Below are 69,709 nucleotides of genomic sequence, written 5' to 3'. Positions count from 1 at the left end.
ATTCCGTCTTTCCCTTCTCTGTAACTCTGCCCTTCAAACAATAATTTAATCTTTTTAAAGGATAGTAGTGATGCATTCACTTTGGCTACCACCACTCCTTCCTGAACTATGCTGCTTTTATTTTTTTAAAGATTCATTTATTTATTTGAAAGTCAGAGTTACACAGAGGAGAGACACAGAGATCGATCCTCCCATTTGCTGCTTCACTCCCCAGATGGCCACAACAGCCAGCATCGGGCAAGGCTGAAGCCAGGATCCAGTAGCTTCAGCCAGGTCTCCCACATGGGTTGCAGATCCCAAACACCTGGGCCACCTTCCACTGCTTTTCCCAGGCCATTAGCAGGGAGCTGGATCAGAAGTGCAGCAGCCGAGCATGGACTGGCACCTACGTGGGATGCTGAGTGGCAGGCGGTTCCTCTACCCACTATTCCATATTGCTGGCCCCCTGAACTATGCCTTCTGCAACCCTTATGACCGACTTGCTGCTTTAGAGCAGCTAGAACGGAGACACACATTCAACTCCAGATGGGCTGGCGTCGGGGTGACCTGTGAATTACCCAACACTGAATTCATACAAAGAAGACTGCAGAACATTCAGGATGGGCCGGCGTTGTGGCATAGCTGGCAAAGCCACCACCTGTGACATCGGTATCCCAAATGGGCACCGAGACCTGGCTGTTCCACTTCCAGCCCAGCTCCCTGCCAAGGTGCCTGGGAAAGCAGCAGAAGATGGCCCGGGTGCTTGGGCCCCTTCACCCACATGGGAGACCTGGAAGAAGCTCCTGGCTCCTGGCTTCAACCTGGCCCAGCTCTGGCTGTTGAAGCCATTTGGGGAGTGATCAAGTGGATGAAGAAATCTCTCTCTCCTTCTCCCTCTCTGTAACTCTGCCTTTCAAATAAATAAAATAAACTTTAAAAAAATTCACAAAACATTAAATCAAAATGTAATTTTTAGATCAAAAAAAAATCTTTGAAAGCCATGCATAGTTTTTTCACAGTACCCAATTCTCACAAACATTTGTTTTTGCTTATTTTTTTAAAGATTTATTTATTTACTTGAAAGTCAGAGTTACATAGAGAGAAGGAGAGGCAGAGAGAGAGAGAGAGAGAGGTCTTCCATCTGCTGGTTCACTCCCCAATTGGCCGCAACGGGAGGAACTGCGCCAATCCAAAGCCAGGAGCTTCTTTCGGGTCTCCCACGTAGGTGCAGGGGCCCAAGGAATTGGGCCATCCTCCACTGCTCTCCCAGGCCACAGCAGGGAGCTGGATCAGAAGAGGAGCAACTGGGATTTGAACTGGCACTCATATGGGATGCTGGCACTGCAGGCGGCGGCTTTACCCGCTATGCCACAGTGCAGACCCCTTTGTTTCTTTTTAAGATTCATTTATTTATTTGAAAGGTGGAGAGACAGAGATGTTCTATCCACTGGCTCACTCCCCAAATGGCCTGGCCCACCTGAGCCTGGGCCAGGGTAAAGCCAGGAGCCAGGAATTCCATCCGGGTCTCCCACATGGGTGCAGGGGCCCAAGCACTTGAGCCGTCTGCTGCCTCCCCAAGTGCATTAGCAGGAAGCTGGGTCCAAAGTGGAGGAGCTGGGACTCGAACCGGTGCCCCAGTGTGGGATGCCACTCTTAGCCTGCTGTACCACAACACCAGCCCCTCAGGAACTTTCTGAAGGCCCTTATATGCAGCGATTTTGGATATATTTTTGGCACCAAAATAAACATTCTTTAATTCCATTTCCCATGAACTTTTTGAGGTGCCCTCAATTTCAATAAATTATTCTTTCCCTCTTCTCATCTCAAGATGCTTGAATGCTATATTTTACTCTCATGAAAAAGCAGTACGTACGCCACTGGAATGATAACAAGGACTTCACGGTCACTTATTCTACCGCTCACGAACATCCATGAGGAAAGAGTACTACCGTTACAACCTGCTTCAGAGTTGGTAATTTTCTATTACTTGTGTGGTTGACTGTGACAAATTCTCCACTCACAACAGCTGTTGAAAGCGATTATTGAGAAGCCAATGATCTAGTAAGGAGATGACAATTAGCATCGGGCATCTGTGGGAGACAGTGGCGCTCTGTGTGCCTGGAGGAGCGGCAACACTGTCCTGCTTGTCGCTCTGCAGTCAGTGAGCTCATCAGCTCAACGGGATGGAGCGACAGAGAACCCAAACACGAGGAAGGCAGGAAGGCGCGGGAGGCCCCCACAGCACGCTGCTCTGCCCGGCAGTGGGAGGAGGGAGGAGGGAGGAGGGCCCGGCCTGGAGCCAGGCCCAGAGCCTCAGGCCAGACTCCCAGTGAGCTCAGCCTAACAAGGAGACAACAGCTCTTGTCTCCAGTCTGCTGTAAGTGATAGGAACAAGAGGATGTGACCATTGTGGTGTGTTTCCCAAGGACCACTCATTTAGTAGGGCCTTGAAGCTGCATAATTGCACAGGCAGACAAAGGAGGGAGGTCCCCAAGCCCATCCCACAGTCAGGATTGAGGCGGGGCCACCAAGAATCCAAGAGACCTTCTAGCTTTAGCCTGCAGGTCTAGAAGAGGAGAAGCTGTCTCCCGTCAGAAAGGACACTGGGATTTGGACTCACCCTGGATCTGACTGGGGCAAGCCTTCTGAACTCTCCATACCTAACGGCGATGACTGTAGAAATGACATTTTTTAAAAAGCCCTATCTAGCTCACATGACTGTACAGATCCAACGACATAACTCACTTAGGAGTCTCCGCAAACTCCAAGTGCTATACCGAAGTAAGACAGAACTGTGGTTAAGAACCATCTAGAGGGGCCGGCGCCGTGGCACAGTAGGTTAATCCTCAGCCTGCGGTGCTGGCATCCCATGTGGGCGCCGGTTCAAGGCCTGGCTGCCCCTCCTCCAGTCCAGCTCTCTGTTGTGGCCTGGAAGAGCAGTAGAAGATGGCCCAAATCCTTGGGCCCTGCACTCACATGGGAGACCAGGAAGAAGCACCTGGCTCCTGGTTTTGGATCAGCACAGCTCCGGCCGTTGCAGCCATTTGGGGAGTGAACCAACGGAAGGAAGACCTTTCTCTCTGTCTCTCCCTCTCACTGTCTGTGACTACTTCTCAAATAAATAAATAAATAAAATCTTAAAAAAAAAAAAAAAAAAAAAAGAACCATCTAGAGGGCCCGGTGCCGTGGCTCACTTGGTTAATCCTCCACCTGCGGCGCCGGCATCCCATAGGGGCACCGGGTTCTAGTCCCGGTTGCTCCTCTTCCAGTCCAGCTCTCTGCTGTGGCCCGGGAAGGCAGTGGAGGATGGCCCAGGTGCTTGGGCCCTGCACCCCATGGGAGACCAGGAGGAAGCACCTGGCTCCTGGCTTCAGACTGGTGCAGCTCCAGCCATAGCAGCCATGTGGGGAGTGAACCAACGGAAGGAAGACCTTTCTGTCTCTCCCTGTCTATAACTCTACCTGTCAAAAAAAAAAAAAAAAAAAAAAAGACCTAGAACCCTGGCATTCCTTCACCCCCTCTGCTGCTATTTGGTGCCCACTCTGCCAAGCACTGGTCTCAGCGACTCCAAGGACACAAATATCCTCTAGGAGCTTTCCTCGTAGCAGGGGGTGCCAGACAATGAACACACAAAGCCAGGGCGCGAGACAGCACTGGAAACCAGAAGCAGGGCAAACAGAGCACCATGGGAGGGTGGAGGTGCAGGGGCCAGGAGTGGGCTGGGCTGCTGCCGCTGTGTCAAGTGAGATGGAGCCGGCTCTGTGGAATAGCGGGTAAAGCCACCACCTGCGGTGCCAGTATCCCAAATGGGCGCTGATTCAATCCAGCTCTCTGCTGTGGCCTGGGAAAGCAGTAGAAGATGGCCCGAGTCCTTGGGCCCCTGCACCTGTGACCGAGACCCAGAGGAAGCTCCTGGCTCCTGGCTTTGGATCAGCACAGCTCCGGCCGCTGTGGCCATTTGGAAAGTGAACCAGCAGATGGAAGACCTCTCTCTCTCTCTCTCCCCCCCTCTGCTTCTCTATAACTTTGCCTTTCAAATAAAGAAATCTTGAAAAATAAATAAAAAGTGAGAAAGCGACCTTGGCGGGAAGACCTGAGCGAGGCGGTGAGGAGTGTGGGTCTCGGGTCACCAGACAGCAGAGCAGCCAGGCCGGCAGGGGTCCAGCAGGGGTTACGGTCAGGGAACTCTCCTAGCAGATGGGGGACTTCCGGCCATCCCATTGTAAGGTCCTGGGTTCTCACTCTGACCTGATTCACCCTCCCGCGTGGCAGGGTGAGGAGGCAGCCCACTCAGGAGGCTATGGGCTGGTGATGGCTTGCACCAGCAACACAGCGGTGGGAGCGTTGACAAAGGGTTAGCCTGTGGATATGCTTGAAGAGAAAGGGGGGGGGGGGGCATAGGAAGACTCAAAGCGTGTGCGCCTGGGCCACGGAAGATGGAGTTACCAGCAACGGAGGCGAGCTCACAGCAGGCCGCGGCCGCCCCTCTCCCAGGCACACTGCTGCGTGCATTAGGCTGGGCAGAGGCACCAGACACGGCGCTGCCTGTGACCGCAGAAGGGTCGGCCACTCAGACTGCTGCTCTCTCCAAACCTCAGCACTGAGACAGGGAGCTGGACAAGGGCAACGTTCCTGTCCACTTGGTAAACCCCAGACCAAGACACGGCGCCCAGTTCCCACGCACTGCAGGCTTGTGATGTGTGTCGTCTTGGAAAAACATCTCAGTGAGGAAATCCAATCTTTAATGGCTTCTCCTTGGTTCTCCTGCAGTTGCTTATCCAGTCCTTGCTTCACGGAGGCACGGGATGACCAGGAAACACTTCCTGGGCCTTATTTTATCACAGTTTTGGTCACAGGATTACATTATAACACATTTCTTTTCGTCACTGTGAAACTACTCAGTAGGGCCTGTGCCTGGCACGGCGGGTTAACCACCACCTGCAGTGCTGGCATCCCATATGGGCACTGGTTCGAGTCCCAGCTGCTCCACTTCTGAACCAGCTCCCTGCAAACGTGCCTGGGAAAGGAGGGGACGATGGCCCAAGTGAATAGGCCCCTGGACTCGTGTGGGAGACCCAGATGGAGCTCCCTGCGCCTGGCGTTGGTCTGGCCCAGCCCTGGCCTTTGCAGCCATTTGGGGAGTGACCCAGCTGATGCCAGATCTGTGTGTGTGCACGTGCACGCGTGTGCGTGTCTTTCCCTTTCTCTAACTCTGCCTTTCAAATCAATAAACCTTTGAAAACGAAGAGAAGATTTTCACCCTAATGGGGCGGGGGCAGGGGTGGTGGTAAGAAGTACCTCTCAGGATGCCTGAGAGCTCACTCAGCTCCAGCGGCTTCTTGCTGCCTCCCCCAGCGCGTCCTAGCCCCCTCGGGAAGGGAAGAGGTCCCCAGAGCAGGAGGAAGGCGGAGCAGCGGATGCCTGCAGGCTGCAGCCAGAGGAAAGCCCCGCCACTCTCTCACCGATCACCTGAAGTCCACGGACGGCCTCTCGGTGCCCACGACGCCGCGCTGGGCCCTGGGCGCACCGCCAGCACCGCGGGCCGCATCTCACTCAGTGCACGCCCGGGACCACCTCATTACTGCCACCATCACCCCGAGGCCCCCTAACCCCACGCCAGGCTCGGGGTGCAGCGCGAGCCTTGGGCGGGGATGCATTCACCGCAGCGAACTCTCCGACGACCACCACCGCCGTCTAAGCGCCCCCGTGCCCCTGCCCCGCCGGCGGAGGCCCCAGCCCGTGCCTGCATCAGCTTCCAGGGGATGACCCACACCGCGGCTACCCTGTGCACGCGCCTCCCAGATCCACGGCACGCGTGAGCGAAACCGGCCGCAGGGGAAAGGGGAGCCGAGGGCGTCGGCCCAGAGCCCCTCCGCCCAGCGTCCCAGCTTCCAGCTGAGACAGACAGGGTCCGTCCCCAGCTTCCAGCCCTAGGAGCCACACCGCACTTCCGGGCCCGCACTTCCGGGCCCGCACTTCCGGGTCACACCTCCAGGCGGCTCCACATGGCGGTCCGTGCGCAAAGGCAACGGCCAGGGAGGGCACATGCGCAGTGGCGAGGCGCGGCCGGCGGGCGCATGCGCTGCACGCACGCATGCGCTCATTCACGTAGTCCCAACCGCGACACCCAATGTGCCCTAAGATACCTGTCATTCCTTTCCACTCGCAAGTGCTCGCCTCGAAACAGCCGTTCCCTGGTCTCATCCCCTTTACAGCTCCCTGTGCAGGCACCCCTGGTCTCACGTCCACACGCCCCGCGCACTCACCCTCACACTCCTCACGTCATGGGCGTGCGAGACAACGTCTTCCCGCTTCACACGCGTACATGCGCAGGAGCGCCCGCGACGCTCGCGCATGCGCACCCAGCGCCCAGCAAGTGAGCAGGCTTGGGCGTCTGCGCATGTGCGCGGCTGCGCGTTCAGGCGGTGGCATCCATCCGGCGACTTGGCTTTGCTGGGTTTTCCCGTGGCAAGTGCGTTAGGAAGTGGGGGAGGCAGCCGGTGGCTGTGGTCGATGCACCGATGAGCAAATCACGCAGGGTCCCACGTCACGGGGGCGTTGTGAGAAATGAATGATAAAGGCCCATACTGGGAGACTCCTGGGGCCCCCCCTAAGTTCAGGGTGCAGGCCCAAGTAGGGGCGACCAGGACACCAGGGCCTTCGACCGACCGGCGTGGGCAGCGGGAGGGAGGTGGTGAGGTTCCCGGACAGGCCCAGGATCCTCGTACAGAGATGCGCCCACAAAGTGAGGGCTGGAAAAATGCCACTCGGGGTGCCCGCAGGTGTGGGCGCCACGCTTCCCGGGAGCCTCGGAGGGTGCAGCTCGACCGGGAACCGGCACGTGGGGACCCCGAGAAGACGGGTCTCTCGCTGCAAAGGCCTGGGCTCTTGGATCTCAAGGGACCCGTGGAACTGCAGGTCCCAGATAGTAAGAATTAATAAGAGATTGCAGAAGCTCTTACTAGGCACCAAACCCCACGCCAGGCACTTGTCACAAGACGGGCCCAGCGTTGTGTAGCAGGTAAAGCCACCGCCTGCGGCGTCCCATGTGGGCTCAGTTCGTGTCCCCACTGCTCCACTTCCAATCTAGCTGCCTGCTAATGGCCTGGGGAAAGCAGAGGGCAATGGCCAAAGTGCTTGGGCCCCTGCCCGGCTGTGGAAGACCTGGATGAAGCTCGAGGCTGCTGGCTTTGGCGGGGCCCAGCCCTGGCTGTTGCAGCCATTTGGAGAGTGAACCAGCAGATGGAAGATCTCTCTCTCTCTCTCTCTCTCTCTCTCTCTCTCTCACTTGCAAATTAAAAAAAAAAAAAAGGCTCAAAGACAACATCTTCCAGTTTCTCTCCCCCTCCGTCTCTTAAGCCTCCTACAGGACAACTCCTGGGGCTCCTGCGTGGGCTCCACCCTCTTTGCTCCAGGCTGGTACCTGCCCCATCCAGCAGGTCTCCATTTAAATGTCTCCTCCTTGAAGACCTGCGGGCTCTTCTCTCACCTCCCCAGCCCCCTTGTATCACCTCCCCACCGCCTTTTATCACTGAGCAGTTCCGTGTTGGTCTGCGGGCTCCTCTAGGGCACAGCCTGGTGCCTCGCCCGGCTCCTAGGACTTACAGGCTCCTGACCCAGTGAGTCTCGAACACCCGTTAAATCCACCTCCATCTCCCTCCTCCCCTGCCCCAGAACCTGTTCTGGTCTCACACCAGGAGATACAGTGGGGCATCGGCATTTGTATACAGCTCTCCAGGTGATGGGGGGTGGGCATAACCAAGACCAGAAAGGCTGAATGGCTAAGGCTTACAGAGGCTCAGCCCCATGCGGGTAGCGCGAAAGAAAACTGCCTGGGTCCTCCTGATGCAGCAGCTACTTTGACACAGTGCCTGCAGCCCGTTTAGGCCAAGGCCGGGGGAAGTGGGGACTTGGCTGTGTGCGAGGAATTCAGCCCGCCCCCTGCACCCCCTGCCTCTTCATCCGAAACCCAGTGCGTCTGAAAGGCCGGTAAGAAATGGTGAGTGCCAGGGGGGTTGGGGCGGGCGGGAGGGAGGTGGGGCATTTGCTTCAATTATCCGGATAATTGTTCCGCACCTCGGGCCATTGTCCCCGAAATGAAACAATATTCTATTGGAGACGGCCTTCTCCTTTTGAGACCGGCTCCCCGCGGCGCCCAGCACACGCTGCGCGCAGAGCAGGAGCGCGATCAATTTTATTCGGATGACAGAGGAGGGCTTTGGGGGTGGGAGCGGACGCTTTGTTAAGCCTGGGGAACTGGGGGTGGGGGAATATTAATGAGGGTGAAGCGGGGAGCAGAGGGGCCGGTGTGGTCGGCGCCCGGTGCCTCCGCGCAGAGACCGGACCCGGCCGCTCCCGCGACGCAGAGCCCGAGCCCCCTTCCCCGCCGAGAGCCGAGCGGAGCGCCAAGGCCGTCGGCGCGGAGCGCGCAGGGGCCCGCAGCCGACCCTCTCCACGCACCCGCCCGGCCTGCGTGCACACTGCAAACGGCCAGCCTGGGAATGCGGGGCACGGCTCTCCAGCTCGCGTGCGGCTTTCACGGCCCCGAGCAGGCGGGCAGGCCGCAGCCTCACCGGGCGACCCTCCGTTTCCAGGCTGGCCACACGTCCTGCGGGGCAGCGCCTCTCCTGCACCTGCGCGGAGAGCGGGCGCCCGGCGTCCGCCCCAGGCACGCACGTCTGGCCCCAAGGCCAGCGCCCCCTAAGAGCGGCGCTCTGGCCAAGTCCACGGCGCTTGGCTCCAGCCTGCAAGTTAAACGGGCGGAAACCCAGAAACCCAGCCGAAACTCCCACGCCAGACGCCGGGGACCTGTCCCCCGCCCCGCTCCCGGCCCACTGAGCGGAGGGCCCGGGCCGGGTGGGGGCGGGTCGGGAGGGTCCCGCTTCTCAGCGGCGGCCTGGAAGAAAAGGCGGAGGGAGGACCGTGCACCCTGGCCATCCTTTTATTTATTTTTTTTTCATGTTGCTTTGTTGGCAGCTTTACCCAAACAAAAAAATATATATATAAATAAATAAATAAAATAAGATAAAATGAGAGAGTTTTCTCCTTGTCTGCACCTAGGTAGCTGTCTCCCTGTAGCTCCCTGAAATGTGACTCCTTCATAAAATCAAAATTTATGATTATTCAAATGTTGGGGACTGTGAAAAGAGGGGAAGAAAGAGAGAAAATTAATATTGCAGCTGTTCTTCTGATTAATGAGACATAATTGCTCATGAAAAGTCACCCCTGTGGCATTTCGTTGCCTCCTGGATCTTTGTTCTTTTCCACTATTATTGAGGACTTTCTTGAAGACTAAGCGGTTCTTTTCAATTTTTGGGTATTCAGAAAGGGTTGCCTGGTTACAGAGAATGGGGAAATCTCGGGCTATATCGGGTAAGATGTGCCACAGACAGCAATATCACAATGCCACTCCGGAGAAAAGGATGGATACAAGTTAACGATGCACTTTCAATAAAACATTCATAGACTTGTTCACGCTTTGATAATGACCTCATTAAAGGGAGCTGGGGGCAAGTAAGTCCTGTCTCCTGTTTGTGTTCGGCTAACAAAACCCAGCTTTGAGATCATTCATCGCTTTGGAGACTAATATGAAATCAATGTAAGAGGAGCAAATAAATCCGAGGCGGCCCCACCAACTCCCGCCTGTCCCGCCCGGCTCGCGGCCTCCGTGTGCACAGAACCTTGTGGGCCAGCTCGGAAACCAAGAGGGGAAAAAAGGGGGGGTCTGGGCTTGGGGAGGGGGGAGCACTTAAGGCCGAGTGGGAGTTGTAGCCTGAGAAAGGGCTGTGCACACCTCGGGTCAGAACCCTGACTCGCTGAAGGAGCCAGACGTGGTCCCCGCGCGGCTCTCTGACAGAAACCGAGCTGGAAGGAAGTAGAGGGAGAGTGGAGCGTGGGGCTCAGGTCGGGTGCCGTCCCCCAGAGGAGTGGAAGACTGGGCACAGCCAGAACCAAGGGTGCAAATCTTTAGGCTGAGCTGCAAGGAAACCACTCACCGGCTCAGGTCTGAGCCTCCGGGAGCGAGGAGGCGGGGCTGGTCTTGGCTGCACTGCTCCCCGGGGGCTTTTTTCCAAGTGGGGTGCTCTGGCCGGGAGGAGGTGCAGAGAACAAGGTTGTCACCTGTGCATTTGTGACGCTGTCTTACATTCAGGGAGGACAAAGCCATCCTCTGTCATCCTGAAGATTGCCCCCTCTCCTTAAAAGAACCGATTTTCTCCTTGAATTATGAAAGTAAAGGCTTAGGTAACAGCCTGTACTCTGTACCCGACTGCTTAATACCGAATAAATCCTTCCACGTGGCTCCCCGAGTCGTGGCAATTAGAGCTCATTATAGGCTCATAAGAGCTCTCATTTTGGGGATTACTTAATGGACGATGAAATTTTATCGGACAGAATCACTGAGAAATAAAATTGTGCGGTGGTGCGGGCACTGTGGGCGCACGCCAGCGGTCGGTCTCTCCCTCAAGGAAGAAACTGGGGGTGGGGGGAGCTTTCCGATCTGAGCAGGTTGGAGTCGATGCTGCCCTGGGTCCCAGCAGGCAGGCTTAGGGGCAGGGGGGCTCATGAAAACAGAACTGGATTCAAGGAGGAGGAAGGAGAGGAGCTGGGAGACACTGAGCGATAGAGAGAGCTAGAGGCGAGCAAGGGAGAAGGCGCCACGCTGGAGGGGACCCCAAGTGCTGCCCTTGGAGCTTCCAGCCAGGCACCGCGTACCCGTACCCGAACGGGCACGTTTCTCCTGCCTTTGTCCTCAGCGTGGCCCCCAGCCGCTGCTCCCCATGCAGCCACACCGGCCCCTTCCCGTCCTCAAAGTTTCTTGGCGCCAGAAACCAAGTGTTTCTGGAGTCCAGCAGAAATCGCTGTTTCTCACCTCATTGAGATTTTCTGAAACAAACTGGGCTGCAGCACTAGTGTGGTCTCTAGCACATCAGGAAGGCACACCCTGAACTGCCGGCAACATTGTAACTGAGACCACGGGCCCAAAGCAGACCCTGGGCTACCAGCTAATACTTACCCCCGGGGAAGGACAGCTGCCAGTCTCCACGATTATATACACACTATACACATATGCACAAACATACATGTAGGCATAAAGTGCACAGAAGATGCATTTTTGTGCAAAAAGCTTTGGAATCCATGCTAATTTCATACTACGCATGTGTGATTAGTAATACCTTTTGAATAATATGCATCTTGGAAGAGCCCTCTTGCATGTAAATTTACAGAATGAATTCGAGAAACTGAGTCATCTATTTGAGCCACTTAGATCTGTTAAACACACACACACACACACAGTAGCCAGCCTTTCAGCCTCTCTCAGCCACTGGGCTCTGTCTTGCTGGAGCTGGAATGATCTGGGGCACTGTCTGGTCGTGAGCGAGGACCGTCCAAGCCAGGCGGGGCGGGCTGGGTGAGGCTGGCTGCCTGCAAAGGCCGCCTAGGCAAGCCTTGTGGTGCAAAAGTAGTTACAGCTGAACTGCCCCAAGTTCAGCCCCAAGACTCCCTAATTGTTGTCACAAGATGTTGGATTAGCACATTTCTGGAATAGCTGTCTGTTTACACTCCAGAGACCCACCGTCCACTAACCGCTTTCTAATTGAATTCTAATCACATTCAAATAGCTCAATAACCAGCCTCAGCTGCAATTCATAAAACTTTAATTGCCATCCATAAATCCTGGGCTCCCCAGAGCGGGGCATCCCTGCAACCCAATTACGCGTCTCCAGCAGCCAAGAGACCATCTCAGACACACGTGGCCAGGGGACAGCGGTGAGAGAGGAGAGCCGAAGCCAGCCTCCCCGGGTGCCCTTGGGCCACTTTGTCCTCTCAGGTGTGGGGAGTTCTGTCTCCGAGTTCCTTGGCACCGTCCTGGACTCGGGGCTGAAGTTACTGTTTCCGGAAAAGAGCTGCACTTGCAGCCGCTGCTCAGTCTCCCAGCTCCTGCCGTTTTCAGCAGGGAAAAGCTGTCACCTCCAACGCCTGGCCGCCCCCCAAAGATCAGCCATTCCAGGCCCCACTGCCCACTCAGAGAGCTGGGGAGTCTTCCCCCAGTGGCCAGCAGCACCAGAGACGTCCTTAACTGAGCCACTTCTCCCCGGGGTGGGGGTGGGGGAAGGGTTCCTTGGGCTGCTCAACTCCTGCATCCCTGTTAGGTTCCGGGGATGCCGAGGGGAGAGTGTTCCCCCGGGAGCCCGGCCAAGAAGGGCAGAAATAAGAGGAGCAGGAAGTCGCCAGAGCGCAGTCCTCCCTCCTCTGCCCCCGACCCCAGCGCCGTCCCGACTCCAGGAGGGCTGGCGTGCGAGGTCCTTTCTCAAAAATCTTCGGGATGGAGGTTGTATGGCTGGCCTGGACTTGGAGCGGGGCGGCGCGGGGCTGGGGGAGCTACTTGGAGAAAGAACGTCTCTCTGTGCGCAGGGGGAGATGCCCGTCGGAAGGGGGCACGGGGAGAGGGTCGTTGGTCAGAGTGGCCCCAGGAGGACCCCGAGCTCTGACTCGCCGGATCTGTCGGGAACCGAACACCTGACCGACTTCCACCAAGTCCCAAAGCGGGAGACGGGGGGCGATGCGACGGCGAACCAGGCCGCGCTCGGGGCCTGCACGCCCGCACCCCGCCCTGCCCCAGAACGCTGGCCTGGCCCAACGACGCCGAGCACGCTGGGCATCGCGCTCCAAAGGCCCCCGAGTGCCCACCTGGCGGCCGGGCGGCGGGCCGCGGGGAGGGGCCGGGCTGGGGCGGGAGGGGGGACGCCCCGCGCTGCGATTCCTCCGGGGAGCGTGGAGAAAGAGGGGGAGGAGGCCGGCCTCCCCGGGAAATTAACAAAACCTACACTTGGCAAAGTGGCCCTCCCCTCCCCCGCGGCCTCCCCGCCGCGCGCCCGCCCCTCCTCGCCACTGCCGCTGCGACTCGGGCAGCCTATCCCGAGGGTGGGGAGCCGCGGGGCCGCCGGAGCCGAGCCGCGCGCCGCGGCGTCACGTGCCGGGTGGGGGCTATAAAACCCCGGAGCCGGGGCGCCGCGCGGGGGACGCGAGGACCAGCCCTCTCCGGGGACCCCTTTGTTCGCCGCCCAGACGCCGCCACCCCCGCGTCCCCGCCGGGCCCCTCGGCCCCCCGCCCCGCGCGCCATGTCGCGCTCCTTCTATGTGGACTCGCTCATCATCAAGGACTCCGCGCGGCCCGCGCCCTCGCTGCCGGAGCCGCACCCCGGGCCGGATTTCTTCCTCCCGCTGGGCATGCAGTCCCCGCTGGTGATGTCGGTGCCCGGGCCCGGCTGTCCGTCCCGCAAGAGCGGCGCTTTCTGTGTGTGCCCGCTCTGCGTCACCTCGCACCTGCACTCGTCGCGCGGGCCCGCGGGCGCCGGAGGCGGCGGGGGCCCGGGGGCCGGGGGCGGCGGGGCGGCGGGGGCCGCGGCGGCCCTACCCCTGCTCAAGGGCCAGTTCCCTTCGGGCCCCGGGGAGTCGCAGTTTTGCCCGCGGGTGAGCCATGGGCACCATCACCACCACCAGCCCCAGCAGCCCGGCTCGGCCGCAGCGGCGGCGGCAGCGGCGGCGGCGGCTGCGGCTGCAGCGGCCCTAGGGCACCCGCAGCACCACGCACCTGTCTGCGCCGCCACCAGCTACAACGTGGCCGACCCGAGGAGATTCCACTGCCTCGCCATGGGTAGGGCGGGGCCCCGGGACACCTGCGCGCCGCGCCCTACGCGCTCCCGGGAGCAAACTTTCCGCCTGGGAAGGAGGAAGGGGGAGCCCGGGGTGGGGGGCGGAGTGGGGAGGGAGGAGGGGCCTCCACTGTGACTGTGGAGTCGTCCGGAGAAGCGCCGCGAAGGTGGAAGGTGGCTTGGCAACCTGTCCACGCAGCCTGGTGCGCTTCAATCTCAGGAGCAGGTGCGCGGGGGGGTTGCGCGATATCGGAGCCTCTGGGACCTGGACCGTGAACTCGCGAGAGGCTGGCTGTTAACTGGGTGGAAGGGTGGGTGTGTTTGCATCCCAGTGGAGTGTGGCATTCCCTCTCTTGGCCGGCCAGAGCGCTTCCAAGCTTTGGCTGAGACTGCAACGCGTCTCAGATAGGCTCAAAGGGAGGCGATTTAGCCTAGGGCAAATAAATGCCCACCACCCATTAATCCTGTGACTTTATGTCCTGAGCAGAGCCTTTTAACTTTGCTGGGTGTGTGTGTGTGTGTGCATATTTTCCTCCCCCAGCTCAGCCAGGCCATGACCAGGGGAAAGGTTGAAGAAGGGCACAGGTGCTTGTCTGGGAAGGGCCCTGGAGAGGCGTCCCTGCTGGGGGTGGCCTGTGGGGTGGGGGCGCCTCGCCCAGGCCTCACCTCTCTTCCCGGCCCACAGGTGGCTCCGACGCCAGCCAGGTGCCCAATGGCAAGAGGATGAGGACGGCGTTCACCAGCACTCAGCTCCTGGAGCTGGAGCGGGAGTTCTCGTCCAACATGTACCTGTCCCGACTTCGGAGGATCGAAATCGCCACGTACCTGAACCTGTCGGAGAAGCAGGTGAAAATCTGGTTTCAGAACCGCCGCGTGAAACACAAGAAGGAGGGGAAGGGCACGCAGAGGAACAGTCACGCGGGCTGCAAGTGCGTCAGTAGCCAGGGGCTCTATGCGCGCTCCGAGGGGGAGGACTCCTTGTCGCCAGCCTCTGCCAGCGAGGACAAGGACATCTCCCCCTTATGAGGGTGCGCCATCCTGCCCTCTCTCACCACTTCCCCGGGCAGCCCCTGCACCACCAGTGTGGGGGACCCCCAATCCTGGCCTGCGACTGTGGTCCCATCTGGAGGAAGAAGGGACAGAGAAGTTCCCGACGCACACCCTGGGCCTGCGCCTTCTCTAGGTTTCATCATCTAACAGGGTCAGCTTCACCTTGTAGGGCAGTTGTTGAAAGTGCCTGTGGGTTCCCCATACTTGTGGTCCTTCAGAACCTTCTAAGAGTGCGGGTGGGAGTTCGTGGTTGTTTCCTGTTGTTGTTGGTTAAAAATGAAAACACTGAAGTTGCAAATGATTTAGAGAATTAAACCCTGTAGGTCTGACTTTCTGAAAATTGGGGGAGAATTTCAAATGCAAGTCGCTGGAAATCCCTTTGTATGTGAATAGTTTTATATAAAATCTATATTTATATTTATTTAAATAAATGAAGTAAAATCAGGATTTTAAATCTGTGGTGTTTGCTCCGCCCCGACACCGCCCCAGGATCCAGGGAAAGGCATGGCTGGGGGCTTCAAAGGGAGATACTAAGGCTTGGGGGCTGGGGGAGCAGTGGCTCTGCAGGTTGCCTGTGTGACTTGAACTTCTGTCAATTAGACACCTTTGGTAACAAGGCCTCCTAGCAAGGGGCACCCCCCTTCTCACGATGGGCGGCCCACACCTCTCCACCAGCCTTCACCGCCAGCGACCCCACGGCGGCAATCCCTGTGGAGTGTGGCGATCCCCTCCTGCCCTCTTCTTCCTCGCCCCTCTCGGTCCCAACCCTGAGCAGAGTGAAGGAATCCGCACCAGGAGTGGTTTGTGAAGAGCAGCATCCCACCGGGAGACAGAGTTCCTGGCTGTCCGTCCAACTCAGAAATTAGCAGAGTTCCCTCAGTGCCGAGAAAATAAATTCGTGGACAGGGAAGTGTTCTGCCTGAAACTTCAGAGCCTCCGACAGGCCTGGGTGCCTCCCCCCACCCGACACCCCCAGTCTCCTGCTTTCAGTTACTTAGTTTCCCAGCCCTTCCCTGCCCATGGCCAGCGAGAACCTGCAGGCCTGCCCCCCCACCCCGCCCCAGATGTCACTTCTAGCTCCCGCCTCAGCAGGCCACCTGGCTCGCTCCGCTGTGCAGCCTGGGGCTGTCGCCGAAGGCAGAGAAGCGGAGAGGCCGGGACTCCCGCGCTGGGACGGCTACGATCGGCCAGCGCGCTCGGCGGGCGTGCCGAGGGCCGGCCGGGGTCTTGCTCGCCCACCCCTACTGTGAGGACGCCGCCACCCACCCAGCAAATTCCAGCACACAGACACAGCTCCTGCAGGTCCCGTTTACTCTCTGGAAGTGAAACCTCGCCAGGTGCGAGGTCTAACGCCGTCGGAAAGCCAGTTTGGGAGGAGAAAGGGGAGGGAACGGCGAGGTGGCCGCGGCTCGCTCTCTCTCTCTCTTTCTTTCTCTCTCTCTCTCTCTTACACACACACACACACACACACACACACACCAAGCTCCCGCGCTCAGATCCCCTAGGCACCTGCCAGCGGGGCCGGAGCGAGCGAGGAGCGCGCGGCGGCCGCTGAGTGCCGAGGGCCGGCCGGGGTCCTGCTCGCCCACCCCTGCTCCGGCCCTAGAGACTCACGCCCCTAGGTCTCTTGCTCCTTTCTCCCCGGCTCCCGGCTCCCAATCACAGAGCCCGTGCCCTCGCCCTGCCCGCCGCGAGGGCAGGAGGTGCAGGCCCCCGCCTTCCTAACGGCCCGGGTCTCCCCTGTACCCCCAAAACAGGCCCCTGGCGCGCGAGAGCAGGGGTGAGAGCAGGGCGCCGCGAACGCCGGGAGCGGTCGTTGGAGGGGAATAACTCCGGCATCGCAGGACCACGGACAAAGCGCCCCCGCCGCCGCTCTGCGCGCCCTGCCCAAAGCCAGACCCCTCCGCCCCCTCCCGCCCACACCCGGCCCGGCTCTCACTCAAGTCTGCAAGCAGCCCCGACTCCAGCCCCTGCGCCCCGCCGGGCCCGACCCTCGGCCCCGCGCTCGGGGCGTGGAGCCAGGCGCTGGCAGCTCCAGGCTCCGCGCAAGCGCCCGGCCCCGCTGCTCCAGCCCTCCTCGGCCGCTTTTGGGCCACTTGGATAGTTCCAACTCTTCCCTTCCGCGCCCAACTTCGGGGAAAGTCCCTAGGGAAGGCCGAGTAGGCGACGTATTTCTCCCCGGAGGGAAGAAGACGCGGGCAAAGCTAACCACCTGGACGGTGCTCGGCCGCCAGGGTTCCCAGCGGTCCCCCAAACTTCCAGGACGTTCGACGCAGAGGGGACCTTCTGTCACCTATGCAGGGGAGCGTGAGGTCTCCTACTCCATTCAGATTTCTCTCTCCCCTCCCTATGCCCCCCCCCCAACCCGTGGATGATTTTGAAGACAGAACGAGGCTTCTCCGGGAATCCAGAGTCTGATTTCTTTGAGGTTAGAAGCGCCTGCGCAAGGCTTAGAGGCGCGCACTCTGCTAGAAGTCGTGAGAGCCAATGCTCCACGCGGCGCTTCCCGGACCTCTTACAGAGGAGGCGTTCAGGGGCGAGGGTCTCTGCGCTTGAATTCCAGGGGGCAACGGGCCCCTGCCTGGAAAACAGAGGCAAAGCTACGTTGCCGCGCACCACACGGGGTGCCCTGTGTGCACCACTCGGAGGCCCCGGACGCGGAATGCGCACGGAGCCAGAAATGAAAGTGAGAGTTAGGGTAGGACTTGTTCCACCAGGAGCAGGGACGTGAGCGCAGGGGTCAGGGCTGTGGCTGAGTCCTCGGCGAGAACGCGGCCCTGGGTGGCCTGGAAGAGGTTCAGGGTGGAGAGCCGACGCACGACCTCTCACCCCTGTGCCCTGGCCCAGCCCAGACGCTCAGAGCCCTTTCCCCTTTGTCCTCCCGCTCCTTGACCACCACAAGCCCAAGGCCAAGGGCCTGACACTGAGAGCAGCCCCGAGAGCGACGGGGCAGCCCGCGCCTGGGGTGTGCCTGGGCACAGGTGTGGGTGTATCTCCTCCGCTCAGGGTCTTAGCTCCCTACCACACCGCCACTCCACCCCCCACAGAGAGATCCGAGGGTTTTAGGAGAGGCCCAAAACTTGCAGCTGTGGAGTCTTCCATTTCTGTCCTCCTTCACTTTACCTTCCTCCCCGACCCAAGTGTGGGCTTGAGTGTGGGTGTGTAACTCATGTGTGCATCGTGCATATATGTGGGCGAGTGTGTGTTCGTGCATGGGTGCGATGCATGCGTGCAATGCGCCTACGTGTGTGTGAGAGGTGGTAGTTGTGTAGATGGGATTAATTTTCAACAGGTTTTCGCTTCCTTCTTCCTACTCACTCTTGGAGGCACTCCTTGGTTCCTTTCAGAGAGGCGGGAAGATGCTTGGGTAGAGGGGAGGAGAGTTGAACTGGGAGGGAGCCCAGAGGGTGCAGGGCTCTGGGGGCAGGACCCCAGCCCAGCCTTCAGGAAGGGTGTGAGAGAGGAGGACAAGGACCCTGGAGGAAATCGGGTTTCCAGGAGCTATCGCTCCTTAAAGAGAGCCCCTCCCTCCTCCTCCAAGCAGAGCCTCGTGCTGTCCTAGCGAAGAATGCCGGGTGCAGCGAGCAATTGTTCCTACTTCCATTATGCACAGGGAATCTTCGTGCGTACCTGTGAAGTGACAGACCTTTTAAAAGGGAACATTTTTTCTGTGCAATTAAATGGTGCATTTGCTAGACTTCTATTAGCATAATTTAATATAAATCTATTTTATAAATCTTTAGGCTCACATTACTGAAAATTAGGCTTCTCTTTAAGGGAGAAAAAAAAAGTCTGTGTCTCTTCCCTGAATTAGATAGAACAGAATCCAAAAGCTTGCAATGCTAAACCTGCTGGAAATATGGAAAGCGGAAATATCCTTGTATTGACTTTTGTCATGGTGGAGGTGTGCAGGAAAGTCGTAGCTGGTCTCGAAGAAGATGGGACATTCCAGGGACCCCTGGGGTGGAGGCCGTAACAGGAAGGGGCCAGAGACGAATGATGACAGGAGGAGGTTGGGTGGAAAAGTGAACACCCCAAACTCCAACGCAACAAAAGCCCAACTTCTAAAACAGACTTGGATGCAGAGTTCCTCTTCGGGGGCTGGTGGGAGAACATGGAAAGACGCTGGGAAGCCACAGTCCCCTCTCCTCCGAGTGCCTGGGCCACACTCCCTAGTCTCAAAAGCACCCCCAAAATGCTGGGTGCCCTGCACTCTCTGCAGGCAGGGTGTCGTGCCCCCGGCATTCCCTGACGGCAGTGCCCTTCTCCCAACTCTGTTTCCCTGAGCCCTCCCAGGACTTGCACGGAGCCTTCCAAATCCCAGCCCCAGGAAGGCTGCCGGAGCACCTCAGGGCGAATCCCGAGCGATCGGAAGTGTGTACTGTGGGCTTCGGAAAGGGGCCCGTTTCAGATTAATGAAGCAGTGACAATTTCAAGCTGCCTAAAGGCGGAGGTTGGCACTGCCCAGGCCTGAGCGTGGGGAGCTCGCCAGGCCAGCCTTTATATTGTCCTCTTTTCTGAAGAGCAGACAAAGATGGATAGAGAGACATTGAAAAGGAGGGGGAGTATTTCAAACAGCCCCATAAAGCGGGCTGTCACTTTAAGACAAGAACCATAGTGCTTTGATGACTCCGTATTAGCTGCACCGTTTCAAAGAAGGGACTCCAGTCTCCAGCAAGAGGGAGGAAAAAGCAAAGAGAGAGTGGGAGAGCGGGAGAGGGAGAGAGAACGAATTCTTAGGCAACTACTTGATTTCTGAAGTTCAGGGAGAAAACCCGCAGCAGGTGCAGAGAAAAAAAAAAATAAAAGCAGGTGGGAGTTGCTGGGGTGGGAAAGAGCTCCGTGCCGTGGGCGGCAGCCGGCTCCAGAGCTGAAGCCAGCTTGGCCTCAGTTTGCTGGGAAGGACTGGAGGGGGTGTGTGTGCGCGGCTCACCCCCCCCCCCCCCCCCCGCCGCCCAGAATTATCATGGAAATGCTGAGAGACTGAACCAGGAAGAACCGGGAGAAGGGGGAGGGCGTGCCTTGGGGACCACCTCCCTCTCCCAAAGCCTGATTTAAACTGTTTGGGGTTAAGCAGAAGCAAACCACCTCCTCCCTTTTCTCCCTAATTAATTAATGACTGTGATTAATTATTAGTCTTGTATTCCAAGGCTTCAAAACGCCTTGGCCAAGGGGCTGGTGAGTTGATCAGCCAGACGCGTGGTCTAACTCTGGAGAGGAGAGGTGAGAGTTGGGGAGCCACTTCCCTCCCCAGCTCTGCCTGCCTATCTCTGTTTCTCTCTCTCTCTCTCTCTCTCTCTCTCTCTCTCTCTCCTCCCCCCCCCCCCCACGCACTCTCTCAAGGCCCCATCCCACCCCTCCTAATCCCAGCCCTGGATCGAGGGAGGAGGAAGCTGGCACTGGGGCCTGCTACAGGCGCAGGCACCTAGCAAGCTCACCGCGTGGTTCCTGCCAGCAGTTCCTGGGCAGCCGTGTAGTTTCGCCCTTGGACCGTGAGTCACTGACAGCTTAAGGTTTTTGTTTATGCCTATCAAAGAAATTTTTAAAAAGCCAACCTCGTGCGGGAACCTGAGGCCAGCGCGGAGCCACGCCAGCGGCGCGCTGCGGCCAGGAGCGCCCGCGCGCTGTTCCATTGCGCGCTATTTGAACCTTGCAACATGTGGTAATTTCTGGGGCAAGCTGAAAAGGGGAGATTATGTAGGAGGGACACAAGGACATTAGCGAACGGTTAATTTAACTCGCTTTCGGCAGGACTTCCCGATACATTCCTAATTGACGGAGAGGCAGGTGAGGCGCCCGCCCCATGCGGGCGCATTCACGGTGGCAATCAATGGGCCTTTTTCAATTCGCACGGCCCACGATCTATCATCGGGGAAAAGACGTGCGGCGAATATGCTGATTTTTTTTATTAATGGAATTACACCCTGCCACGCAGGTGTGAGGGAAAAAACCTATACTGCAATAAAATAAGCTTAACAATGAAATTGGAATTTTATTAGCTTTCTGAGTCACATAGACCTGGATTTGAACTGTCAAAACAAGCAACAAGAATAAGATATGCTAAAGGCAGCCCTGCCAATCAACCAGAAGAAACCAACAGCGTGGAGTCCACATCGCAGTCGGCTGCGGGGCCCGCCTTGCGGAGGAGGCGGCGGCCGAGCAAGTGCCCAGGGTCCGGACCCGCAGGTCACGGGCGGGAAACAACACGGGGGGCTCTGGGGGCGCGGCCTGGGGCAGACCCTGGCCGAGGCCGCGGAAAGGTCAGCGTGCCCCAGGCCGGCCGCCCCCGCTGGACTGAAGCAGCCGAGCGCGGGGCGCGCGCTGAGGTTTGCTCCCCGGGGCTTCCGCGCAGCTACCTGGGTGCGGCTGGCGCAGAGGTGCCCTATGCAAATGGCTCACCATTAGAGAAAGGAACACTTCCAAGGGCCCTTTGTGACCTCCATAGAAAGCCGAGGCACTCTGCATGACAAAGCACAATTAAGCTTTCTATTCAGGACTTCTTGCAGCTGGCGGCCCGTCGGGAAAGTGGGAGGAAGCGCGAATACATTCAGAGCGTGGCAGAGTGTTTTGTGTGCGTGTCCGTCTCGGGCTGGGCGGCGGGGAGGGCCGGTGGGCGGGCCCCAGGAGCAGGAGGCTCCGCCTTGGACCCCCGCCACCTGAGTCTCACTGCCTCCGCCCACGCGGGCGAGCGGGGATGCACGCCCGGGCCGGGTTTCCTCGCCCCAGAGGGCCGGGCGCTCTACGGCCCGGGGTCTCGGACGCCGAGAGAGGCTCCCCAGCGCCGGTGCTGGGCCCGGGAAGCCGGGGCGCGGTTGGCTGCTGGCGCGCAGCGGGGCGCACGAGGGTGCTGCCGCCGGAGCCTGCCTCTGCTCCGCGCTCATCCCACTTTGTGCAGTCCTAGGGCAGAACGATTCCGCTTCGGGGGGCCCTCTAGATGCAGGGTCGCACCCTCCGAGGCTGGCTGGGTGGGCTGCGTCAGCCGCGGCCCCGCAGGCCGTGGCCTCTGGCCCCACAGGGAGCGCTACAGCCCGGCGAAGGCCGGGAGGAGTCAGGCTGGCTCTGTCTGTGGAGCGCTGCTGCCCTGTCTCTCCGGGAGCCTCTATTCCTAGCCCCTCGCGTCTAACCAGACGCCCTGGGGTCCAGGTCCCCCAGTTCCACCCACACCTCTGCCAACAGTCACCCTGCTCAAGTGTCCTTGGCTTCCCCCGCGCAGTGGCCGCCTTGGCTGCGCACGAGCTGGCTCCTAGCTCAATCAGGCCAAAGTCACGGCCAACTTGGGAGAAGGACCCTCCCTCTGTCCCACTCCGTTTTCACACAGCTCTGCCCGTTAGGAGCACTCTTGTGTTCCAGCAAGGTCTTTATCCGGTGGTTTTCCAAACATCCGCCCTGGGTAGCTCCTCCCCGGTGCGCAGGGAATGCCTGTGTTCCCCCCTTTTCCCGTCTGCGAGGCCTCAGTGACGGCGGCTGCATCCCCACCTCTGCAGCATCGCCATTCACCGCGACACCCACCACATGGCCCACGCCCAGTGTGCACCAGCCAGGCCCGGTCCATGCAGCCCTGCTTCTCGGAGGACCCAGAGACAGCTTAGAGGCAGGGGTTCTGGTGCAGCAGGCTAAGCCCCTGGCTGCAAAGCCAGCATCTCAGGGGAGCTCCAGTTTGTGTCTTGGCTGCTCTACTTCTGAGCCAGCTCCCTGCTAATGCACCTGGGAAAGCAGCGGAGGATGGCCCAAGTGTCTGGGCCCTGCACCCACGTGGGAGACTCCGCTGAAGCTCTTTGCTCCTGGCTTTGGGCTGGACCAGTCCTGGCTGTTGCAGCCATTTGGGGAGTGAACCAGTGGATGGATGATCTTGTGTTCTGTCCGAATCCCTCTCCCTCTGTAACTCTGCCTTTCCAATAAATAAGTATTTTCTTTTTGAAAGAAAAAAAAAAACAGAATGGAGCAGACAGGAGATATGCGTTTGTATGCTATATGTGAAAAATAGAAATACAAATAAGACAGACAGAAGGCTCCGGATCAGGCCGCCTGCCCTGCTGTGTGTTGAGTGTGACCATGGGCAACTTGCTTGAGCTAACTTCCATCTTCTCTATTTGTAAAATGGAGATAATAATAACAGTTGAGAATTAAATAAGGATGTTGGGAGTTCAATACGAAAATATTTGTGAGGATATAGAGATTTAGGTAAAGTAGCCAGAGGGCCCCAGGGAGCACTGGGAACTAGCCTTGGAGCTCGCCGGGGCAGGGCCACCAGTGCCACAGCCTGGCAGACATGCTGGCTACAGTGGAGGCCCAAGTGTACCGGGTGGGGCAGGGGAGGAGAGCCCCTCCTGGAGGTTCCGGCAGAGACCTGGCCTTTCTCCTTGAGTTACCTGACTGCATCCCCTAGCAAAGCTAAAAAAACTTGGAGAGCAAAGCCCTTAGCCTCTGGGGCCAGCACTGTGGCACAGAGGGTTAAAGCCCTGGCCTGTAGTGCTGGCATCCCATATGGGTGCCGGAAGAGAGAAAGCAAAATAGGATAAATGAGAAAAAAGATTCAGAAGTGACACATTTGGTACAATTAGCAGGTAGGGACATTACAACAACTAATACTGGGGCCAGCGCTGTGGTGTAGCGGGTAAAGTCACAGCCTGCAGTGCCGGCATCCCATACAGGCACCAGTTCGAGTCCCAGCTGCTCCACTTTCGATCCAGCTCTCTGCTATGGCCTGGTAAAGCAGTAGAAGATGGCCCAAGTCCTTGGGCCCCTGCACCCATGTGGGAGACCAGGAAGAAGCACCTGGCTCCTGGCTTCAAATCAGCTCAGCTCTGGCCGTTGTGGCCATTTGGGGAGTGAACCAGCAGATGGAAGACCTTTTTCTCTGTCTCCCTCCTTGTGTCTGTAACTCTAACTCTCAAACAAATAAATGAATCTTAAAAAAAATGAAATAGTGTGGCCATTTAAAACAAACAAACAAACAAAAAACTACTATTGAAAAATCTATTCCAGGGGCCAGCAATATAGTAAAGCTGCTGCCTGCAGCGCCAGCATCCCATAAGGGTGCTGGTCTGAGTCCCGGCTGCTCCACTTCTGATCCAGCTAATGCACCTGAGAAAGCAGCAGAGGATGGCCCAAGTCCTTGGCCCCTGCAGCCACTTGGAGACTTGGATGAAGCACCTGGCTCCTGGCTTCCGACCAGCCCAGCTCCAGTGGTTGCAGCTATTTGGGGAATGAGTCAGTGGATAGAAGCTCTCTCTCTCTCTCTCTCTCTCTCTCCCTCTCCCTCTCCCTCTCCCTCTCTCTGTAACTCTGCCTTTCAAATAAATAATCAATTTTAAAGGTTTATTTATTTATTTGAAAGCTAGAGTTACACAGGGAAGGAGAGGCAGAGAGAGAGAGAGAGAGGTCTTCCATCTGCTGGTTCACTCCCCAAGTGACTGCAGTGGCTGGAACTGTGCTGATCCAAAGCCAGGAGCCAGGAGCTTCTTCTGGGTGGATCTCCCATGTGGGTGCAGGGGCCCAAGGACTCGGGCCATCTTCTACTGCTTTTCCATGTCATAGCAGAGAGCTGAGTTGGAACTGGAGCAGCCAGGACTTGAACTGGCATCCGTATGGGATAGCCGGCACTGCAGGCAGCAGCTTTACCTACTATGCCGCAGCGCCGGCCCTTAAATAAATCTTTTTTTTTTAAATCCCCTAGGTGCAGGCACTGGGCACAGCAGGTGTGACACCACTTGTGGCATCCACTTTCCGCATCAGGGTGCCTGGTCTGAGTGCTGGCTCTGCTCTGGATCCCAGCTGTGTGCCCTGGGAGGCAGCAGATGACAACTCGGGCAGCTGGGTCCCTGCCATTCACATGAGCGACCTGGATGGAATTCTGGGCTCCTGGCTTCCGCCTGGCCCAGCCCCAGCTATTGGAAGAGTTTGGAGAGTGAGCCAGTGGATGGGAGTACCGCCTCCCTACCCACTCCCTGCCCCTGCATTTCAAGTTTAAACAAAGAAAAAGAGAGGCAAACCATGCCCATGATAAGGAGCTAGCTGAGAGAAGTGACTCCAGTCTGCGAAAAATTGAGAAATTTCATTGAGATGAAAAAGTCGCTGGAAGTGATGACAACAGTGATCGCTGCAAATGGTCAGTGACGTTAAAGACGCCTGGCGGGAACACAGCCAGCAGCCCTGCAGCTGAGGGCTGCACAAGGCACCTCTAACCCACCCAAGGCGTCAGAGCCGCCCTGTGGTTGGGATCCCTGGACAGTGCTTCAGCCTGCACACAGAGCGTCACGGTTCAGAAGGGTGACAAACATGACGCAACGCTTCCCTTTTTCTTAATAAACATTTTTTAAAGATTTGTTTATTTGAGAGGCAGAGTTACAGACAGAGAGAGGGGGAGACATAGAGAGAGGTCTTCCATCCCCAAATAGTCACAATGGCCAGAGCTGAGCTGATCCAAAGCCGGAAGCCAGGAGCTTCTTCCAGGTCTCCCACGTAATTGTAGAGGCCCAAGCACTCAGGCCATCTTCCACTGCTTTACCAGGTGCATTAGGAGGGAGCTGGATCAGAAGACGAGCAGCCAGGACATGAACTGGTGCCCATATGGGATGCTGGCGTAGCAGGCAGAGGCTTAATCTATTATGCCGCAGCACTGGCCCCAAACCTGACAACTCTGGCCTGATGACTGCCATGTCTCTTACCCGACGCCTGGAATGTTAACATGTGCTCAGGCTGGCCACAGCAGCCTTTGTCCATAAGCCCTTTTCCTCCTGCCTCATGGTGCAGGACTCCTCTTCTGTACCTTGCAGGTACCCAAAACCATTCTCCCACCCACAGGTCCCTCTGAGAAATGACACGCCATGTAGTCCTGCATTGGTCTGCCTCCCACTGGTCGCATAGCACCTTCTGCCTTCCGTAACAGGTCTCTCACACCAGGATCTTCCTCCCTCCCTCCCTCTCTCTCTCTCTCTCTCTCTCTTTCTTTCTGATTTATTTATTTGAAAGGCAGACAGAGAGAGAGAGAGAGAGAGAGAGAGAGAGATTGATCTGGCTGCAACAGCCAGAGCAGGACCAGGCCAAAGCCAGGAGCCAGGATCTTCTTCCAAGTCTCCCACATGGGTGCAGGAGCCCAAGCACTTGGATCATCTTCCATTGCTTCCCCCAGTCCATTAGCAGCAGCTGGATGGGGAGCAGAGTGGCCGCGACTTGAACTTGCGTCCAGATCGGATGCTGGCATTGCAGGCAGAGGCTTTTACCTGCTAGGCCACAACGCCAGCCCCACTGGGTTTTCTCAAAACACCTTTGTATATCACCTTTGGAGAAATGTCTACTCAGGAAGTCCTTTGCCCTCTTTTTAAAAAAGTGGATTATTTGGGGCTGGCGTTGTGGGACAGCCAGTTAGGAGGCTGCTTGCAGTACTGGCATCCTTACAAACAGAGTGCCAGTCAGAGTCCCACATCCAGGGAGGCAGCAGAAAGTGGCCCAAGTGCTTGGGCCCCTGCACCCACGTGGGAGACCCAGGTGGAAGACCCAGGTGGAGCTCCAGGCTCCTGGCTTCAGCCTGGCCCCACCCTGGCTGTTGGGCTCATTTGGAGAGCAAACCAGCAGAGGGAAAATCTCTCCCTGTCTCTCTTTCTCTGTCTGTCACTCTGGCTTTCAAATAAATATATACAAATAACTCTTCTTAAAAAATGCGTTGATTTTCTATTGTTGTTAAGTCACAGGAGCGCCTCATGCGTACTAGACATAAACTCATTATCGGATACACAACTTGTGAGTATTTTCTCCCATCCCGTAGGCTATCTTCTCACTCTGTCGGGTGAGTCCCGGGATGCACAGAAAGTTAGGTGTGATGCAGCTCTGTTTCCCCGTTTTTACTTCTGCTGCTTCCGTTGTTTGCATTTCGTCAAAAGAACGGACTCATCCAATCTCCATCACCACTCAGTGCCGTCCAAGAGAGCCGCGCCCAACCCCGTGCTGTAAGCTGTGCCGCTCCGTTCTCCCCTGGGAGTTTTGTAGTCTAGGGCTGATGTTTATGAGTTGATTTTTGCACGTGGGGTAAGTAAGGACTCGGTTTCATCCCCTTGTGTGTGGGTGTCCGGTCCCCGGCCAGCACCCTTTGTTGGAGAGCCCGCCCTTCCCCACTGGCCGCTCTGGGACCCTTGTTGAAATCACTTGGCCTTATGTGCGAGGGTTTTGTTGATGCCTCTTTTCCTTATATCTTCCTTTAGTCCAGACCCCCTCGAATGTGATGACCTTAGCTCTGAAATCAGGGAAGTGTGAGGACTCCCCACGTGTTCCCCTCCCAGGTTGCTGGGGGCTTCGGGGGCCTCTTGAGAGTCCGCATGCATTTTAGGAAGCTTTTCCATGTCTGCAACATCTTCGGCTGCTTTGGAGGAATCAGCCTGCGTTTGTAGGTCACCTTGGGCAATCCTGGCCTTGCTGTGTCTGGATTGGGAGGGAAGAGGCTTCATTTAATTATAGGGGCTCAGAGGGGGCCGCCTGGGAGGTCTTTGGTCAGTGGTGGGGTGTGGTTCACGCCCTAAATGCTGCAGTGGCTGCAGCTGGGCCAGGAGCCAGGAACTCCTGCATGCATGGGAGGGAGCCAAGGACTTCCCAGGTTCCTCCCCTGCCTCCCAGGAGGCAGAGTAGCCAGGACTCCCAAGTGGCCGTGGAACCTGGGGCACCATGTCAGCCTCCGGGCCTTCCTTCTTCCTGAATACCTTGTGCCGGGTATGCGTTAAGCCGATCAACACATCTTCACCGTGCTGTCTGCGCCTTGACTTTAACATCCTGCAGCGGTGTTTTGTGGTTTTCAGGGTGGGAGGGTGGCGCTAAACAGCACAGTCACTAGCAAGGAGCCTGAAAGGCAAAGACTGTGGCACTAAATAGACCAGCAACAGGATGCTCCCGGGAGGGGGGGGTTGGGGGGTTAGGGGTTGGGCAGCATTGCCTCGATCTCCCTGGAAGCCTCAAGTGGCTACGAAAGCACCGCCTGGAGTTTGCACTTACAGATCTTAGCAAGCGGGCGGCATGGCAAATACAGAATCAGTAAATGACGAGCAAGTGCACCCGGAAGTGGAATGCGTGGTGGGAGAGGGGACAGAAGCATGTGATGTGTGCTGCTTCCACAGGCGGCAAGCGGAGGCCCAGGGGACCACACCAGGTAGTGGCAGACGGTGATAGTTAGGGAGGTGCACTGTAGACCCCAAGGCAACAGGCAAACCAACCCCAGACAAAACAGAACCACAGAAAGATACACCTGGGCCGGTTCTGTGGACTCTGTAAAGCTGCCGCCTGCAGTGCTGGCATCCCACATGAATCCCGGCTGCTCCACTTCCCATCCAGCTCTCTGCTGTGGCCTGGGAAAGCAGTAGAAGATGGCCCAAGTGCTTGGGCCCCTGCACCCACGTGGGGGACCTGGAAGAAGCTCCTGGCTCCTGGGTTCAGATCGGCCCAGCTCTGGCCATTGAGGCCACCTGAGAAGTGAACCAGCAGATGGAAGACCTCTCTCTCTGTCTCTACCTCTCACTCTACCCCCTCTCTCTCTACCTCTCTCTCTCCCTCTCTCTCTCTGCTTCTGCCTGTCTGTAACTCTGCTTTTCAAATAAATAAATAAATCTTAAAAAAAGAGATAGACCTAATAAGCTCAAAAAGATGCTCAAATGGAATAATCAAAAATTTTGGTAGTGAGATATCACGGAATAAAGGAACCAGACAGTCCACTAATAAAAACATAGTGATCAAATGACCACAGCTAGGGCACTCTTCTATTATTATTTTTCTTACCATTTATTTATTTATTTGAAAGGCAGAGTTAGAGAGAGAGAGAGAGAGATCCTCCATCTGCTGATTCACTCCCCAGATGGTTGCAATGACTGGGGCTGGGCCAGACGGAAGCCAAGAGCCAGGAGTCTGGATGGATCCAGCAGTCTGAAGCGTCATCCAGTTCTCCCACCTGGGTGCAGGGGCCCAAGCACTGGGCCAGGCACATTAGCGGGGAGCTGGATGGGAAGTGCAGCAGCTGGGACTAAAACCAGCACCCACACAGGATGCCAGTGTCGTAGGTGGTGGCTTAACCTGCGGTGCCACAGCGCTGCCCCTATTTTCGATTCTGAACATACGGGGTGCCTTCAAAAATTCCTGGAGAGTGGAATGACATAAATTTATTTTGGTGCAAACACATTTTGAAATCTATGCACAGCTTTGAAAAGCGCACGTTTCCCATGAACGTCATGGAGGGCCCTCCTAGCAAGACAAGGGCTCACTGGAATCTGTCTCAGGTCACAGCCAGGACCTGTAGTCTCACTAAGGACAGTGATGGGGGCTGGCGCTGTGGCATGGCAGGTAAGACCGCTGCCTGCAGTACCAGCATTCCATGTGGGCGCCGGTTCAAGTCCCCGCTATTCCACTTCCGTTCCGACTCCCTGCTAATGCACCTGGGAAAGCAGAGGAAGATGGTCCAAGTGCTCGGGTCCTGCAACCATGCGGGGGACCGGGAAGAAGCTCCTGGCTTTGGATGGCTCAGCTCCGGCCATTTAGGGAGTGAACCAGTGGATGGAAGATCGCTCTCTCTCTCTCTCCCTCTGTCTGTAACTCTGCCTTTCAAGTAAAATAAATAAATCTTAAAAAAAAAAAAAAAAAGTGATGGGCTTCCACCCGCCTTCTGTAATTCTAACGCCAGCAGAGTCCACTGGGTTGTGGCAGTTTTTAACCTGGGAAAGAATGTTTTCCCCATGTGCGGTTGGTCTTGATCATTAGCTTCTTATCCTACGCTGGAGTGGTTTGGGCTGTGTCGTAAATAAACAGCTCAGGGCATAAGGCATTTGGCAGAGCAGTGAAGACGCCGTTGGGCTGCCAGCATCACACGTCCGAGTGCAGGGTCCAGACCCAGCTCTGCTGATGCGCGAGTGGTCGGGTCGGGTCCCTGTCCCCACGTGGGCGACCCGCACTGAGTTCCCAGCTCCTGTCTCTGGCTGATCCAGCGCTGGCTCTTGTGAGCATGCGGGGACTGAGCCAGCAGGTGGAACATCTGTCCATCAGTCTTTGACGGCCGCTCTCTGACTTCCTAATAAAATGAAAATACTTTTTTTTCCCCCTAAGGGAAAAAAAAAAAAAAAAAAAAAAAAACAGAAAAAATTACTCAGGGGTGTTGAGTAATTTAAATGCATTTCCCAAGGAGTAACTAACAACAAACTTCAAAAAAACGACTCTTGGGTTGGTGCCCAGAGCCAATGTTCAGAGCCTCGCCGAGAGGAAGATTGCGTTAGTCCACACGATGTGTGCCGTTCAAAGAGCGCAAACGCTTGACTTTAAAGAAGCCATATTTTTAAAAAGACGGGCCATATTATCACCCAAGCGTTGAGAACGCCTACTGAGATGAGGTTTTAGGACTGTGAATTAACTGCCCAAAAATGCTTGGCGAAAATAAGGAGATGAAGCCCACGGACACTGCCATCGCAAAGCCGTGTTGGCGCCAGCGACTTGTTTGGAATGATTTTCTGGAAGACACCGAGAGGTGAGCTGTTCTTTCTGTTTCCAGCCGCACAAGAGCCGGTCCACACGCCGAGTGAGGTCTCGGCGGCGTTTGCATAATTTGCACGATTAATTGTGAGTTTTTGCTTCCTCTCCGTGTGACGCGCAGAAGCATTCCGGACCCAGAAGCATAAACAGTGTCTGTGTTTTTTTTTTAAGAAAAACCCATGTTCTTCCCTGTTGCAACTATGTGGCATCAGACGATTTCCCGTGCGTCGGCGTCGCTGCTACACACGAGTACCTGAGATTACCAAATCCCGCTCCGCCGCGCAATGCACGCTGGGTCTGGTTCGGTCTGAGAAGTGGCCCCTTCAGCGAACTTCCTACTCTGAACACCCGCCCCTGAAAGCATTCCAGCTTTGCCTAAAAAAGAGAAAGAGCTGGTTTTAAATTGATAAGGATAGTTGTTAAAAATTACAGGCAAAGGCCGGCGCCGCGGCTCACTAGGCTAATCCTCCTCCTTGCGGCGCCGGCACCCCGGGTTCTAGTCCCGGTCGGGGCACCGGATTCTGTCCCGGTTGCCCCTCTTCCAGGCCAGCTCTCTGCTGTGGCCCGGGAGTGCAGTGGAGGATGGCCCAAGTCCTTGGGCCCTGCACCCCATGGGAGACCAGGAGAAGCACCTGGCTCCTGGCTCCTGCCATCGGATCAGCGCGGCGGCCATTGGAGGGTGAACCAACGGCAAAGGAAGACCTTTCTCTCAGTCTCTCTCTCTCACTGTCCACTGTGCCTGTCAAAAAAAAAAAAAAAAAAAAAAAAAAAACACGACAGGCAAAATCACAGTGAAGGGTAAAACCATGCCAGTGTCCCCATTCCAGACAGGAGAAGCGCCGTCTCCCGGACGCAGGCTTTGCTGTAGGGTCCAGCAGGGTGAAGGAAAGAAACAGAATCAAGGCACCCATACTGGAAAGGCGGAGATTAAAGCACGATTGTTTGAGAGTCGTGGTTACCTCCATGGAGAGAGAAGTCACGTCTTCAGCTGGAAACCGTTCAAATGATCTGCTTAGCAAAATTGTGTCAGTAATGCAGCAGTTCGGAGAACGAATGCTCCTGTCTCTTCTGACTCCACCCTCGGAGAAATCAGCTGCCGATAGGATACTTTTCCCTTTGCGAGTGAACTGCTCCTGGCGGCCAGGAGGGAGCTGTCTTGGTGGTGAAACTATTGTGAATGACGCTGTAAGGATGGATCCAAGGCATTTCACGAATGTCAAAATCTACAGCACAAGCAGTGAGCCCTACGGTGAGCCACAGACTGCAGTCGGTGCTAATAATCTGGCTTCATGAACCCCAGCAAATGTATTTAATTAATTAATTAATTAATGGTGGAGCGAAGTGTGTGTGTGTGTGTGTGTGTGCTGGGGGGAGGGGAGGCAGATGGAAACCCCACACCACCTGATGGATTTTTCCATACCTCTGAGAAAGTAAAGCATGTTAATTTTTGAAAAAACCAATTCATGCAAAAACATTATTTATTGAGGCCAGCGCCGCGGCTCACTAGGCTAATCCTCCGCCTTACAGCGCCAGCACACGGGGTTCTAGTCCCGGTTGGGGCGCCGGATTCTGTCCCAGTTGCCCCTCTTCCAGGCCAGCTCTCTGCTGTGGCCCGGGAGTGCAGTGGAGGATGGCCCAAGTACTTGGGCCCTGCACCCCATGGGAGACCAGGAGAAGCACCTGGCTCCTGTCACTGGATCAGCGCGGTGCGCCGGCCGCAGTGCGCTGGCCACAGCAGCCATTGGAGGGTGAACCAACGGCAAAGGAAGACCTTTCTCTCTGTCTCTCTCTCTCACTGTCCACTCTGCCTGTCAAAAAATAAAAATAAAAAAAATAAAAAAACATCATTTATTGGGGCCAGAGCTGTGGCATAGTGGGTAAAGCCGCCACCTGCAGTGCTGGCCTCTCATATGGGCTCCAGTTCGAGTCCTGGCTGCTCCACTTCCAATCCAGCTCTCTGCTATGGCCTGGGAAAGCAGTAGAAGATGGCCCAAGTGCTTGGGCCCCTGCACCTGTGTGGGAGACCCAAAAGAAGCTCCTGGCTTCGGATCAGTGCAACTCTGGCCGTTGCGGCCAATTGGGGAATGAACCAATGGATAGAAGACTCTCTCTCTCTCTCTCTCTCTCTCTCTCTCTCTGCTTCTCTTTCTCTCTCTGTAACTCTTTCAAATAAATAAATAAATCTTCTTAAAAATCATTGTTTATTTAGTTATTTGAGAGACGAAGAGGCAGGGAGACGGAGAGTGAGAGACAGAGAGACACACACACACACACACACACACACAGAGAGTACTTCTAACTATTGGTCTATTTCACAAATGCCTGCAGCAGCCCTGGCTGGGCCAGGTTGTAAGCTGCGAGCTGGAAACTCGACCCCAGTCTCCATGTGGGTGGCAGAAACCTGACTGCTTGAGCCGCCACCTGCTGCCTCCCAGACTCCAACTGGAGTCGGCAGCAGGGACTTGGAGTCAGGCCCTCCAGTGTGTAGTGGGGGCATTTAAACGCCCACCCCAACCTGTTCACTTTTCCAAAAACTTGTTATATTTTCCTAGCCTTTGTGATTTAGAACTTGTAGAGAAGATGTAGAAGAAGTATGTGAACCTCGACAGAGTCGAAGGACAAAGCTCAAACCCTAACAGACCATGTGACCAGCGGGTCAGCCCCATGGCACAGGTCCAGCATGGCCTCCATGCATCATGTGACTAGCGGGTCAGTCCCACGGCACAGGTCCAGTGTGGCCTCCATGCATCATGTGACCGGCGGGTCAGCCCCATGGCACAGGTCCAGTGTGGCCTCCCATGTACCGTGTGACCAGCAGGTCAGTCCCATGGCACAGGTCCGGTGTGGCCTCCGATGCAACATGGACAATGTTGATTGTGACAAAGCAATGCGTGGATTTCAATTTTTTAAGAAAAGATTTATTTATTTGAAAGGCAGAATTACAGGCAGAGAGTGAGGTCTTCCATCCGCTTGTTCACTCCCCAAAAGCAACAGTTGCACCAATCAGAAGCCAGGAGCCAGGAGCTTCTTTCAGGTCTCCCAAGTGGGTACAGGGGCCCAAACACTTGGGCCATCTTCTGCTGCTTTCCCAGGCTCATTAGGCTCATTAGATGGGGTGGGAAATGGAGCAGCCGGGACTTGAACCTGTGCCCTGCTATGGGACGCCGGCATCACTGTGGCAGCTTGGCCCCTTGCACCACAACACTGGCCCCTATTGCTTTAAGATACCTTATACATAACTACAGCATTTTGTTTGATGGGCAGATCTGGTTAACCTTGACCTCTGGAAAACCCGTGTGCTGAAAGTGTGGGCAAGCTAGCTGTGCGAGGGCCTCTTCACTCCACTGCCTCCAATCAGGACGCCTCCCGTTCAGCTGCTCCTCTTCCACTGACCCAAAGCCTGAGTCCCACACCACAGAGCATGGTCAGCCCCGGCGGGCGGGACAAGCTCACATCCGGGGATCCCAGCACTTGTCTTCGGTCTCAGTTCAAGGTTTTCTCTACAGTGCAAGGTTTACGTTATCCGGGAAGACCCACGATCAGCACGTTGGTTTGTGCAGGTCTCATCATTCGGCAGTGGGAAATCCTTTAGACAGTCTAGTCTACCATGATGTCAAGTCTTCTTCTTAGGGGTCCTTAGCCAGACCCTGAATCTGCAGAGGCCTAACTGGGGGCCGCCCAGCCTCCAGCACTGGGAGAAATAGACCTCTGCTGGCTAGAAGCTCTCCAGGCTATGGCATCTTGTCCCAGAAACACAACCAGGCTGAGACAGTGCTGTGTGGGATCTCTGAACGCCTGAGGACCTGCTGCAGCAGAGTGAGGGTTACCTGGACCTGTGCTGTGGGACTGACCCAAGACAGGAAGATGGAGGAACGCTGCCCTCCGCGGTGCGGCTAACAGTGAAGGCTGTGAGTCAGACACCTTGAACACTTCCTGTCCTGGGAGAGAAGCAGCACGCACAGCCTGGCCTCCCAGGTCCCGCTCAGGCTCGGCCCGCAGCAGTCGGATTTCTTAACCCTGTTTCTTTCTGCCTACACCTGCTTCTCTCCCATTGGAACTATCCTTTAATCTCTCTCTCTTTTTAAAAAAAGATCTATTTTATTTTATTTTATTTGAAAGGCAGAGTTACAAAGAGGCAGAGGCAGAGACAGAGAAAGAGAGAGAGAGGTCTTCCATCTGCTGGTTCTCTCCCCAGATGGCCTCAATGGCCGGAGCTGTGCCGATCTGAAGCAGGAGCCAGGAGCTTCTTCTGGGTCTCCCACATGAGTGCAGGGGCCCAAGGACTTGGGCCATCTTCTACTGCTTTCCCAGGCCACAGCAGAGAGCTGTATTGGAAGTGGAGCAGCCGGGATTTGAACTGGTGCCGTATGAGATTCCAGCACTGCAGGTGGCAGCTTTACCCGCTATGCCACCATGCCGGCCTCCATCCCTGGAAATCCCGCCCGGATTTCCAGGCATCCTAAACTGGTCCCTCTGTGCTGGTCCAATCCTTTCAGCACCAGGAGGAGAGAGGCAGGTGGCTCTTGGAGGTTGTCGCCAAAGGTCAACATGCAAGTCTCAGGAGACAGAAGACGACACACAGCAGTTGGACCTCAGAGCCCCCAGGAATGGGAAGGGCTCCAGGGCAGGGCTGGGCTGCTTGGGTCACAGCGGGGGGATGCAGGACTGCTTTGGGCTCAGGGGGGACCTGGCACCACCTAGAAATCTGCTCAGCCTCCATGAGATGCTTGACAGAGCGACCTCCCCACTTGCCAGTGTTTATCCTCTTCCCATGTGCAATCAAATGACGATGACATCTGGAGCGCAGCTGCTGCGTCCTTCCTCCTGTCTGCCTTTTCACCTCCTTTCATCCACTCCGGGGACACCGGGAGGTGAGAGTCTGGCCGCTCCCAGCTGGGAAGACCCCTCAGTGCTCGTGACAATGTTGCAGCCCAGGGCTTTCTGCGAAGCTTGAAGCTCTGGGTGTGAACTGCTCTCTGCTGACTGCCTTTTGTGATTTCACGGAGCTGGCAGGTGAGGCAGCTGGCTGGTGCACCTTCCCGGCTGTCAGCCTGCAATGACCTGGTCAAAAAGCTTCCACTCACCACTACCTGTTTGCCATGCAAACAATTGTGCCATGCAAACTATTTGTGAACACAAGAATTATTTTTAAAGCATTTCTTTGGCTAAAACAGAATCCTTAAAAAAAAAAGAAAAACTTATACATGAAGACTTAATTTTTGCTGTAATGTTTGGCATCATAAAGAGTAAAGTGTTTTCCCAGGCCATAGCACACAGCTGGATTGGAAGTGGAGCAGCCCGGACTTGAACCAGCACCCACATGGGATGGCAGCGCTGCAGGTGGCGACCTTACCTGCTACGCCACAGCACTGGCCTTAAGGTGTAGGATTTTAAGAACATTGCTGTCTCCACGGGCGTGGCTTCAGCAGGCAGGAGATAGAGCTTTGCCTATAAGAAGTCCTTCCAAGAGCTCCTTCTCACATCCACTTGTACTCACAGTGGCCGGGGAAGGGCGGGGAGGCAGACTCGAGCGGCTCTGTGACTCGGGCTGTGTGTGTTTTACCTTACCCGTGTGCTCAGAGCAGGGTAACTCCGGGCAGGCTTCAGCGTTTCTGTCATGGGTTGGGGAATCCTCCCCCCACGCGTCATCTACACACCCAGGCTGAGTGGGGCCTGGGTCCTGTCCATCAACTGCAGGGGTGCCTGACTCCGCCCCCAGCCAGACTCCGCCCCCAGCCCACTCCTCCCTGCCTGCCGGGAGCTTTGGGCAGACTCGGCCGGCCGTGCAAAGTGGAGATCCTGGCTGTAGCCCGCAGGACCCTGCCCAGCTGCCCAGCAACCTCGCACTGGACATTGCGTGGAAGCAGCAGGGGCCACCAGGGCTCTCACATCCGCCCCAGACCGCCTCGCTCCGCCTACTCATGGAGAAGCAACTCCTTTCCTGAAGACTCAGCCCCAGCTTCTCCGCCTACCCCGTGCAGACTCTCTCCCGACCCCCATCCCCACCACTCATTGCCCCAAAACAACTTGAGGGGGTCTTCTCATCTTCTGAGATTCTGCGGCTGGCGCTATCAGCACCCCCCACTCATCCAGGCCCCGCAGGTGCAGTGCAGCTGGGTAACCCGGGCTGAGTGAGCGTGGGGTCTGGGAGCGGGAAGGTCCAAGCCAGGAGACGGGTGGTGAGCAAGCGCTGTCACAGCAGTGTCACCCAGTCCTGCCGAGGGCATGGTGGTGTCCACGCTGAGACCCATGCTGTTGACCCAGCAGGAAGCAATGAGGGCGTCCGGGAGGAAGCTGACGGCTCCCAGCTCCTGAGTGCTGCAGGGGCAGGGAGAGGCAGAGCGAGCAGATCTGCAGGCCAGGGCTTCATCCTGCAGGAGTGGAAAGATCTGGAAGGCACGTAGAGCGGAAGGTGCACACGTTGTCAAATGCCATGCTGCCATTCAGGTTCAAGTGAGAATTCCGTGCTATGTGAGTTTCCCCTCCGGGATTCCTGGAAACAGAGCCAGACAGGGCGTCCTCACGCCAGTGTTGTGCTCCATTGCTAAGGGCATGGAGGGCCGAGGGGAGTACCCGTCATCTCCCCTGGGAAGGCCTGAAGGGCCCTGGTCTAATCGCTCCTGCCCCAGTTTTCTGAGGGAGAATAATTCTCCTCTTGCAAAGACACTGTTGGTGCAAAGTCAGGTCAGTGTGCAGAAGGCACCAGACATAGTGCCTGCACGCCGTGCAGGGGCCCGGGGACCAGCTCGCTGCTGTTAGGTGGAGTGTAGGCTCTGCCAAGGGTCTCACTCTGACCTGGCGCCTCTGGGGAATGGATGCGGCCATTCTCAACCAAAGCTGGAGGAGACCTGGTTTGCTGCGGGGATGAGCACGCTGTTGGGGGCCAGGTTGAATCTGAGATGACTGTGGGATGTGCCAGGTCAGAGGCTGGGATCTGGGGATGGATGTGGCCCCCGGGGCAACAGGAGGGACAAGGGTTGGGGGACTTGGAATCAAATATAAGAACACCGGGGGAGCAGCCCACGTGGGTGCAGGTTCAAGTCCCTGCTGCTCCACTTCCGATCCAGCTTCCTGCCGGTGCACCCCAAAAGACGGCTGAAGTGTTTAGGCTCCATAGGCTCTCCAGGACGTGGTGCTTTCTGGCTCCACTCCAGCCCAGCTGGGCCACGTCTCTCTGTACTTTACCTGTTAACGTCCTGGTCCTACTTTTTCCTGGCTTCACTTGACACCTGCACGGGAGGTCATCAGAAAGATCTTGGAGGCGCCGCGGTAGTGACGCAATGAGCTAAGCCGCTGTCTGTGATGCCGTGTTCCATACTGGACGGCCAGTTTGTGTCCCAGCTGCTCTGCTTCCAGTCCAGCTCCCTGCTAAAGTGCCTGGGAAAGCAGCGGAGGACGGGCCAAGAGCTTGTACCCCTGTACCCACATAGGAGACCTGGAGGAAGCTCCTGGCTCCTGGCTTTGGCCTGGCCCAGCCCTGACCACTGTGGCCATTTCAGTGGTGAATCAGCAGATGGAAGATCTCTCTCAAATTCTGCCTTTCAAATAAATTTAAAAAAGAAAGAAAGAGAAAGAGAGAGAGAAAGAGAGAAAGAGAGAAAGAGAGAAAGAGAGAAAGAGAGAGAGAGGAAGGAAGGAAGGAAGGAAGGAAGGAAGGAAGGAAGGAAGGGATGGAGGGAGGGAGGGAGGGAGGGGAAGAAAGTGGTAAGAATCAGGTGTAACTCAGCTTAATGTCAGTGTGGATAGATGGCCAAGGGACTGCCTGTGCCACCCCTCCCCCAACTGCAGGTGGACCAGCCACTGCAGGCTGCAAGACTCCAGCCACTGGGGACCAGGGCACCAAAGTGAGCATGGGGCCATGTCTTCATCTGGCAGAGGTTCCTCTGGGCAGGTACTGCCCATCACTGTTCCAAGGGAGCGCTGCTAGAGAGGACCCTGCACCTGCCTTGGTCTTACACAGAGATCTGTGGCCCCAGAACCGAGGACTCGCATCTCAGCCCGCATCAGCTGGGGCTGCCGCATGGCCTTGGCGGGCTGCGGCTCCAGGTGTGGCCTAGCACTGCAGTGCAGGTGGTCACAGGATCACTCCTTCCATTCCTTCCCCACCCCAGACATGCAGAGAGTGACCAACCGGGTGAAGAAAAGGTAGGTGGGTGCGGGGACATTGCAGAGAAACCTGAGGCTGCCTGCCCCTGCGGCTGCCACTCCTGTGCCCCTGCCAGACCCTGACCATGCCCCTACTGGTGCAGGTACCCAACTGACCCCTCTAGGACTCTGGGCCAGTGGTCCCGCAACCCCAGCCACAGCAGACTGAGGGCCAGCAGCCCTGTGACCCCACACCCTGCCTCGTGGGCCTCCATGAAGACCCACACAGCCCTGCTGGGATGGGGAGGAGCACCCCAGTCCCTGCCGCTGCTGCCATCAGTTGCTGGGGGAAAAGACACAGGGAGACCAGCCCATAGCACTGAACTGGGAATAACCGGGTCTACACCTGAAGACAGAGCTGTAGGGAAAGACACTCTACCACTAAAGCCACTTGCTAAAAGTGACAGAAGCAGTTCATCTACTGTTGCTGTGGATTTGTTTCTGAGAGGAGGAGCATGGTGGGGGCAAGAGGCGCGGAGTCACCACACAGACCCCGGGAGTCAGGTGAAAGCGGGCCAGAGGCGAGCAGTCTGCAGACTCGTTTATTTCAGTTGGTACAGCAGCTTATATGGCCAAGGCAGCCAATCCGGTCAAGGGGCGGTCTATGCCCTAACCAATCACAGCCTATTGCCAGGCAGTTTCCGAAGCCATCCAATCACAGCCTGTTGCCAAGCAACAGTTACCATGTGGTTTCCAAAGCCATCCAATCACAGCCTGTTGCCTGGCAGGCTCCGTTGCCAGTGGCCATCTTGGCATGGCCTTCTCATTCCACCACATTCTACCAGACACACAAACACCAGTGTAGGGACACAGGACATACGAGAAAGCAATGCAGCGTGGTGCCTCCAAGGGGACACAGCCATGCTTTGGTAACAGGCTCCAAGGAGAACAAGATTGAGGAAGTGCCCAACAAGGGACTCAGAAGAGGGGTGGGCATGATGGTGCAGCAGGTTAAGCCACCACCTGCAATGCCCCCATTCCACACCCACGTGCTGGCTCAAGTCCCAGCTCCTCTGCTCCAGATCCAGCATTCCTGCTAATGTACCTGGGAAGGCAGTGGAGGATGGCCCACCTACTCGGGCCCCTGCACTCATGTAGGAGACCAGATGGAGTTCCAGGCTACTATCTGAGACCTGGCCAAGCCCTAGCTGTTGTAGACACTTGGGGAGTGACCTAGTGAATAGAGGGTCTTTCTCTCTTCCTTCCCCCTTTCTGTTTCTTTGCCATTCTGCCTTTCAAATAAAAATGCTTATAAAAATTCAAAATAATGATTATAAGATTATTCAAAATGGTAAAATGGTAGGCCAATGTTCCTGATGAATATAGATGCAAAACTTCTCAAGAAAAAACTAACTGAATCCAAATCACATCCCCTTCATCGTGACCAAGTGGGATTTATCCTTAGTATGTAGGGATGTTTCAATATATGCAGATCAATTAGCACAATACATTACATCACACTACAGAATGAAATCATATGATTATTTCAATAGGTGTAGAGGGACCATTCAATAAAAGCCAATATCCATTCATGACGAAAGTCTTGAAGAAATTAAAAACAAGGAACATACCTCAACATTGAGGTTATCTATAATAACCACACAGTCAATATTCTATTGAAGCCGAAAGTGTTTTCTAAGATCTGGAACCAGACAAGGATGCCCACTCACACTGCTCGTGGTCAGTAAACTACTGGACGTCTTTGCCAGGATCACTGGGCAAGAGAAAGAAATAATATACAAAAAGGAAAGGAAGACGTCAAGTACCCGTGTTTGCAGGAGACAGGATTCTACAGAGAGAAACCTAATGGCCCCACCAAGAGACTCAGAACTGATAAATGGGGCCGGCGTTGTGGCATAGCAGGTAAAGCCACCGCCTGCAGTGCCAGCATCCCATAAGGGCGCCAGTTCGAGTCCCGGCTGCTCCTCTTCCAATCCAGCTCTCTGCTGTGGCCTGGGAAAGCAGTAGAAGATGGTCCAAGTCCTTGGGCCCCTGCACCCACGTGGGAGACCCAGAAGAAGCTCCTGGCTCCTGGCTTTGAATCGGTGCAGCTCCGACCGTGGCGGCCATCTGGGGAGTGAACCAGTGGATAGAAGACCTTTCTCTCTGTCTCTACCTCTCTCTGTAACTCTACCTGTCAAATAAATAAAATAAATACTTTTAAAAAAAAATGACAAATGAATTTAGTGAAGTTGAAGAATACAAAATTAACACACAGAATCAATGCCATGTGTATACACCAATAACAAACTCACTGAGAAAGAGCTTTTAAGAGCAATCCCACACACAACTGCTACCAAAACAAACACTTCAGTTAAGAAATGGATAGACGATCTGATGGAAATTTCTCAGCAGACAGACAAATGGCAGCAAATCTATGAAAAACTGCCGCCCTTAGCCATCACGGAAATGCAGATCAAAGCCACAGTGAGTCACATTCGCATAGTTAGACTGGCTTTCATCATGAAGATAAAATAGCAAGTGCTGGCAAGAGCGCAGCGAAAGGGGAATCCTTATGTATTGGGAGTGGAAATTCGAATCAGGACTCATTATGGAGGTTCCTCGGAAACCTAGAAATAGACCCAACTACCTACTTCGGAATATACATCAGAAGCGAATGAAGTCAGTGTATGAAAGAGATACTTGCAGCACCCGCATCCCCTATGAGTGCTGGTTCAAGGCCCGGCAGCTCCACTTCTGATCCAGCTCTCTGCTGTGGCCTGGGAGAGCAGTAGAAGATGGCCCACGTGCTTGGGCCCCTGCACCCCCGTGGGAGACCCGGAAGAAGCTCCTGGCTCCTGGCTTCAGATCGGTGCAGCTCCAGCTGTTATGGCCATTTGGGGAGTGAACCAGCGGATGGAAGACCTCTTTCTCTGTCTCTACCTCTCTCTGTGACTCTGTCTTTCAAATAAGTAAAATAAATCTTCAAAAAAATAAATAAATAAACAAAGAAACAGAAAGGCTGGTTGCCCGGTTAGGTTGGTTTCTTCTGTGTACATGTGCTGAAATATTGCACTCTATCCCATAAAAAATTGTACAAGTATTGCACGTTACTAACAAATTTTTTTAAATAAGATAAATTTAAATAAACGCAATTTCTTGCTTTATATTCCTCTTCACACCCATCTGCCTACTCATTCTTTCCGACTTCCCACATGCACAGAATCGCATTGCTGCAATGGACTGAACTGAATATATTACACTATTTATTTATTTCTCTCTCCAAGCTCTGTAAGAAAAACTGGCCAGAAGCCAATGACCATTAAGAACTCGTTTCTTGCCAAGGATCTGTTGTTATTTGTTCAAAGACATATGCATAATTACTATCGAACAACTGGGGAAGTGGTTCAAGATCTCCATCATACTTCTCCACCCCCCAAAAAAAAAGAAAGGGTTACATGTCCATGCCTTGGTGAAAAAAATCTCAAAAATACACAGGGCTCGGATTTTTCCTTTTAGTTTAGATGCTAGAAGTTGGGAGGTAGAATGTAGTCTCTTTTTTTTAAAAAAAATTTACTTATTTACTTATTTGAAAGTCTGAATTATAGAGAGGGAGAGTCAGAGAGACCTTCCATCTGCTGGTTCACTCCCCAAATGGCTGCAACAGCCAGAGCTGGGCCGATCCAAAACCAGGAGCCAGGAGCTTCTCCCAGTCTCTCATGTGGGTGCAGGGGCCCAAGCACTTGGACCACCTTCTGCTGCTTTCCCAGGCCACAGCAGAGAGGTGGATTGGAAGTGGAGCAGCCGGGATTCGAGCCGGCGGCCATATGGGATGCCGGCACTGTAAGCGGCGGCTTCACCTGCTACGCCACAGCGCCCGCTCTGAGGTGTGATCTTGGAAGGTCTGACCAAGCTCCTTTTCCTTCCCTTGCTCATTCACGTGGGAGCCCTGGGCTCGTGTCCTCTCCCTGCTGCGCAGTCCCTGCAGAGCCCTGGCCCCACTGTGGAGCAGTGACTCGGTTCACTAGGACGGTGAGCAGGCGCAGCATCTCCCTGTGGCAGTGGTAAAATCACACATCTCCTCCACGGCTCGGTGCACGCTCAGTGGCACAAAGCACCTTCACGTGCTCACGTGGCCACCAAGACCATCATCCACGTCGGCACGTTTCCCGCCTTCCCAAGCTGAAACTGCTCCGGTTAAACAGCAGCCCCCACTGCTCTCGCCCCAGCCCCCGGAAACCACCTTCTGCTGTCCATCTCTGGATTTGACGGCTTCAGTGGAACCCTAGGGTTTTTGTTCTAACACCTTCCGGCCTTTCCTTCTCTCTAGCTTGAACGTGATTGGACTCCCGATGCACGTGGAGACACCATTTTTCTTTATAAAGCTCGTTGCCTCAGGCAGTCCACTGTCACCCTGGAAACCTGCTGAGGACATCTGTGGTGTGGCACGCGTCAGAACCCCTCCTCTGATGGCGGATCTCGGTCCGCGGCACGTATGTGCGGAGCGTGTGTTGTGTGGCCATTCGTCTGCCGATAGACGCTCGGGTTGCTGACAGCGTGTGGCACCTGTGGACAGGGTTGCCTGAGAGCGCACGTCCATCTTCTGCGGTCTCCCGTAGCGACTCCGTCCTGAGCTGCATCCTGGCGTTCCCTCTCACGTAGCTGTGCGACGGCCAATGACTCCTGAATGAGACGCACTCACCCGCAACACAGCCCTGGGAAAGACGAGCTGCCCTTGGCCAGACTCCTGTGTTTAGCATCGCCACCTGGGCTCGGGCCTGCACCTCCCTCCTTCTACTTCCAATCCATGTGCTCCGCACCACCAAACTGAGCTTCTGAAAACAGCCCCTGTCAGCTCCTTCTTCAAGCAGTCTCTGCGCTTACTAAACACCGTCCAAAGTTCTCAGCGCGGCCCTGCAGCCCTGGTCACCTGCCCCTAAGCAGCATCTCCAGTTTCTGTCTCCATTGAGTCACCTCAGTGGCCTCCACCTGCTACAGCTTTCCCCAGATGAGCCCACCGAGTGGGGCAGTGAGTTAGGCAGCCTCCTGGGAGCCCTGCACCCCACACCGGAGGGTCTGGTTGGAGTCCTGGCTGCTGTGTGCGTCTGATTCAGTTTCCTGCTCCGTGACCTAGGAGCCAGCAGAGGGTGGCTCAAGTACTTAGGTTCCTGCCACTCATGTGGGAGACCTAGAGAGAGTTCCTGGCTCTTGCCTTCAGCCTGGCCCAGCCCTAGCTCTTGTGGGCATTTGGAGAGTGTGCTCTCTCTCTCTCCTTTTCTTTCTATCATTCCACCTTTTGAATAATTAAATAAATCTTTAAAAAAACAACCCAGAATGGTGTGTTGACAGTGCTGGGAGGGTGGGAACTTTATGTAACAGCAGTAATGAGGTGAGCCTAGTGCGTCTCCACCAGAGGGCTGGGTATAAAAGCCTGAGGCAGGCCCAGCCACTCTCCACCTCCTGGCTCACAAGTGCCTCCGTCTGCACACGCTCCACCATTGCCACCCCCTGGGCTCTTTGCACGGCCCAACCGATGGGGTCCACCTGACCATGAGTGGAGACCCTCCAAAACCGTGAGCCAAAGTACACCACCTTCCTTCATCAGTGGGCTGCACCAGGCGTCCGGTCATAGCCACGATGAGCTGCCCATCACGCAGTCCTTCCTTCACTCCCTCCGTCCCCAGGAAGTCCCGGAGGTGCTGGGTTTTCCTGCCCTGTAGCTTGGCTGTGCCATTCTCTGTGCCTCCCACGGTCTCCCTCCAGACGCCTGTCTGTGCCCCCAGCACTCCCTACTCTCTCCCTGTCGCAATCTTTTACTCATCTCTCCTTTAGTTCCTAGCAAGCAATTGTCCTAGGGTCATTTCCCACTTTCCCATGCGTTAATTCCCCAACTCAACCACGTGTTCTTGGACAGGGGGACTGAGTCCTTCCACGGTGACGGAGCGTCTGCCGTGCTTTGCGGCCCTGAGCTAAGGATGCAGAGTGCTCTGTAGTACACCCCCTGCTAGGCTCAGACACAAGTCATCACAACTCGGTACGACAATGTCTGCGGAAGAGCCCTAGACGGGCGCGTGCTGTGTGATGCCTGGCGCCACTCCTGCACTCTGCCAGCAAGAAAGCCATCCCCAAAGCCTGTACCCATGGGAGCTGCCCGGTTGGGTACTTGGACCTCCAAAACCGAGCTAAACCTTCCCCTTTATAGTGAGGAAGGAGGAGGAGGAGAAGGGGGAGGAGGGGTGGAGGGGGAGGAGGGGAAGAAGGGGGAGGAGGAGGGGGAGGAGGAGGAGGGGAAGGAGGGAAAGGAAGGGAAGGAGGGAAAGGAGGGGGAGGAGGGGGAGGAGGGGGAGGAGGAGGGGAAGGAGGGGAAAGGAGGATGGGGAGAAGAGGGGGGAGGCTGCGTGGTCATTCCTGATTCTCAGTTGCTCTCCCTGGCCCCCTGCAGAAGTTCATCTTCTTATGCGTTTGCTGCAGTCTCCACATGGACCAAAGTCTTAAAGCCGATTTCCAGGAACAAGTCAGACCCTAACGACAGGAGCGATGACCCTCACACTGGGCACCTACAGTGCCCCGCCCTCAAGGACAATTCCAGGACGCAGGGATGCTAGGTCACATGGTCCACTTCCCAGCAGCCTGGACGACTGACGGGGAAAGGTCACTTGTGGGTTGGACAGGCAGCAGCGCTCACCCCAAGGCTTCCTGGACACAGAGGATTTCATGGGTTAAGAAGCAAAAATGCTTTCCTGCCCATCAGGACCTCAGCCTCAAGTGCAAGTGATCTGGAAAGGGCAAGCGGGGCTGTCAGTCACCTCAGCTCCCCGGTGGTGAGCTCGGGGCTCAGCTAATCGTGGGGTCACACCCTCCTCAGTCTACAGGGGCTCAGGGGAGGTCTTAGCAACAGCGTGGACTTTCTCTTTCTAAGATTTACTTGAAACACAGAGTTAGAGAGAGAGAGAGAGAGATATCTTCTATCCGCTGTTTCACTCCTTAATGGCCACAATGGCCACAGCTGGCCCAGACCAGGGCCAGGAGCCCAGAACCCCATCCAGGTCTCCCACATGGGTCGTAGGACCCCAAGCACTTGGGCCATCTCCCAAATAGCATTGGCTTTTATGGAATTCATAATTAATGGAAGACACAGACCAAATAAATCCTGCTTTCCCAGGCCACAGTAGAGAGCTGGATCGGAAGTAGAGCAGCCGGGACTCAAACCGGAGCCCGTATGGGATGCCGGCACTGCAGGCAGTGGCTTTACCTGCTATGCCCCAGTGTTGGCCCCAGGCGAATAAAATCACAAATCACAAACAAGAAAACATTAGAAACTGTGGCAAGTTCTATGTAGGAAATGCAGAGGCCAGAGACAGAGACGAAGACTTCTAAGTTTCGTGGGGAGTGGTTTTCTGCAGAGGTGACAATGGCATTGGTGAGAGTCAAGGAAAAGCCAGGCATCCTTAGAGGGCAGGGGCAGAGCCCAGGGGAGGCCACACTGGGTGAGGGTGTGGGGTGGGGACCAGAAAGCCCCGCCCACCTCAAGGGGGAGTCCCCGCTACACCTTGCACTAGCTCTGCGCCCTCACGTGAGCTGTGACTTTCATGCGTCAGCTCCCTTATCTGCAAACTCGGGGTGAACGCTACACTTATCTCTCAGGGTTCCAAAGAAGCCGGAACCCCAACTTTCACACGAAATCCTCCAATTTTCAAATTTTGGTCATTTATTTATTTATTAAAAGAAAGTCACTTTCTCTTTCTTTTTTTAAGATTTAGTCTATTTGAAAGGCAAAGTTACAGAGAGTGGGAGAGCCAGAGCCAGAGCGAGATCTTCCATCCCCTGGGTCACTCCCCAAGTGGCTGCAATGGCCAAGGCGGGGCCAGGATGAAGCCAGGAGCCTGGAACTCCATCCGGGTCTCCCATGCGGGCGGCAGGGCCCAGGCACTTGCTGTTAGTAAACTGGTGCCTCCGTCCTCCTAAGCCCAGCCTGGCTGACTAGAGGTCGGGTGACCAACTGGCCCGACCACACGCACCAGCCCCACCCCCACCCCACTGGGACTTGCTGCCTGCACTTCCTGCCCCCTGCAAACTGCAGAAGCCCTGTTCTCCCCACAAGGAACCTTCTCCGTGATTGGTGTGCTTTGTGGTTATTGTCCTGAATGGGGTAAGTCAGGTCCATGTGCGAACTCCTGATGACCTGGGGTCCCCCGTCTGCAGCCTTTACTCGGGGCCTCGAGCGCTAAGCTCCATGGTTGGGAATTCATTGATCGGACGCGGCCGCCACGCAGAATGGGGACTGGCGTGCAGGGACACCTGTTAGTAAGACCTGCGGTCTCGCTCCAGGTCCCCCCCAGACCAGGCTAAGAAAGAAAATGGAGTCACTCACGTCATCAAGCTGAGACTGAGCTGCTCGTCCAAACTTCCCGGAAGCCAGCAGACAGGAGACGATGAACGGGCGGGTTCCGGTCGATTTAGTAAGGAGCTTGCCGCTGCTCCCGTCCTCGCAGGAAGTCTCCCACGGAGTCTGACGTCACGCAGGCAGCCTTCTACGTCACAGCCCGGCCTCGCCAGCGCAGGGACTGAGTGGCCGGTCTGCGCTTGGCTCTGGGTCACTTCCTTCGTCTTCCTTGTCTGCCTGGGTTAGACTCGCCTGGCTCTCCACCCAGGGCGGCGGGGACAGAGAACAAATTTGACCTAAGGTATCAGGAGGGAAAGAGACAACAGCCAAACGCCCTCCAGGGGGCGGCTGCAATCCACATGATAATGAAGACAATGAAGTCACCTGAAGCAAGCAGGTGTAGGCCCCCTGGGGACTTTCCTATTGTCCTGTCTTCCTGTCCTGTCTAGCAAGGGCAGCGACCTGGCCACGACCCACCTGCACTGCCAAGAGAGCCAGTGATGAACTCTGAAATCTGTGTGCGGTCAGTCAGCCTCTTGACCCCGCCTTTTCTCCTCCGACAGATCATCTGGGTGTTGGGTGATGAGTCCTTGGCACTTGTCTCTGTGACCACGGGGGCGAAAGCTGGCTGCACTCACGGTCCGTCCATTTCGCAAGGGCTCGACCCTGAACTGGTTCTGCCCAGCTTTGCAGCCTGGGCCAGGACACAGAAGACGCCCAGCTCACGTCAGCTCTTCCCCTTCCCATCGTCTCCTAGCTCCTCTTCTTTCTTGTTTTTCTCAAATTCTTAATCTCTTTATGTGATAAAGGCATTTGGAGAGGGGGTCAGCATTGTAGCATACAGGGTTAAGCCATGGCCTGCACGCCAGCTTCCCATGTGGGCACCCATTTGAGTCCTGGCTGCTCCACTTCTGATCCAGCTCTCTGCTATGGCCTGGGAAAGCAGTAGAAGATGCCCAAGTCCTTGGGCCCCTGCACCCACATAGGAGACCTGGAAGAAGCTCCTGGCTCCTGGCTCCTGGCTTTGGCCTGGCCCAGCCCTGGCCATTACGCCATTGTGGCCATTTTGGGAGTGAACCAGTGGATGGAAGATTCTCTCTGCTCAGCCGCCGGCCAGGGCAGAAGCTGCAGGGGCACCTGGCACTGCCTTCCCCCACCTCCTTCCTGCACCTTGTGCATATGCACCCTGGCAACCAGCTGGGCCTGCGCGGCAGGCAGCGTAAGCCAGCACGGGCTGCCTCCCACGGGTCTCGAGCCACAGTGACGGGGCAGCCAGAGCTGGGTGGGCATGGGGAAGGCGCCGTTCCTCGGAAGTGTTCCCTGCCTGCCTCCCCCCTTTCCCGCCGGCTGTTTGGGCCCTGAAATCGCCCTGAGCAAACTCTTAGCACTGAGCAGTCAGGCACAGTTGGGTTTCGGCCTCACACGAGGTCCCCTGTGTAGGTCCAGCTCTTGGCCCACCTGCTCCTTGCCCGGCGTGGAAAGTCCAGCAGAGCAGGGTCTTCCCACTGCGGCGAGGGCTGTTGGCCCCTCCTGCAAACCAGCGGCGGCCATACCTGAGGCGGCCACTGTGGCAGGTGGATGGCTTGCCCTGATTGGCCGGGTGGATGGGTGCTCTGATTGGCCGGGTGGATGGCTTGCTCTGATTGGCCGGGTTGATGGGTGCTCTGATTGGCTGGGTAAATGGCTTGCTCTGATTGGCCAGGTAGATGGGTGCTCTGATTGGCCGGGTGGATGGCTTGCTCTGATTGGCTGAGCCTCTGCGGGGAGGTCCACTCCTCTCAGCTCCAGGAAGCAAGCCGGGACGGGTAACACCAGCATTCCAGAAAGGGTGACTGAGTGCTGACCATGCTAGCGGAGCCCCAGGCCACCTGACCCCGCAGCAGGCCGGGGCGGGGGTGGGCCGTGACAGCAGCCGTGTGTAGGCTGGACACTCGAGCAACCCGGGATCGTCACGTTCTAAGGACCCACGACAGGCGCTCCCCCCACTTCCCTGCTCATCTCTGTTGCGTCAGGATTGGAATTCTCACACATTCTTCTGAAAGCTGCTTCTTACCCAGGGTTTGGGTCCATGATTGTTTAAAGGTTTTTTTTTTTTAAAGACAGAGTTACAGAGAGAGGTAGAGCCAGAGAGAGGTCTTCCATTCCATTGGTCACTCCCCAAATGACTGCAGCAGCCAGAGCTGAGCCGATCCGAAGCCAGGAGCTTCCTCCAGGTCTCCCACGCTGGAGCAGGGGCCCAAGCACTTGAGCCATCTTCCACTGCTTTCCCAGGCCACAGCAGAGAGCTGGATGGGAAGTGGAGCAGCTGGGACTCAAACCGGCACCCATATGGGATGCCGGCACTGCAGGTTGGGGCTTTAACCTATTGTGCCACAGCGCCAGCCCCAAGGTTTCTTTTTTAAATCCCGCATTGCATTTTGGCTTTTTATGACATCCGAATTTGCTGTACGTGTAAGCATCACGTACTTTGTTTGGAAAGAAAGCGTTGTGTCCTGGACGCTCTGCACACAGCCAGAGGGAGGTCCACTTCTCTCCCAGCAGCCAGCACAGCCTGCCGCCTCCCCCACCCCGGAACATTTTTTAAAATTTGCAAAACTCATGTGGATAGCAATTGAAAAAGAAAAGTGGAATCAATCTCTCTTAACCAAGAAATAATTCATCTGTGCATGGCAATATCAGAGAAGTATAAAACGATGGGGTGTGTTCCCCCCCTTTCTCCTTCCACCCAGTTTCCATTTCAATCCAGCTTTGTTTGTGATGTAATAACGTGGAGCTCGTGCACAAAGTGAAACAAAACTATCGGGAAGACTTTCTTATGAATAGGAAAAATGAATGTTTTTTTAATTTAAAGCAAAGTGTATTTAAAATGCAATTTTGGGGAAATATAATAAAGTCAAATATAAATATTGTGAGCAGATGTTTCTTGAGAAGCTTCTGGAGTGAATAGGCACCATCTGGACCATTTACAATGAGAAGGTGGGAAGATGCACCTGTTCTCCTCTCTGAAAAGATGTAATCTCCGCTCCAAGTTATAAACAAGCCTGCCGTTTCCATAAGAATGCAATATTTGATTTGCCAAACTGCTTAGAAAAATATTGATAAGAATGTAGATGGTTTGGAAAAGCATCTTTCTAAAGGCTTCCTCTGTTTTCAGATTTCTTTGCTTACCAGTAATTTTTTTAAGAAGAAAGAGGTTCAAAACTGATGCATGGTCCACGTCTTTAACAACATGTGTAAAACCGGAATGGACATGGCTACTGCTGCTGCCCCCAGCACCGCCCAGGCTGTCTAGCTCCACATCACCACATTTAGATTCTCCACAGTGCAGCTGTGTCTGCACAGTCCTTGCAGCCTTGGTGGCTCTGGCTGTGGCCTCCCTGTAGTCGCACCCTTGGCAAGTTGGTGTGGCAAAGACTCCTACCATGAGCTAGAGTCTCTCGGGGCTGGCCTTGTGGGCACAGCAGGTTAAGCTGCCACCTGCAAGGTTGGCGTCCCATGTGGGGGCCAGTGTGAGACCTGCTGCTCCACTACCAATCCAACCCCCTGCTAAGGCACCTAGGACAGCAATGCAAGATGGCCCAGGTGCCTGGGCCCCTGCACGCACGTGGGAGACCCGGATGGAGATCCAGGCTCCTGATTTCAGCCTGGCCCAGCCCCAACCTTTGTGGCCATTTGGGGAATGAACCAGCAGATGGAAGATTGAGTTTTCTGTCTCTCTCCCTCTGTCTGTCTCTCCCCTTCTCTGTCATTCTGCATTTCAAATAAATAAAGAAATCTTTAAAAAAAAAAAAAGAAAGAAAAAGTGGAGTCCTTTTTCCCATCCTTGGTGTCTGGCCTGAATTTGTAGCTTGCTTTGGCCAACGGAAGGCAGGAAAAGAGACGTGTGCCAGTTCCAAGCTGACACTGCCGTGTAACACGTGGGCCCTCCTGGGGAAGGAGGGAGAGCGCTCGGAAAAGAGCCCAAAGCAGCTTGCCGTCAGTGGAACCCGTGGCTTACGGGAGCTCCAGGCCACACGGGACGGGTCCCGAGCCTCCTGCTACAGCAGGCGATTGATTCCTTCGTCTTGGGAGCGATGGGAGGTGGTGCACCTTGCGGGGATGTTAGGAACTCTGGTCTGCTGTCTTTGAACTATGCGCAGGCGGGCGCCGTCCATGAGAGGAGAGGCGGGGGGCTCATGGTTCTGCGACTCTGACCTTGACATGCGGGCTGGCCCTCTACAGACAGAGAGAGAGTGGCGTCAGAATGCAGCTCCCTCGCCAAGGAGGGCGGTTGTTCTCACGGATCTCAGGGTGTCTTTGACTGTAATCACGAATGAGACTAATCTCTTTGTCATAAGCCATACTTGTGGATTCTTGCTTCAGCAAAGGACCCCACATGCTCTCTGTTCTGTTGAGATGCTCAACAACTGAGGTACGAATGCATTCTACTCGTTCCGTGGCCGATGACCCTTCATTAGTGTAGTTTCACTGTAACTGAATTAATGGGGTCGGAGCAAGCTGGTAGTTGAAGCTGAACTTCAAAGAGTAAGGCAACGTTTGCCGTTATCATCTGTTGGTAACTCCTCTGCCGTGGATCTCCCCCTCTTCCCTCTATGCTTACTCCACGATGTTGTTCCCTCATCCCTGGACCTGTGATTGGGTGGGAATGACCTCACATGAGTGAGCTCCGGTTGGTCTGTGTCTCGTGGCCACCTGTGTTGGTTCTGGGGTGACACACGGCACAGCTGGAGGCAGTGAGCTGCCAGAGATGTCCACCAGGCTTCTGACGTGGAGAAGCCTGGCTGTTCCCTGCCTGGTGTGAGACCTGGGGCCCAGGAAAACATTTTTCTATAAGAGGAGAGCCTGGAGTTGTCAGGGTGCCACACAACGGAACCTAAGGGTAAAGCCAGAGCACAGACAGCAGAAGAGAGAACTATCAAGGGGGGAAAAGAAGTCCTTGGAAGCAACTGCTTGAGCCGCTAGATACAGCCTTGCCTGAACTCGACACTGCCCCTGGAATCTTCACCCGTAAATCTGTTCCTGGTTGAGCCAGTCTGAGTTGTTTTCCCCACTTGCAACCCAAAGCTCGTAACTGACACAGCTCCGCCTCTTCCAGGCTCCCTCAGGCCCTCTGTGCTCTGGCCTGGAGCAGCTTTGGGTCTGTGCCTGGGTTAACGCCCCATGGTCCAGCTCTGCTCACTGAGTCCCGCGGGGCTCTCTGGTGCCAACTGCATTGCAAGTGCACGCTCCTCCCGCCTGCCAGGCCCAGCTCCATGCTCTCCGGCTAAGCTGCTTGAGACTTCTGGGGACCTCCTCTCCTTGGAGCTACGTGCGGTGCGGGAGACGCCGTCACCCCGCCCAGCGTGACAACGCTCTCCTGAGACAGTCCCCGCCCCCGTTTCTGTGATCCAAGCCCCGGATCCCTCTCTGCTGGGCAGGCATTAAAGGTGGGGTTTCAGGGCAGGTGTTGTGGCGATGCGGGTTAAGCCACTACTGTCACTGCATCCCTATCAGAGCACTGCTTTAAGTTCATTGCTGCACTTCACAGCCGGCTTCCTGCCGACGTGCCTGGGGAGGCAGCGGGAGATGGCCCATGAATCTGTGCTTCTGCCACCCCCGTGGGAGACAAGGATGAAATTCCATGCTCCTGGCTCCGGCCAGGGCCAGGCGCTGATGTCATTCCTATTCTCAGGCCACACTCAGACTCCGTGTCTCATCTGTGTTGGAGAGCCCACGATGTCGAGTCCCTTCTAAATGCCAGTGGCTGCTAGATCCAGGCCTCCAGCTGGGACTTGGTGACACTTCAGGCCCCCGCGTCCGGGCCCCCCTCTTGGACATCTTCATCTCAGACTTGTCGCTTCTCCTCCTACCTGCCTCCCTGCAGGGTTCCTACCCAGTACCCAAGACACAGCTGTGGAGTGCTACTTGGCTCTTCCATGTCCTCAGTCCTTGAACTCCAGTTGACACCAACCCCCGCTAGCTTCTCTTGGCTTTGTCACTTCTCCATTCTCTCCTCTGCTATGCGTCACTGTCCCTGAGCCAGCCAAGAGTTTCCTGACGGGCTTTCAGCTCCATTCTGGCTTCTCTCTCCAGTCTCCACCTGAGAATTCTCTTTTAAAAATAGTCACACTCCTGGGGCTGGTGCTGTAGCGTACTGGGTAAAGCCACCGCCTTCAGTGCCAGTATCCCATATGGGCACTGGTTTGAGTCCCTGCTGCTCCTCTTCCGATCCAGCTCTCTGCTGTGGCCTGGGAAAGCAGTGGAGGATGGCCCAAGTCCTTGGGCCCCTGCACCCACGTGGGAGACCTGGAAAATCTCCAGGCTCCTGGATTCAGATAGGCCCAGCTCCAGCCATTGTGGCCATCTGGGGAGTGAACTAAGGGGGACATTAATGCAGGGACAGTTCTATCTCTCTCTGTGTCTCTGCCACTCTGTAATTCTGCCTTTCAAATCAATCACTCAATCTTAAAAAAAAAAAGAAGTCCCACTCCTCAATTTACCATGGATGACATCCTGACGCAGCCATGGAGTTGAAAACACTCTAGGGGCCAGTGCTGTGGCATAGCAGGTAAAGCCACCACCTGCAGTGCCGGCATTCCATATGGGCGCCGGTTCGAGTCCCGGCTGTTCTATTTCCAATCCAACTCTCTGCTATAGCATGGGAAAGCAGTAGAGGGTGGTCCAAGACCTTGGGCCCTGCACCTGCATGGGAGACCCAGAAGAAGCTCCTGGCTTCTGGCTTCGGACTGGCACAGCTTTGGCCATTGTGGCCAACTGGGGAGTAAACCAGCAGATGGAAGAACAACCAATCTCTCTCTCTCTCTGTTTGTCTCTGCCTCTCTGTAAATCTGCCTTTCAAATAAATGTTTCAAACACACACACACACACACACACACACTCGAAGTGGAGATTGCCCTAAACACAGCTGACCACCACACACCGTGGTGGTCAGCCTCAGGGCACACTGTGGAGCGTGGAGCGACAGCTGGTTCCCTCCGGCCACCAGGCTGATTTCCGACTGCACAGAGCTGGCTTGGGAAGTGATCAAAATGCAAAATTCAGGTAGTTTTTACCACATGTGCACATCACCTTGGCGCTGCGATAAAGCTGAACAATCCCAAGTCAAACTTTTGGAGGTCGTGACCTTGGGATAAAGTCTGGCCATGCCACACCCTCGCATCCTGAAGCCTTCTAGAATCAAGGCCAAGGTCTGATCACGGCCTCCAGACCCTGACAAGGCAGCCCCACTGCCCTCACTCACCCGCCGCCTCCAGGTCGCCACCTGGCGCAGAGCGGCACCCCAGCTTTCGGGGCAGCAGCGATGAGCTGGTCAAGTCAAGGGCTGCAGGAGGCCCCAGGCTGCCCGCAAGCCCCCACCTGGACCTCCCTCCTCTTCAGAACCGAGGGTCTCACCTGCTGCCCCAGCCCTTGAGAGCCATGGCTGTGGGGATAGCATCCACCTGGTAACCTTGGCCCCTAAGCCTTATTTTCTCACTAGAAAGAAATACTTTGGAGAAATTCAAAAAGCAACTTTTGGGGAATGTTTAAAAATAAACGAATAACTTATCTCTCTTTTTTTAAAAGTCACGATTAAAGGCTGGCAAGAGGGCACAGCGGGTTAGGCCACGGCCTGCAATGTCAGCACCCCGTGTCCCAGCTCTGGTTCAGGTGCCGGCTGCGAGGGAGAACCGGAAGCAGTTCCAGGCTCCTGGTGTCCGCCTGGCTCAGTCCCAGGGGTTGCAGACATCTGGTGAGTAATCCTCTGTCTCTCTCTCTGCCTTTCAGGTAATAAAATCATTCTAAAAAACAGTCATGTTTACATAAACACGAAGAACTGGTAATCAATTAAAAAGGCAGGCAACTGTGTTGCATAAAATACATTTCTTAAATATATTCCTAGCTCATAAAATAAAGAGGTGCATACAGAGGCCCTTTTTAAAAGAATATTTAAAACCCATTATTTAAATAAGTCTCTTACCAGGCAGTCAATTTGGAAAGCAAAGAAGTAAAAAAGTCGCAAACCTTTCAAACATTTCTATTTTTGTAGCTATTTGTTACAGCAGGCTTGAGAACGGATAAAAGTCAGGTGAAGGGAGTGGAGAGGCAATTGCTAACCACAGTGTTACTAGTTTAAAATTTGAATTATAAACATTGAATTAATTTTCATTACACTTGCTTTCTTTTGATAAGATCCTTTTAAATGGAGTCTAAATTTTAGTTTAATGCACTTAAAAAACATTGAATTAATTTTCATTACACTTGCTTTCTTTTGATAAGATCCTTTTAAATGGAGTCTAAATTTTAGTTTAATGCACTTAAAAATAAAACGTATGCCAAGTATCAAAAGGAACCGTGGGCTGATTGTTAGTTGCAGCTTTGTGTCTGGGGAAAATGAGTCAGAATCTTCTCGCTCGTAAGCTTTTTGAAGATTCTTAGAAACCGCTATTAACCCTTTGTGGACACGTGTTTGCTGCTGAGGCGCCTACGGACTGGAAGCTGTGTGGGCGGAGACATGGGCGGGGCCAGGCCGAGTGAGTGCTTTCTCCTCGCACTGTCCACAGGTGTTCCTGGCGCCAGTCAACTGGTAATCAGAGCTTTAGGACGCACGTCCTAGGCGGGCGATGCAGAGTGCAGGCGGTCTAGGTTCCGAGAGGCTGGGGAAGCCAGCCCCGGGTACACGGCTAGGGGGCGCTGAGCCCGTGGGCGCAGCCACAGCGGGGTTCAGCTGCTCACCCCGGCCGGGAGCTCATCCCCCCTGTACCCCTGGGCATGCAAATGCCAACGCCAGCTCTTGATTATGCAATCCCGGGGAGCTTAGCTTGCCATCTGACTTAACTTTTAATTTCCCACAGGCAAAATCTTCCCTCCCAGAGAGAGCTGGTCCAGCGACCCAAACCTTGCGTTCTTCTAGGAAAGGTGAGGTCTTCTCTTATCCCAGGACAGTTGGTGGCTGTTAGCATCGCCTTTATCCCAGAGGCTTGTTTTAGAATAATGGAAGCTCCAGTTCTGTTCCTAAGCCCGCCCCTGTCCCCCCGCCGTCCTGGGAGGAGCCGGGTGGGGACGTGTCCTGAAGGCGGAGTTGGACAGGCAGCGGGTAGGGGGCGCAGCTGAAGCAGAGGTGCGGGGCTCCGCTCCGCTCCCCGGCAGCTCCTAAGCACCCCGCAGGGGCCAGGCTCCCCTCCCGCGGCGTCCACCTTCCCGCTGCCCCCCAGCCTCAATACGCTGATGCCTGCAGTCCCGTGGGAATTGTACCTGCTTCCTGCTGGGGCCCAAACACAGCTCCTTGGGCTCCTGTTGGTGGGACAGTTGTGGGGACCAACCGGGGCGCCCAGCTTATGCTGTGGGGTTGGGAACCCCAACTGGGCTCAGAGAGACCCCGGCTAGAGGTAGCCCAGGCGCTGTCTCCCCTCCTGGGGATGTCGACAGAGGTGAGCGGAGAAAGCAGACTTAGAGAAAGGCCAAGGGGTAGATGAGTGTGGGCAGCTCCGCGAGACAGACTGGCCTCCACCTGGGCTGGGGTGGCTCTTTTACGGGGTCAGAGCCTGACCCAATGGTCACAGAGGGCGGGGCTTGGGGTAGGGGTCCATGCGTGCGGCACGTGATGGAAGGCGAGGCCTAGCTGCACAGTCTGCAGCCAGCAGCAGATCCACGCGGAGTTCTTGGCTCCTGGCTGCAGCCTGCACCAGCCCTGACCACCGCGGCCAGTTGGGGAGTGCGCCAGTGGATGGAAGATGGCGCGCTCTCTCTCCCTAAATAAACACGACTTTAATAAGAAATCGCATCTAGGGCTGGGCACTTAGCCTGCAGTTAAGACACTGGGGGCCCCTACAGGGTGCCTGGTTCCACACCCAGCTGCCCGCACAGCGCACGCGGGGCGGCACCCGCCACGCACGTGGGGGCCTGGGCGGCGGCCTGGCTCCGGCCATCCGGGCAGCGGGGGAGAGCGCTCTCTCTCTAATATACATACATACATATATATATATTTTTTTTTAAACCACAGCGGCGTCTCTGGCGGGCCCTGCAGCCGGGGGGGGGGGGCGCCGGGATGGCGTCGGGGTCCCCAGCTGGGGCCCGCCCCCCCGCTCGCGAATTCCAGCCCCGCACTGGCCAGGTTTTAAGGGCAGCGCACTCGGAATTTTCCAGAAGCTACAAGGGTTGTTTTTTCTTAAAGGGACTCGGTGCAGCCGTCAGAAAAACGCCTTCGCCCCGTTTTCCCGCCAGGGGCCGGCACACGCCCTCTCCCTCCGCGAGGGCTGAGGGCCGCGTCCCCCGGCGGGCGACCCCCGAGGCCCGGACGCCACAGCGCGCGGGGCCGCGGCCTCCCCGGCCTCGAGCCGCGCCGCCCTCGGGCCTGGCTCCCCGCCGCGCAGGCGGCCGCCGTCGCCGGCCCAGACTCGGCGTCCCGTCCCCGCCTGGGCCCTTCCCACAATTCCCCGGCCCTGCGGGGAGCTCTGGCCACGCCCCTGGCCGCCGGCTCGGCCCGGAGGAGCTGCGGTGCGGCTCACGGCGAGGGGCGTGGCCCCAGCAAAGTGACGGGCGAGGGGCGTGGCCCTAGCAGGGTGAGTGACGGGCGAGGGGCGTGGCCCCAGCAGGGTGAGTGACGGGCGAGGGGCGTGGCCCCAGCAGGGTGCGTGACGGGTGGGGGCGTGGCCCCAGCAAGGTGAGTGCCTGTGAGGGGCGTGGCCCCAGCGAAGTGACGGGTGAGGGGAGTGGCCCCGTCAGGGTGACTGCAGGTGAGGAGAGTGGCCACAGCAGGGTGAGTGACGGGTGAGGGGCGTGGCCCCAGCGAAGTGACGGGTGAGGGGAGTGGCCCCGTCAGGGTGACTGCAGGTGAGGAGAGTGGCCACAGCAGGGTGAGTGACGGGTGAGGGGAGTGGCCCCAGCAGGGTGAGTGACGACTGGGGGCGTGGCCCCAGCAGGGTGAGTGACGACTGGGGGCGTGGCCCCAGCAGGGTGAGTGACGACTGGGGGCGTGACCCCAGCAGGGTGAGTGACGACTGGGGGCGTGGCCCCAGCAGCGTGAGTGATGGATCTGGGAAAATTTAAGGATGGTAGAGGTGCCTTCCCACGCTGGGTTTCTGTTAGTCCGATCCAGAAATAGTTGTGTTTTTTTTTAAATGTGTGTATGTTTAAAGATTTATTGATTTATTTGGAAGTCGGAGTTACAGAGAGGAAGGGAGAGAGAGAGGTCCTCCACCTGCCACAGCAGTCGGTGCTGGGCCGGAGCCAGTGGCTTCCTCGGGTCTCCCTCGTGGGTGGTAGTTAAGCCCCGCCTGCAATGCTGGCATCGCACACGGGCTCCAGTTGAAGTCCCGGCTGCCCCACTTCCATCCAGCTCTCTGCTGTGGCCTGGGAAAGCAGTGGAAGATGGCCCAAGTGCTTGGGCCACTGAACTCATGTGGGAGACCTGGAAGAAGCTCCTGGCTCCTGGCTTCAGTCAGGCCCAGCCTTGGCTGTTGGAGCCATTTGAGGGGTAAACCAGTAGAGGGAAGATCCCTCTCTCTCTCTCACTCCTCTCTCTGTAACTCTGCCTTTCAATGGTAAATAAATCTTTTTTTTTTTTTTTAAGTATCTTATAGGGGCCGGCACTGTGGCGTAGCAGGTAAAGCCGCCACCTGCAGCATCGGCATCCCATATGGGCACCTGTTCGAGACCCGGCTGCTCCACTTCTGACACGGCTCTCTGCTATGTCCTGGGAAAGCAGTAGAAGATGGCTCAAGTCCTGGGCTCCCCTGATCCATGTGGGAGACCTGGAGGAAGCTCCTGGCTTTGGATCAGCGCAGCTCCAGCCATTGTAGCCAGCTGGGGAGTGAACCAGCAGATGGAAGACCGCTCTCTCTGTCTCTGCCTGTCTATCTCTCTCTGTAATGCTGTGGGCATTTGTGGACTAGACCAGTGAACGGAAAATCTCTCTCTCTCAAATAAGTTGAAAAAAATAAAGGAAAATGAAGCCATCTTTAAACAAAGTGACTGTGATGTTGTCTTGTGCCGCCTCTGTCCTTGGGGCTGCGCCCAGGGCCTCCACCAGGCAGGCATCAGGCTGATGTTCTGGGCCCATCTTCCTGTGAGGCCTTGCTGGGCCAGCAGTTAAAGCTCCCGACACCAAGGGTCTCCTCTGTCTTCCTCACCTCCCCTGGTTAGACCGAAATTACTGAAGGTCAGGTGACTTCTTATACTGCAGTACTTCAAAAAACGTTTGTGCAGAGGCCGGCACTGTGGCATAGCGGATAAAGCTGCTGCCTGCAGCACCAGCATCCCATATGGGCACCGGTTCGAGTCCTGGCTGCTCCACTTCTGATCCAGCTCTCTGCTGTGGCCTGGGAAGCAGTGGAAGATGGCCCGAGTGCTTGGGCTCCTGCACCCACGTGGGAGACCTGGAAGAAGCTCCTGGCTCCTGGATCGGCACAGCTCCAGCCATTGCAGCCAATTGGGGAGTGAACCAGTGGATGGAAGACTCTCCCCACCCCGTAACTCTGGCTTTCAAATAAAATAAATCTTTTTTTAAAAGTTTGTGGAAAATGGAATTAAAAGGCAAGTTTATTCTGGTCCCCAGATACTGAAATCCATGCATAGTTTTCATATATGCATTTCCATGACCTTTATGAAGACTTTTCATGCATAAGATTTCAAAGTTTTTTCTGACACCAAAATAAAGTTATCTTTTAATTCCATTTTTCATGAGCTTTTAGGAACACCCTAGTACTTGGCTTTCTACCTGCTTGGGAGATGGTTAATACTTTTCTAAAAATGCTTATTTATTTATTTAGAAGTCAAAGTGACTGAGAAGGAGAGACCAAAAGAAAGAGAGAGATTTTTTTTTCCATCCACTGGTTCATTCCCCAGATGTCCACAACAGCCAGTGCAGAACCAAGAACAACATCCGGGTCTCCCATGTGGGTGGCAGGGACACAGCCCTCATCTGCTGTCTTCCAGGTGCATTAACAGGAAGCTGGACCAGAAGCTCAGACCACCAGGACTTCAACCAGCTCTCTGCTGTGGGATCCAGGGTTCCCAGGCAGCGGCTTGACCCACTGTGTCACAATGGCTGTCCCTGGTTAATACTTTTGAATAGAGTCAGTGTTGGGAGAATGCTCAAAAGAGAACAGACCCAAATGGGATGATTTTTCACGTGTCCTGTCTTGCAGCCCAGTGCCCAACACGGACAACAACTGCAGATATGCAGCCAGGCAAAAGAGGAGCCCATGCTTACGTACGAATGGGGCGCGTGGTTCTTTTGTCTTAAATAAGCGCTCCTGCACAGCTCAGATCCTGCAACAAGGGACTGCGGGGCTGTGCGGCAGAACCCCCAGCGTTCCCTCCCCCGAATCAGTTCAGGGAGTCAGGGTGCCAGTGACTGAACGGGAGTACAATGAACCCCTTTCTAAAGGCCTTTCTCCAGTCCTCCGCACACAGGGAGACTTCAAAGCGCAGGCCACGGTCCCTCACGCTGAAGTGGCCACGTGATTCTTTTGGTCGTCCATCTCCACTCTCTTTACGTTTGGTTGACGGTGGCCCGATCTTAGCCACACCTTTGGTGGCCCACTAGAGTGTGACTACACTGAGTAAGCCACAGGCAGCCAGAAGCCCACCTGAGGATCTGAGTTCCCAGGTCGGAGGTCACCAGGGCTGGTGGGACTGGGTCGGCCTTTAGGGAACTGGCAACCCGCATTTATGATGCTGGAACTGGCTGTGTGACCTCCGACAGCTCTTAGACTTCTCTGAGTCTCGCCTCTCCACCCATTACAAGGAAAATAATTCCACCTGGTACGTGGGGAAGCCATAGAGCAGGTGTTGGGCAAGCACGGTGATGAGATATTTTGTACATCATTTTACCTTAATTCTCCATCCGGGGCTTTTGGGAACAGGGCAGCATAGAACCCTTCCGTTGGCTGTTAGGAGCAGGTGAGAGCCCCTGCTGTGTCGCCGCCACGGCACCCGCTTTTACTTTTCAAGGACGAGCTGGGGCGCTGGAGACTGGGCTGTCGGAAGCACCTGCTGCCGTTTCTTCCTTGGAGGAATCGCGGTGGGTGACTGCCGCAGGATCCCCAAGCAGAGGCCACCACACACGGCCCAGGGCTGGCGGCCGCTGAGCTGTCCAACAGCGCCCCCTAGAAGAACCTCTCACACCACAGCTACAGCCCGCACCTGCTTGGACAGGACCCAAGCCCGCCTCAAGACAAGTCCGCCCCACACTGGCAGCTCTCGGTGCGAAGACCGACCCTGCCTTCCCATCTCAGGGGTCTGCACGAGGGCCAGGCTGCTGCCCGTGCCGCGGGAATGTGCTCTGTCTAAGCAAAGCCCCTTGCAGACCCCTTCTCCATCCATGACCTCCCCGGGGACCCCGCCCCAGAGCCCACGTGAGGGGCTGAAGGCCGAGGGGAAGGAGGTGCGCCTGCTCCGCCCACCAGCTCCATTCCGCCTTCCTGCCCTCGCACACGTGGGTGGGCCCACGCCGGCCCTGCCAGAGACACAACGGGCAGATCAGGAGGCCACAGCGGTGTTGACCAGTTCTTCAGAGGAAGAAGAGTCACCATCAGGAGCCATTTCTATGTCTAAACCTGCTCAGTGTCCTGAGGCTACAGAGCAGGAGGCTGGGCAGTGTGTGTGTGTGTGTGCGAGAGAGAGAGACAGACAGACAGACTTGGGATGCCTGGTTGCAGACTTTGGGGAGGTAACTCCCCGTGGAGCTGTACAAGGTGCACCTGTTAGAGGAGGGTAGGGCAAGTCGGCCAGAGGCAACCCCAGCATCTAAGAGGCGGCCTTCAAGGGGCACGGGGCAGGGCAAGGACTGGAGAGAGGAGGACGTTTGGGGAAGGTGTAGTGTCTGCGAGGGTCCCACAGACACCAGCCTCAGGGTCCCACTGCAGCCAGCACTGCCCCCGGAGCACAGGGCAGCCAAGGCCACGTCCAGGCTGGGGGCTGGGGGCCCCCCAGACCCCTCTTGGTGACTTCGCCTGACGCAGCCCTGGACACGGAGGCCCCAGGAGACGTCCCATGGTGGGGGCGGGGGGCTGGGGAGGGCGGAGGCTCTCTGCGACTGAGTACTTCGCCTTTCCAGGCCTCGTTGGCATCTTCTGTGAAATGGAACCGCAGCAGCCTCTGTGTGCAAATCCCTGTGGCAGGGGTGGTGATGGGGACCTGACACAAGCGGCCGTGTGTACCGCACGGCACAGGGGCTCCGCATATGTCTCCTGTGACACCCCCAGGCGCGTTATGCGCCTGTCTACAAGTCGCTCATTTGGCCATCATCTCCCGACGGGCGTGAGCGCTCCAGGTCTGTGCTTCCCACAAAGGCTGGGGACCTGGTAAGCAGCGGGGAGCCTTCCTCAGGTGGGTGACGGAGGGCGGGAACCACGAGATGGCTGTGATCCCATTCGCCTGCTGCGTCTGATGAAATTAACTCCCGATCCTCTCCGCTGGGATCTTGGCTGCCACGCACTTGCTGGGCTTGGCTGGATTATGTGATTATTGTTTTCTGTCTCTAAGTACTATGATTATGACTCAAGTACTGGATGCAGTCATGGTGCTACATAAATAATAATTATTTTAATTATGGTTTGACCTGCACAATATATTCTGACAACGGAGCTGACTGTGCGTTTGTGTACGTGCACCCTTGCAAGTGGAGGAGAAATGTCCTATTATGAAGGCACAAAGCAATCGCCCCCCTGCACATGACAGTTTGAGAATTATAACGTGCAGAAGCACAATGCCACTGCAATCAGAGCAAGTTTGCAGGAAGAAATGGCTTTGAAGTAGCATATAGTTCAAGTGCATTGTACTTAGATGCCATAGAATTTAATTTTACTGACGATATTTCATTTTGGATGCCAGGCAAATGGGTATATGGCAATGTTTCAGCCTTCCTATGAGTGCCTAAGTGTGCCTTGTAGATTGGGTGTGATTTAAGCAACGCAGTTTGTGTAACACACTCGATGGATGCCCGGCATTTAGTGAGTGCTCCGTATTAGAATTGCCATTTGGGAAGAGCACATAGCTAAGTAAGCATTCGATGCAAATAATGCCCTCTCTGCATTTTAATTTTTAAATCTTTTAAAAATGTTTATTTATTTGAGAGTCAGAGAGAGAGAGAAATCCTGTGAACTTGTTCACTCCCCGAATGGCTGCTGTGGCTGGGCTGAGGCTGGGTGGAAGACAGAAGAAGAGGGTGGCAGTGACCCCCTACCTTGAGCCATCTCGCAGCAGGTGTATTAGCAAGAGAGCTGCCATCAGGAGTCAGAGCCGAGTATTAAACCCCGGCATTTTAATGTAGGAAGCAAGGTGCTGCTGCTGCTTTCGAAGGCAGAGTGACAGAAAGAGGCAGAGACAGAGAGAGAGATCTTCCACCAGCTGGTCCACTTCCCGAATGGCCGGGCCAGGTCAAGCCAGGAGCTGGGAGCTCCATCCAAGTCTCCCACGTGGGGGCAGGGGTCTAAGCATTTGGATCATCTTCCACTGCCTTCCCAAGTGTATTAGCAGGAAGCTGAATCAGAAGTGAAGCAGCCAGGACTCAAATCGGTGCTCTCACATGGGGTCCGGCGTTGCTGGCAGAGGTTAACCTGCTGTGCCACAACCCTGGGCTGGCCCCGGGGGTCCAGCATCTCAATCTGCATCTTAACCAGGCCAGGGACCCACCTCTTTATTTATTAATAAATGACCTCCAGGGGCTGCACTGTGGTATAGTGGGTAAAGACACCGCCCGAAATGCTCGCATCCCATATGGACACTGGTTCAAGTCCTGGCTGCTCCACTTCTGATCCAGCTCCCTCCTAATGGGCCTGGGAAAGCAGTAGAAGATAGCCCAAGTCCTTGGGCCCCTGCACCCATGTGGGAGACCCAGAAGAGGCTCCTAGCTCCTAGCTTCAGCCTGGCCCAGCCCTGACCCTTGTGGCCAACTGCAGAGTGAACCAGAGGATGGAAGATTTTTCTTTTCCTTTTTTTAATTTTTTTTTAAATTAAAAAAATTTTTTTTTTTTGCCAGGCAGTTAGACAGTGAGAGAGAGAGACAGAGAGAAAGGTCTTCCTTACGTTGGTTCACCCCCCAAATGGCCGCTGCGGCCTACTGCGCCGATCCAAAGCCAGGAGCTAGGTGCTTCCTCCTGGTCTCCCATGGGGTGCAGGGCCCAAGCACATGGGCCATCCTCCACTGCCTTCCCGGGCCACAGCAGACAGCTGGACTGGAAGACGAACAACTGGGACAGAATCCGGCGCCCCGACCAGGACTAGAACCCGGGGTGCCGGTGCCACAGGCGGAGGATCAGCCAAGTGAGCCATGGAGCCGGCCATGAAGATTTTTCTCTGTCTCTCCCTCTCCCTCTGTAACTCTATCTTTCAAATAAACAAAATAAATCAGCCATACCGCTCTTTGCAGACCCCAGACCCTCAATGCAGCAAATGTCGATCCTGGCTCTTGAAGTGCACACAGGACCCTGTTAGCACTGGGGGGGGGGGACTGCGGCCCAGGGACAGCCCCTGCTCCTAAGGGACTGACAGCCATGTTGTGGGAGGAGATTACAACAGTTTCGGGATCCTGGTCGGCTCTCTGGCATTCTCGTATTTCCATGCGCGACACTTGGGGCCACAGCGTGGAATGGGTTCCAGCAAGCTGAGCGGAGGAGGCTGGACTTGCAGACGGATGAGGAAGGTGGTGACAGAGCAGGAAAGTGGCTCTGTCCTTTCAAAGTGACTTTCCCTTCGGTAGAGAACAATAGAGGGCTCCTAGGTCAGTGAACTTCAGGTTACTTATTTTACATGTGTGAAAGGATTAAGGTGGAGAGAACTGGATTATCATGCAAATGGAAACCCGCCTGCAGAGAGCTGTTATCTCCCAGTCTCCTGATTTCTAGGAAGGTCACAGCAACATCATCTCTGGGTGGTGGCATCTTTGGTGGGAGGGACTGATCTTTAGCCTGGGCTGTTGGGGCTTAGAGCAGGAGCGTAAATGAAAATAATCGCCTGCTGTAATTTTTTTAAAAAGATTTATTTATTTATTTGAAAGAGCAACAGAGAGGGACAGAGACAGATATAGAAACAGAACTTCCATCTGCTGGTTCACTCCCCCAAAAGGCTGCAACAGCTGGGACTGAGCCAGCCTGAAGCCAGGAGCCAGGAGCTCCACCCGGGTCTCCCACGTGGGTGCCAGGGGTCCAAGCACTTGGGCCATCCGCAGGTGCATTGGCAGGGAGCTGGATCTGAAGTGGAGCAGCCAGGACTCCAGGCAGTGTCTGGACGTCAACTTGCAAGCCGTGGCTCGACCTGGGCTGCCCCACAACAAGACAATCAGGGGACAATGGTGGATTTCTAGTGAGCACTTCCTGTGTGCTGGGCACTGTCCTGCGTGTTTTCCTCGGGCTAACTCAGCGACTTTACACCGGGGGTGGGGGAGACAAGGCATAGGGTGTCACAGGCTGTCACCTTCACCTGATGCTGTTCCTAAAGGGTTGCAAACAGCAAACACAGAGAACCCCCAGTGAGAACACCATGGGGAGCCTTCCAGCCAGGAGGCTTCTCTGAGGAGAGAGGTGTGGGGATAAACTTCGCAAGACCTGGTATTGTCCTGCGGCAGGGCGAGGTGCTCCCTGCGACGCCAGCATCCCACACCAGAGCGCCTGTTTTGAGCCCTGGCTGCTCTGCTTCCTATCCAGCTTCCTGCTGGTGCGCCTGGGAAAGCAGCAGAGAGTGGTCCACGTGCGTGGGTCCTTGCCACCTCTGCGGAGGAGCCGGGTGGAGCTGTTGGCTCCTGGCTTCAGCCTGACGCAGTCCTGGCTGTTGTGGGCATTTGAGGAGTGAGCTGGAAGCTGGAAGATCTCTCCTCTTCCTCTCTGTCATTCTGCCTCTAGAATCTATCCATCCATCCGTCCATCCATCCATGAAGTCGGTCATAAAAAGAAAGGCAGGAAAGGTAGCATCAACCAAAGAGGAAACATGTCCTGTGGCTCTGCCTGACCCCTCCCCTCCTCCCTTCCCCATTTCCAGCTCCTCTGGGCTCCACCTCGGCTGTGGAGACCCCTGCTGCTTACCTGTCCCTTTGAGATCCAGAGCACAGCGACCTACTGTACATCTCTGCATCCTGAACACGCAGAGACCCTCAGGAGCTTGCGGATGGGAGCTGCCACCAACTTGTTTGTTTTTAAATAGCTCTTTTCCCCGATAAAAGAAGTCTATTGAATTCAAGATACCAAATGCGCTACAGACATGCATATTTGTACAGAGCTAAAATATATGAGAACATGTGGCCCCTGATGCAAAGCATACTTGCGTGGCTAGATCAGCAGGATCACTGGAGCCAAAGTAAACCTTTTAAGTGCCTACGCCACGCAGGAGACCTGCCTTCCCGTTATCTGGGAAGTTAAGGTGGCTTTGTCTGTGAAAACGACGGTGAGTCTGCTCCTGCACTTATTGGCACCGTCTGTAGTCTCTGGGGTAACAGAGGATGCTTGCCCCGCCCCCTCTGCCTCCCCCCACCCCGCCTGCCTGTCCGTCCCCGGGGGGGCTGTTAGGGGTTGCTCTGGATGGAGCAGGCAGAGAGTGGGATGGGTTGGCACAGCAGAGGGAGACGCCCTGAAAGGCACCTGATGACCCAGTTTGGATGCTAATTCTCAAACTTCTCCCCCAGAGCCAGCTGCTCCCTAGGCCTCAGCTGCTCCCTTGGGAAGGGCCCTTCTCTCCTGCAGGATACTCCAAGGCTTCCTGGCCGGGCGCCAAGGGCTGTCGAGTGCTCTCTTCCAATGTGGTTTCCTGGAGCACCCGAGCCTGGCTCCAGGAGCTGGGTCTGTCTTCACCTGCGGGGAGCCCAGCTCTGGCCCTGCCTGGACACTCCCTGCACACAGATGGCTCTGGGCTGTCTGAAACGGACTGGACTCCTTCATGTTTAAGGAGGGCCCAGGTTATGCCAGGCACAGGTACTGGAGTTGTTTGGGAAGCACATGGGCTCCTTGTGATCCAAGGGACACACACACACACACACACACACACACCTCATCACAAACAAACCCGCAACTAGGAACTGTGTGAGTCCCTGAGGGGTGTGAGCAGGAGGGGGTGGCCCTGCAGCCAGGTCCCCCACCCCCACCCCGTGGGACCTGGGGGCTGTGGAGGGTGCTGGGGAGGAGGTGGCAGACAGGGCGGGGGCGGGGCGGAGGGAAGGGTTGCAGAGGGAAAGCAGTGCACACACACCCAGCTAGGAAAGACCGTGGCAGGTGTAGGAAAAGGCCAGCCTTGAAAGAGCAGTATGAGGTGACATCAGAGGGGTAGACAGGGCCGTGTGTAGGAGGTGCCGGGATCTCAGGAGAAGGGGCTGGTGCTGTGGCACAGCGGGTTAATGCTGGCAAACTACATGGGCATCAGTTCGAGTCCTGGCTGCCCACTGCTGCTCCAGCTCTCTGCTAATGGCCCTGGGAAGGCAGCAGAGGATGGCCCAAAGCTCCCGGCTCCTGGCTCCTGGCTTTGGTTTGGCCCAGCCCTGGCCTTTGCAGCCATTTGGGGAGTAAACAGTGGATGGAAGACCTCTCTCTCTCTCTCTCTCTCTCTCTCTCTCTCTTCTAGCTCTTTCAAATACATAAAATAAATCTTTAAAAAAACAACTCAATGAGAAGTCATTGAAGACCACTAGGAAATGAAGGCCAATGTAAGAGCTATGGAAGAGCATGCTGTCCACGTGGACGGCTTACATCTATTTATTTATTTGACTGGCAGAGTTACAGAGAGAGGGAGAGACAGAGCGATTGTCTATGTGCTGGCCACACACGGGTGGCCCTGGAGTCGGGCTGAGGAGCTTCTGGACTACTGGCCATGTTGTGGGTGTCACACGAGTGTGTGTACTTCATGTGAGATCCCTGGGTTATACGCTGTGGTTTGTGTTCTTTTTGTATGTATAGTATATGTCCAGGACAAATATAGCGCTTGCGTGAAAAATGGGAGCTTGCACTTTAAAAGTGCTCCATGCTGTGTGGGGCAGGGTCCCAGTGCAGGAGAGGCTCCCAGGTGGGAGGACCCTCCAGGCTCGGTGGGGACACAGCAGAGTCTAAGAGGAGTGGGCCAAAAAGGCGAATGAACAACGCTCACCATTGGCAGGAATCCAGGGGTTGGGGCAAAGGGAGGACACAGCAAAATCCTTCCAGGGAGGGGCCTAGGGGAGCCTCAGCCCTGTAGTTTGCGGGCGTCCACTCGTGCCAGGCTGATCTCAGGGGAACCGGAGAAAAGCAACGTGATTCAGAACATGTGGGTCTTGACTTTGTGGGGACGGGGACTCCCCACGTTAGGGTGTGGGGATCGGAGCCCTTGCTGGGCTCAGGGGAACCCCAAGATAGGCTCAGCCCAGGTTCTTATAAGAACATAAGTAGGAGACATGGACAGAGGTGGACAGGAGAGCAGGACTTAGTAGGAGGCAAAGGGCAGTACACACTCAGACGGGAGCCCGGGGACCCTCAGGAGAGAGAATGGCCCCATCCTGGCTGGGGAGGGGGGTTCTGGGCAGGGCCTGAAGGAGGACCCGCAGGAGGCAGGGTTTGGGGTGGACCCCAGGTGGGTGTGCCCAAAGTCCTCAGCCCTGGTGGGTCAGCAGGGAGGGTGATGGGGTCTGGGCGGTGCACATGGCTTGGGGGTTGGCAGCTCTTGACTTGGGAAACCTGCAAGTCAGGGGATCCGGGTGGACAGACAGACGGGGCTGCAGGGGGACCTCCGGGACACGGCAAAAATCCTCCCGGTTGAGACAGTGCCCAGGTCACTGGCACCTGTGTCGGTTCAGAGGTTGTGCTTTTCGGGGACTAGACTTTAAACACCTGGGAGACGCCTTCCGCTCCTCCCCCCTTGCTGTTTCTTCCCACCACCTGTCCCCACCCAGCCTTGCCCATCGATGGAAGATGTCCATCTGCCCTTTGACCTAAGAGGCATGGGCACAGTGTGAACCCTGCCATGCAGACAGGATGCCCAAGCCGCTGGCCAAGAGAGGAGAAAATGTTTTATTCCCGACACTTGCAAGGGCTCAGGGAATGTTGGCGCCTGTGAGATGACGCTGGAAGCCAGCAGCGTCCGTGCCTTCCCTCCTGGAGTGTACATCGTGGCCTCGGTGGGTTGGTGGCCTCGGCCACGGGGTGCCCGGGCTCTCGGTGCTGCCGCCTCCGTGTCCTGGCTGCTGCAAGGAACATCGGGTAGGCTGGAGCATCCAGAAATGCCACAGAAGGGCTAGGCGCGGCACCGGAACACGGCGCCTTGTACAACGGCATCGCAGACCTGAACCTCCAGGAAATGACCGCTTCTGCCAACCGCGAGCCCAGATTCTGAGATTCTCAGGATAATTGGAATATGCATCTCCCAGCCACCCTTCAGGGGCAGGGTAGATCCCGCTGGTGTTTGCCCGCCGGCTGCTGGTGACAGCAGGATGAGCCGTGTGTTACGTGTGCTTCTTGGGAATGGAACTTGTCCTGATCCCTGCGCTCCAAGGCTCAGCGCTGACGCAAGCCCCAGCCCAGAAGCTGGGGAGGGCGGGAGCCTCCAGCCCAAACTCTGTTCCACTTTCTCAGGTCTTATCAGTAGCTTTGGGGATGGGCGGATAAGATAAGGGCTGAGTGCTGTGTGAAGCCTGAGCCTTTCTTTTGGAAATACAGGCACAGGCGTGCTCTCTTGAATGCTGAAGGCAAGCTCTTAAATACGGCAGTGCCCCAAGGACAACTCAGGGACTCCACCCACGTGCTGAACAAACACACGGGGTGAGCGCAGCCCTGGAGATGCACGGGGTCAGAGGGCTGAGCACTGGGCGTGTTGGGAGTTGCTAATGGTCACCGAGACCGGTGTCTGCAGGCACGCAGGCACGCACGGAGCTGGCAGTCCCAGATGCCAGCGCCGGCCCACCCCCCTGCTGCTTCTGTCACCGGGAAATTCAAGCGCCCCCCCCCCCCCAGGAATCTAGGCTCTTCTATCAGTCACTCCTGCTCTGTGCGTGCGACAGTCCGTTGTGTCTGGTTTTCTCGAGCCATATGGACGTAGGTCTTTAATTTCCTCTCGTGTGTTTCTACAATGGATACGTGCCTCTGCACGTGTGCAGTCACCCAGGGGAAGATGGACTCGTGTCGGCGACTTCAAGGCCAGGAGC

The 69,709-nt window shown here is 55.9% G+C and overlaps 1 protein-coding gene and 1 long non-coding RNA gene across 2 annotated transcripts; one reads left to right on the top strand and one right to left on the bottom strand.

Moving 5' to 3' along the window:
- The first annotated feature begins 12,987 nt into the window (after positions 1-12,987).
- GSX2 (GS homeobox 2) lies at positions 12,988-15,125 on the top strand. The gene is made up of 2 exons (XM_002721782.5): positions 12,988-13,636; positions 14,320-15,125. The coding sequence occupies exons 1-2, from the start codon at positions 13,102-13,104 to the stop codon at positions 14,658-14,660; spliced, it is 876 nt and encodes a 291-aa protein (XP_002721828.2). The 5' UTR covers positions 12,988-13,101; the 3' UTR covers positions 14,661-15,125.
- Positions 15,126-32,400: 17,275 nt separating this feature from the next.
- On the bottom strand, positions 32,401-48,792 carry LOC138843397 (uncharacterized). The gene is made up of 3 exons (XR_011378065.1): positions 48,100-48,792; positions 46,630-47,335; positions 32,401-36,666 (listed from the first exon to the last, which is right to left on the bottom strand). It is a non-coding gene; the product is annotated as an uncharacterized lncRNA (long non-coding RNA).
- Between the last annotated feature and the right edge of the window lie 20,917 nt (positions 48,793-69,709).

The sequence above is a fragment of the Oryctolagus cuniculus genome, chromosome 8 (assembly GCF_964237555.1).
Source record: "Oryctolagus cuniculus chromosome 8, mOryCun1.1, whole genome shotgun sequence".
In the NCBI taxonomy this organism is placed as follows: Eukaryota; Metazoa; Chordata; class Mammalia; order Lagomorpha; family Leporidae; genus Oryctolagus; species Oryctolagus cuniculus.
The sequence above is the reverse complement of the archived record's forward strand: the minus strand, read 5'-3'. Positions and strand labels throughout refer to the sequence as shown.

Excerpts from the sequence above, each read along its gene's own strand:
- GSX2 (XM_002721782.5), top strand. The coding sequence starts at position 13,102 with ATGTCGCGCTCCTTCTATGTGGACTCGCTCATCATCAAGGACTCCGCG. Across the intron at positions 13,637-14,319 it reads ATTCCACTGCCTCGCCATGG|GTGGCTCCGACGCCAGCCAG; the intron begins GTAGGGCGGGGC and ends CCCGGCCCACAG.